Source organism: Vipera berus, assembly GCF_964194415.1.
Source record: "Vipera berus genome assembly, chromosome: 2".
Taxonomy (NCBI): domain Eukaryota; kingdom Metazoa; phylum Chordata; class Lepidosauria; order Squamata; family Viperidae; genus Vipera; species Vipera berus.
The window spans coordinates 271,101,050-271,159,116 of NC_138203.1; the positions used below are offsets into that span (position 1 = coordinate 271,101,050).

Consider the following 58,067-nt stretch of genomic DNA (forward strand, 5'->3'; position numbering starts at 1 on the left):
GCAAGTGTCTTGCTCGGCTGTGGCTTGAGGGACACTTCTTTCAGTGCCATTGTAACTTCGAACAGTCACTAAGCGAACTTTTCTCCAAAGCACCAGAAGGCAAGACAAGAAACAGTGGAGGGAAACTAATCAAAGGAGAGAAGCAACCTGGAATTAAGGAGAAGCTTCTTAACAGTGAGGACAATTAACCAGTGGAACAGCTTTGCCTTCAGAGGTTGTGGGTGCTCCAACACTGGAGGTTTTTAAGAAGAGACTAGACCACGGGTAGGCAACCTCGGCTCTTTTACGACTTGTGGACTTCAACTCCCAGAATTCCTGAGTCAGCACAGCTGATTCAGGAATTCTGGGAGTTGAAGTCCATGAGTCGTAAAAGAGCCGAGGTTGCCTACCCATGGACCAGACAGCCACTTGTCTGACATGGTATATATGGGGGAGTCTCCTGCTTGAGCAGGGGGCTGGATCTGAGGTCCCTTCCAGCTCTATTTTGATTGAGAGTTTTATGTTAACAGAGTGTGGGAAGTCACACCCCAGAAAAAGGCAGAAAAGCATGCCCAGTTTTCTTAATAGCCCCAAGTCTCCCTCCCACAAGCAGAAACCAGCTCTGTAGAAATGCTGATGTAAATAATCCAGGAAGGTCGGAGGCCCGCAGCTAGAAGCTTAGGAAGACATAGACACCTAAAATCGACATACCTCACCCAAACTCTAAGGACATAATAGGATTAACCCACAGATGCCAAAGGGCACACTCAGAATCAGGTCAAAGTTCATGCCACAGGAACAACTCGAAAACGAAGGCTCCAGAGGGTATAAAAACCCACTCCCTACGTGTGCTCTCTCTCTTTTCTTGCAGATCCATCTTTCTGTCTGGCTCTCCTCTTCAATAAACTGCAACCTTCTTTCTAAAGCAGTCGCCATGTTGTTTATTCCTGGCTTGGACTGAACCATGATGAAGACATTTTCCTTCAAGGAGAGTAAAGTCATCTTTGAATCCTGCTTTCTGCCCTCAGTCAAAGGCAACTATTCTGGCTTCACACGCACAGTCACAAAATTACAACTCTGGGGAGGAGTTGCAGCCATAATAAGAGAAATGAAAAAACAGAAAAGTCTTTTAATAAATTCGATCAACAGATTCTTTCCCGATGTAGCCTCCTCCAGCCATGTTTTCAACTAAAGCTCATTTGACTTTCTAGCTAGCCTAGCTCTTTCTATGACTACATTACCACCCTGAACAATTCAACCCTGTGTAATAATCTTCCAGTGGATGTGATGAAAGCCATGATCAGTTAAAAAATATATATATTTTTGGTTTTATTTTTGTTGCATGCTAGCCCATTCCTTGTCAATGCACAGCAGGGGGAAGTCTGCTGAGGAATTCTGGGAGTTGAAGTCCACACTTCTTAACACGGCCAAGGTTGAGAAACACAGGGATAGCCCAACATTGGCTAGGATTTCAAGTGGTCTCCCTCCCCGGTTCTTTGCCAAGTCCAACCTCGCTTAGCTTTTTTTCGACATTGAGGAGGTCTCGATTGCCCCAGACTGCACGTTTGCAACACTGCACTTCCCCGTAACCGTTGCAACCCTTTTGGTTGCAACTCCTGCAGCTATAATGTACCCACGATCTCCCGGCCAAAGGAGCTTCCTCTTTCTCTGTTCAAAGCAAAATAATAATAAGAATCCGGATTGAGAATAATAAGGGATTGCATTTTCAGGGATTGCGGGGGAGGGGGGGTGAAAGAGAGAGGGAGGCACCCTCCCGCTTGCAGTTTCCTCCCCCTTTTGCAGGAAGTGACACACGTTCGCAACCGGGTCAGCTGGGATTCCGCTTTCCTCGCCCACCCCTCGCAACCTCGCAAAGCCTGGGCTCTCAGGCGGGCGCATGGGATTCCTGCAATGGGAAGGTGGAGGCTGTTGTGGCGGTCTTGGGGCTGCAGCAGGAGCAATCTCTCGGCACCGACGGTCAGTAAAATGCTCTCCCTACCGCCGCCCCTTCCCTTTGTTGTTGTTGTTGGTTTGTTTTTTTTTGCAAAACGCCGAAGTGTGCAAAAAGTTAAGGCGGGGTTGTTTTGCAACAATTGCCTCCATGCACGGCTAGCTCCCAAGCCTGCGGACGTGCAGAAGGCAATGCTTGCCAATGGAGGCGGAGAGGTGTGGATCCTACGATTGCGGGAGGTGGTGGTGGGGGGGGAAAGAGGGAGGGAGAGTAGGGCGTGTGAAAGGGTTGAAAGGGGAACAGGGAGTTGCACGCAAACCCTCCCGTAAAGCGATCCCGTGCAAATGCAGCCAGGATCGCGTGCAGGTGGGTTTTTTTGCGGGCGGCGAAGCCAGCAGCCCCGTTTCGCTTTTGCTAAGCGCGAACCTCCGAGGATCCAGATGGCCAGGACGCTGGCTTTGTCCGTAGCATGGGAAAGAAAAGCGTTGCCTTTCTCTCCCCCCACCCCCAAACTTCACTGAGGTGATGGTAGCTCCCGTTTTATACACTTTTATAAAATTAAGCGCGTTTGATGCCAGAAACGTCCTCCGATTCCAGTAGAGGATCCTTTGGTTTCGCCGCGAAGGTTTTATCTTTTCGCTTTTTTTCCGCAGTGTGGATTATTTCTACATAGAATATAATATATATATATATATCGCCGTGCCCTCCTGCTGTATTCAATCGTGGGTTAGATATCTTTCGGGAAGCAAATCCAACCCGTTTAAATACAGGCTTGCTGCCGGAGATCAGTCTAGGAAGAGACCTGCTGAAAAACGAATGCGGGCGGGCATAAAGAGTCAGAAAAATCAGCATAAAACTACCACGGTTTGGTAAAAGACTTGTTAGCTTTCCTGAACAGAGCTGCCTCTTTCTGTTCTTTCGACATTCACCCATCATCAGCCTTTGGCTCTTGTTCATTCCAATTTCCCACTTATAACGAAACCACATCTAGCTAAATAAGCAACGATACCCACCCCGGTTTGTGTGTGGGATGCGGACAGGTGACAAAGAGACTACTAGGTTTTGGTGGGTAGGTGGGATGGAGAAGGCTGCTTCTCTGAAGTCTTCGAAACTCTAGTTGTTTCTGGTCGTTGAGAATCGGGAAATGTACAACTTTAATATATGTAAGATACAATCAGTGCTTTTTTTGTAAAAGAAAAAGGTGCCGGAACTCACACATTTCATACAACCCGCCTTACCTACCCTACAAGGTTCCATCCAAAAAAGGTGCCGGAACTCCGTTCTGAGTGTTCTGTGAGAAAAAAAGCCCTGGATACAATAGATACTCTAGATACAATATATGTAATTTATCTCCTATTTCTAAGAGATAATCTCTCCGCCTCTTGTGTACAAACAACTTGAGGATCTTTCCCCCACATTAAGAAGAGGAAAACATATAATAGGCGTCAAAAGTTTTAGTGAAGGGACTGTTGAAGTCTCTCTAAGCCATGGTTTTAACCATGATTTATTAAACTCGATCTAGTCCAAACATTATGCTGAGTCATTAGCCACCCATTAATGAGAAATTCTCTCACTTAAGAGGAGCCAAATTCTAGTTTAAAAAAGTTTATTGAGGAAATACAGGAACAAGGAAAAAGATGGTTATACAAAACTCCCAATAAAATCAATATGATCTGTTTAAATAAACATATTTTTTTTTACCTCCTTGAGTAAGATGTTGGATTCCAATACGTGTTGGAGGTTCATTGATCAGAATATAGTTTGAGAGATGTCATCAGGGCCTTCTGGTTGGATGTTGACAGGCAGGGACGTTTGTCTTTCCTTGTTCTTCCCTGCAGTGCTTCTCTGTTTTACATAAAGTGGAAGGTAGATCAGAGCCAACCTCTCTGGGCAGAGTGACTTTTATTTTGTCCAATCAAAGCCAGTCCTTTTTGTCTGATGTCTTAAATCTAGCTAGCAAATCAGAAATTACCTAATGGTTAGACCCACCTTCATAGCAAGGTAGAATATAAAGATTGTATAGTTTAGTGTTTAGTAGTTGTGTTACATCAATAGAAATTTCATTTGAGCAAACAAAGTCTGGATCCCGTTTATTTGCACCTGACCTTAGTGCATGACTAATTTATTACAGGTATATTGGGCAGTTAAGATAGCATAATATCGATGCCTAAAGAGTTCAAACAGTTACATGTTAAAAATTACGATTGTTTCCCTTACTCCCTGCAGAGGAGCCATTATTCTTTCCAAAGCTTTTGTGACTTTTCTTACATCATTATCCTCTGGGAAATTCTAGTTAGGATACAGATGTTCAATGGGGAGATACATCTCCAAACACTAGATCAACCTTGAATCCTGTCCATTTCATCAAGATGGCTCTACATCATGGGCCTTATTTAATGATACCTCTTTCTCTAAGCCTGTTTTATACCCTGCCCTTCAGTGGTAGCTCAGAGCAAGGCAGATGGTGCAATCATTGAGAAGAGCAACAAAGATGATCAGGAGGCTAAACCATATAAGGAACGGTTGCTGGACTTGGGTATGGCTACATTAATGAAGGGAAGGACTAGGGGTGACATGATAGCAGTGTTCCAATGCCACAAAGAAGAGGGGAGACAATCTATTCTTCAGAGCACCTGAAGATAGGAGAAAAAGCAATGGATGGAAACTAATCAAGGAGAGAAGCAACCTAGAACTAAGGAGAAATTTCCTGACAGAACAATTAATCAGTGGAACTACCTGCCTCCAGAAGTTGTGAATGCTCCAACACTGGATGTTTTTAAGAAGAGATTCGACAAACATGTGTCTGAAATGGTATTGGGTTTCCTGCCTGGGCAGAGGGTTGAATTAGAAGATCTCCAAGGTCCCTTCCAGCTCCTGTTCTGTTCTGTTCTGTTCTGTTCTGTTCTGTTCTGTCCTGTCCTGTCCTGTCCTATCCTATCCTATTCGAAAAGGCACAAGACAAGAATGTCCACTATTCCCACTGCTATTTATCTTAACTTTGGAAGTTTTAAATAGAAACATTTGGCAAGATCCAGAAATTAAAGGATTGAAAATAAAAGGTGAAACCTATAAATTGCAAGCATTTGCAGATGATTTGGTATTCATTGAGGAACCTTTAGGGACGATTCCTAAACTGTTGGAAAAGATAGAACAATTTGGAGAGATAGCAGGACTAAAGATAAGTAGAGGGAAAAAAAGCAAAGGGATAGTTAAAAATCTTACAGATAAACAAAAAAAAAAGCAAAAGAAGATAACTATATTAAATTGTTAAATCAAATAAAGCTTGATTTGGAAAAATGGAATCCCATCCCATCCCATCTCATCTCTGGTCAATGGTGAGGGGTATGAGAGTTGTAGACAGAAAATATCGGGAAGGGACCAGAGGGAGAGAGCATAGAGAATGACCTTGAAGGACAGAAGCGTTGAGCAGCTTGTTGTTGTTAGCTGCGAAGTCGTGTCCGACCCATTGCGACCCCATGGACAACGTTCCTCCAGGCCTTCCTGTCCTCTACCATCTTCTGGAGTCCATTTAAGCTCACGCCTACTGCTTCAATGACTCCATCCAGCCACCTCATTCTCTGTCGTCCTCTTCTTCTATTGCCCTCAATCTTTCCCAGCATTAGGCTCTTCTCCAGTGAGTCCTTCCTTCTCATTAGGTGGCCAAAGTATTTGAGTTTTAGCTTCAGGATCTGGCCTTCTAAAGAGCAGTCAGGGTTGATCTCCTCTAGGACTGACCGGTTTGATCGCCTTGCAGTCCAAGGGACTCGCAGGAGTCTTCTCCAGCACCATACTTCAAAGGCCTCAATTCTTTGGCGCTCAGCCTTTTTTATGGTCCAGCTTTCACTGCCATACATTGCAACTGGGAAGACCATAGCCTTGACTATACGCTCTTTTGTTGACAGGAATGTAAGATGAGTAAACATTTCAGAGAAGCTCCTCCCAGGTTTACATGAAGATAAAGTGAGGGGCATGGAAGCAGATTGAGACTTGGAAGATTCTGTTATTACAGCTATTATAATAAATGTATTCTGATCTACATGGCTAGTATAGGAGATGATGAACCTGAGCCCAAGGGTGGGTTCAAATACATCATCAGTTTGGTGTCTCTATGCCCCTGTAAGAGACCTAAGTGCAGCCCCCCCCCACCCTTGAAGTCCATTGACTCTTAACCTGGTGCCAATTTGCCTTGTCTATTAGTAGTTCAGAATCTTGAGTACTGGTAGCATGAAATAAACTTGTTGTATTTTTGAACTCTATTCTGGCTCCTGACTTCTTGCACCTGAGAATGGCATCAGTTTCTTAACCTGGTCTACCTGGTTGGGCTGACACTAGGTTGCCTGCACGAATGGGTGCAAGATAGTCTATACAGGTAGTCCTTGACTTATGACCATAACCGAGCCTGCAATTTTGGTCATAAGTTGTGATGATCATGGAGCAGATCACCGCATGACTGTTTTACAACCTTTCATGTGGCAGTTTTAGCGACAATTTTGCAACCTTTTTGTGTGTGGGGGGGGCAGTCATTCAGTGAACGCCACGGTCGTTAAGCAAATCCATTATTTGCTATATGCCAGAAAACATAAACACCAGTTTCCAGCAAAAAAAATAATAAAATAAAATAAAATGAGGTCACATGACTGCAGGACACTGCAAACAGCAGGAAATGTGGGCCAGTGGCCCATCATTTGAATTTTGGTGACTATGGGTACGCTGCGATGGTCATAAGTATAAAATAAGATTATAAGTCATTTTTTTTAAAAAAAAATCAAAGGGTCACTAAAGGAATGGTTGTAAGTCAAGGACTATCTGTATTGAGTTTTGTGAGTATGGACTGATGGGTTATTAGGAGAACCCAGCTCCAAGGAAGACAAAGTGTTGCTTAAGCAAATATGCCAAATATGCCTTGCCTCCTTTTGACTTTCCAGGTACTCCACTACCGAAATGCCTCCTCCCTTGCCCTCCCCCGCCAGCCTGTGCCATCGCTGGCTCAAACCATGAGCCAGTACCTGCACTCTCTGGAGCCCCTGGTGAGCCCCCAAGACCTGGAGCAGACACGGCAGCTGGTGGCAGCCTTTGAGGCCCCAGGCGGAGAAGGCGAGAGGCTGCAGGTGCGGCTGAAATGCAGAGCGGCCCGCATGGAGAACTGGGTAAGGAAGGGGACTCTAGAGGAAAGTGGGAAAACTATGGCGCCCTAGGGGCACAATGGGTAGAATGCAGTATTACAGGCCAACTTTGCTCACAGTCTGGAGTTCGATCCTGACCGAGCTCAAGGCTTGACTCAGCCTTCCATCCTTCCGAGGTTGGCAAAATGAGGAGCCAGATTGTTGGGGGGTAACATGCTGACATTGTAAGCTGCCCAGAGAGCGTTGTAAATCACTACAGGGGCAGTATAAAAATCTTATTGCTGTTGCTGTGTTTCTAGGGATTCCTATCCAGTTATTGTTCCTATGGCACTGTCAGAAGGTGGCAAATTCTGATTCCTGGAGAGTAATTGAATGGTGGTGGTCCAACGTCTGCTCCCATTTTGCTTTCCTGAGAATGACTCCTTTCTCCCACTTGGTGCCCACCAGATGTATTGCAACCAGCCCCTCCCTCCCCCCAAATTCTACAACCTGTGAACTAGATATTCCCAAAGGAGCCACAAATGTTAAATCAAGAAAAAAAAATCCAAACTTGCAGTTCTGCATTGATAAGGAAGTTTCAAGCCAGCATTGCAGGTCCAGCCATCCACTAACACCCCTTTCCTGTTTTTTGTGACACTGAAACCCGCAAATAATTCTGGGTTTTATGTTGGTGGCTTTGTTTCTCGTTAAGCCTTCACTTAAAAATTAATGCTTCTGTCTCTCCAGTAATGTCACCATGTCATCAAAATAGCTTTGCGGCCTTGATGCCCCGATTGGTTTGTGTTTTTTAAGTGCAATTCTTTATCTCCAAAAAAAAGTGTCCCCTCCATGCAAAAATCTTAAGGATTTCAACATTCATAGTAATGGGAAAAGTGGTGAGGGAACTACTGGGCACTACTACCCCTAGTTGCTTATTTGATGGTATGGGAACTAAAGAGCTCTACACCTGTCTTGTCACAGAAATGAATCACCAAGTGGATGCCAAGTTCATAACGATCAATATAGGGTCTACTTATGAGCATTCGCTGGGGGCAAGAGGAGGACAGATAAAATGGATGTGACAGTGTCATTGTGCAAAGTTACAACTCACATACTTGCACCAGATGTTGGACCTCAGGTACACAGTGGCAGTGTTTGCACAATGATTCACTGCATGTGCATCACAGTCTAGGAATCATTGTAGTTTGCAGTAGATTCTGTTGGGTCTTCTCACAGTAGCGGGTGAGCTCCAGATGTAGTGGATCCATTTCTGCACATCTGGGGGACACTTAAGCAGGGGAAGGCTGCCATATCAATTTACTACTAAAACTCTTGTGTCTGTTTGATTGTTTGTGACCTTCAATTGTGCATAATGGTGTATCATAGGGCGACATTTTTTGAACCCAAACACCTCAAATGGGCTAACTTACAAAATGCACTCAAAATCCAGGACCCATGATTCCCTTGAATCCTAGGCCCTGGATTTGGGGTACATTTTGTAAGATAGTGATTAGGGATTGAACTTTGGCAAAGTTGTGGCTGCCTCAGTGCGGCCACTCTGTCCCGCCACCATAGTAAGCTGCAGTCATGCGATTGTCATTTTCAGTGCTCCCTGCCAAATTCCCACAAGGAAAGTCAATGGGGAAGCCAGAAGGAAGTCCAAAGTTTATTTATTAAATTTATATGCCACCCATCTCTCTGTTGAACCACTCTGGGTGGCTTGCAATATCATAAAACAGCGATCTAAAACCATTAGAACAGACATGTCAAACACAAGGCCCGGGGGCTGGATCTGGCCCGCGAAGTGGTTTCATGTGGTCCGCGAAGCCATCCTGGAAACAGTGAGGGAACGGCCCCCATTGCCTTGGCCCTGGCCCAGAGACCCTCCTTCTGCCAGAGACCCTCAGATCTGTCCCACTCCTGCCCAGGCCCCCATAGGCACCCTTGATGCGAACGATGTAGAGCTGGCCACGCCCACCCAGTAGGCCATACACACTCTAGCCACGCCTACCCAGTAGGCCACGCCCACCCTGGCCATACCCACCTGGCCCCCTGAGGGCAACCGCCATGCTGATGTGGCCCTCAATGAAATTGAGTTTGACACCCCTGCATTAGAACATTAAAACATTAAAAACATTGAATTTTAAAAGCTACTCCAACTCCCACTGCTTTTTTACTTAGCTTTGGTCATTCTGTTTCTCTGTTGAAATAAGGAAATATCTCTGAAACAATGACCCAGCGGGTCACGGGTTGTCTAGTTTAAATTAGACAATTGAACTTCTAAACCCTTCCAAGTAGGCAAACAACCAAACATGATAGTCTTAGACTTTGTCTTCAGTGCTCACCACACAGTGTTCTTGTCATTGTTATTTTAATGACCCTTGCATCAGTGGGGAGCTGATAATTAATAGTTTGGAGGAAAATGCTAAAGCTGCCTCTGCTTTGGTCCACTGAAGCTAGACTTTCCTTTCCGGGAGAAAGTAGAATGTTCAATCCGCGCTTGACCGACTTTATGAATTATCCCGGCTGGATGTGGCACAAATGCAAAAAAAAATCAGCTGATGCAATTTATATAACTTCTTTTTGGTGCTGCATAAAATTTATTTATTTTTTACCCAAAGCATGGCAAGTTTCCCACCCTCTCTCTTGGACTTTACAAATATAAATTCCTTGGAGCAGAAAACTTGTACTCTAGGTAAAACAGCTCTATGTATCGCTTGAAAAATTTTCACATATTTTAAATTTCTTGTTGCTCTGTATGCTTGTTGCTTTTTTTATTTACTAACAGCATTTATTGGCTGCCCCCATCTGGCCAGTTAAGGGCAGTGTACATCAGCAAGGATTGTATATCAGAGGAAGTATGGAAGCGGAGCAGGAGCAGATTGCAACCTCAGTTGCGTGTTGCATCCTGATGCAGCTGATTCTGTAATCAATTCTATAATTCTGATCAATTCTATAATCTGGGTTTGTGTGACAGATTATCATGACAGATGTACCTTCACTATGACTTCTAACAGTTTCCTATGCATCCAATTGACACTTCTCCTTCCCCACACATTCTGAAGATATTCTAACCTTACCTAATTCATCATAGATCAGAGATTGGTGGATTCAGACAGCCTATTTGGAGAATCACCTTCCCCTGGTTGTTCACTCAAGCCCAGCTGTTGTCCTACCCAAGCAGGATTTCAGTGACTGGAGAGGACAATTGAGGTGAGACATCCGGATGAGATTTTTTAAAAAAATGACTCCTTGGGTCAAGGAGTGGAGGTATCATGGTTGTTGAGAGGGAATGATGAAGACAGTGATTGAATTGATACGTGGGGTTCAAGCATGGGTTAACCAACATTTTTAGAATAAACCATAATTTGCTAAATTTCATTTAACATGCTGAACATAAACCATGTTTTACATATTACAGTGCCTGGTCTTTCAGAATATGTTAGCCCACAAACAAGACATGGTGATATTTTAGAATGTATTAACCTAGTTTTAAGATTTCCAGAACTACCTTATTTTATGGCCCGGGGCTAACATGGCTTGGATTTAGCTTAACCAAATGAGACAGTCAGGTATCCAAATAATGGTTGATGGTTGAACGTGTTGCGAAAACGTAACCAGCTGTGGCTCCTATCACTCCACTTGCAGTAGCTTAACATCTCAAGATAAGGTTGCGAATTGAGGTTTTTTGTTTTTTGTTTTTAAAAAGAAAGTGGGATGGTTTCAAGAATACAGATGGGAGCTACCTGCTCTGTGTCATCATTAAAATGAAAAGTGATCAAAGAAAGGACTGAGGAAGACATTCATAACTCCCCAGGGACATCAAGGCATCTGCCTCTGAGGCCCTCAAAGGATAGGGTTGAATTGTAGGCCCTAATCCCTGAAACAGGTCCTCATTATTGCGCAGCACCCAAAATTTATGTTGCTAAGTGAGGCATTTGCTAAGCAAATTTTGCGCCATTTTTTTTACTTTTCTTGCCACAGTTGTTAAAATGAATCCCTGCAGTTAAAGTGAATCCCTCCTTTGAGGGCCTCAGAGGGTAGTAACACGTTTGTGAAGTGGATCTGGCTTCCCCACTGACTTTCCTTGTTCAAAAGGTCGCAGAAGGGGATCACGTGACCCCGAGACGCTGCAACTGTCATAAATATGAGTCAGTTGCCAAGCATCTGACTTTTGATCATGGGACCATGGGGATGCTGCAACGGTCATAAGTGTGAACAACAGTAAATAGAACAGTTTTTTTTCAGTGCCGTTGTAACTTTGAATGGTCACTAAGTGAACTGTTGTAAGTCGTAGACTGTCTGTACTGCAGCCTAGAGGCTGAACCAGCACTGGCAAAATACCAGCAGCAATCATAACACAGACAATAGGTCTGTAGTGTGTACTAAACACAACTGCTTTGAAGCCAGGAGCATTGTTTGAAGAACTCTTTATCCCAAGATACACATCGAGCTGAGTCTGGTGTAAAATGAAGTGTAATTAAAATTTGTGTGGGTGCCCAGTCAAACAGAGATCAACGTCACATAAATACACCTATGGCTGGCAGCCACTGGAAAGGGGTGTGACCTAATGAGTATCCTTAACTAGATTGTGTGAGAGGAAGAAGTGTGGGGGTATAGCTCAGCGGTAGAGCATTTGACTGCAGATCAAGAGGTCCCTGGTTCAAGTCCGGGTGCCCCCTTATTTTAGGGGGGGGGGAAGTAGTGTTTTATTTTCTGTTTCACCAGAATGAGTGGAAAATAAATATTCAGACAGTTTCCCCAGACTAAGGTCTTGATTTGACATTCTTAGTTATTTATTTATTTATTTATTTATTTATTTAGTTACATTTATATACCGCCCTATTCCCTGAGGACTCAGGGCGGTTTACAGGAAATTAAAAAATCCACCATACAAAAGTTAAAAAAAACCAAATTAAAAAATATTAAATTGACCCTGTATACTTAAAACCCCAATTAAAAATTTATTGGGGTTAGACGGTGGTTGGTTCTTGCCAACCATTCTCAGCTACACCTCCTTCTGGGGAAAGAAGGATATGTTTCCAATTTGAACTATTTGGATATGAGGATTGGTAGTTGGTAAAACCTGGAGGACTTTAAACATCAGGGAATGAGGTGTGAAATATATTTTCCCATCCAGACCGAGAAGCAAAAGGGGCCTTTTTCATTTTTAAAAGAAACCGGCCCTTCATGTATACAGGTAGCCCTCGACTTACAACCAGTTGAGCTCAAAATTTCCATTGCTAAGCAAGAAGGTTGTGAAGTGAGCTTTGCCCCATTTTATGACCTTTCTGGCCACAGTTCTCAAGTTAAGTCACCGCAGTTCTTAAGGTAGTCACATGGTGGTTTAGTGAATCTGGCTTTCCCCTTGACTTTGCTTGTCGGAAGATCGCAAAAGGTGATCACGTGACTCCGGGACGGGGCAACCGTCACAAATATTTTGATCATGTGACCGCAGGGATGCTACAATGGTCATAAGTGTGAAAAATGGTCACAAGTCACCATTTTCGGTGCCGTTGTAACTTCGAACGCTCACTAAATGAATAAATGTAAGCCGAAGACTACCTGTACTAGATTGGGTGGGGTAGGCAGTCTTCCATTTTAACCGGCCTGGGTCTCTGACCAGAATTCACCTTGACGTCTCCAAGGGAGAAAGGAAATTGACGCTAAATTAGAAGAGGCAGCCTGAAAATCCCTCCTGATCAGGGCAAGAGCCTGGATTTCCCCCCAGTTCTAAATGAGGAGATGAAAGGTTGGCTTGCCTTCTCAATTTTGAAAAGATTTCGACCCCTTGGTTCTCACCAGTCCTTTGTCCAGAGAAGCGGGAGACCTGGGAAATGTTTTGAGCTTCGGGAGAAGCTGGAGAAAGTTGTTAGAGGATGAACATAAGCAGGCAAGGTGTTTTCCATCCCCTTTTGGGCATCATCAAAGCATGATTCTCTTCACTTAAGACCAGGGTGGAAAAGGCCGTTCTCCAGACGCCGGTGAATGTTGTATCTTGATGATGCTCACTGTTGAGGATCTTGGTTGCAGGTGTAGTTCAGCAACAGAGTTTCCTGCTTATATCTGAGGAAGGGCATTGTTGGCAGAAATGGTACTCACCATCCCTCTCTTCCCACACAGAGAGAGAGCATCCCTAGAAAGTTAGGACCTTTTTCTTTAAGATTAGAAGGTCTGATGGAGATGTGGCTATTCAGACTGTCTCCCTAGAAGATTGTTCTGCTACAGGAAAATGGTTGTAGAATTATAGGTGTCATATTTGAAAAAAAAAAAGATTGCTTCTCAGTTTAGGGAAGAGAAACATGTAGTAAAACCAGTGCTCAAAATTAGAGCTTAGCTGAGGCTTACCTATGTGCTGGGGGTATAGCTCAGCGGTAGAGCATTTGACTGCAGATCAAGAGGTCCCTGGTTCAAGTCCGGGTGCCCCCTTGTTTTTTTTCTCCCCCCTCCCCCTAAACTGAAGAGCTTGGACCCTTTCTGCAGAGAACCGGGAGACTGGGCAATTTTTGAGCTTCATGACATTCAGGAGAAGCTGGAGAAAGTTGCTAGAAGATGAAAAAAGTGGGGAGAGAGCCCTTACCAGTCTTCTCTCTAAGCATCATCAAAGAGTTATCCCCTTTCCTTAGGACCAGGCCGTTTCCCATCCACCGATGAATGCCCCATCTTGAGGGTGGTGCCTATTACATGGTTTGGTGGCAGGTGTAGTTCAGCATCATCATCATCATCCAGGTTTTTCTGTTTCTGTTTTCTGAAGAAAGACATGGATGACAGAGTTGGTGCTCACCATTCGTATCTTCCCACAGAAAGAGCAATCCGTGGAAATTTGGCACCCTCTTTTTCAGACTAGAAGGTCGGGTGGAGAAAATGTTGCCGTTCAGATTGTCCTCCAGATTGTTTCCCAGAATAATAGAGGAGATCGTTCTGCTCCGGGGGAAACTTGTTACAGAATTACAGGTGTAGCATCTGAAAAGAATTACTCATAAATTTAGGGAAGAGAAATATCTAGTAAAACCAGTATCCAAAATGGAGCTTGGGTGAAGCTTACCTATGCTTTGGGGGTATAGCTCAGCGGTAGAGCATTTGACTGCAGATCAAGAGGTCCCTGGTTCAAGTCCGGGTGCCCCCTTATTTTTTTTTCTTCTCCCCCCTAAACTGAAGAGCTTGGACCCTTTCTGCAGAGAACCGGGAGACTGGGCAATTTTTGAGCTTCATGACATTCAGGAGAAGCTGGAGAAAGTTGCTAGAAGATGGAAAAAAGCGGGGAGAGAGCCCTTACCAGTCTCCTCTCTAAGCATCATCAAAGAGTTATCCCCTTTCCTTAGGACCAGGCCGTTTCCCATCCACCGATGAATGCCCCATCTTGAGGGTGGTGCCTATTACATGGTTTGGTGGCAGGTGTAGTTCAGCATCATCATCATCATCCAGGTTTTTCTGTTTCTGTTTTCTGAAGAAAGACATGGATGACAGAGTTGGTGCTCACCATTCGTATCTTCCCACAGAAAGAGCAATCCGTGGAAATTTGGCACCCTCTTTTTCAGACTAGAAGGTCGGGTGGAGAAAATGTTGCCGTTCAGATTGTCCTCCAGAATGTTTCCCAGAATAATAGAGGAGATCGTTCTGCTCCGGGGGAAACTTGTTACAGAATTACAGGTGTAGCATCTGAAAAGAATTACTCATAAATTTAGGGAAGAGAAATATCTAGTAAAACCAGTATCCAAAATGGAGCTTGGGTGAAGCTTACCTATGCTTTGGGGGTATAGCTCAGCGGTAGAGCATTTGACTGCAGATCAAGAGGTCCCTGGTTCAAGTCCGGGTGCCCCCTTATTTTTTTTTCTTCTCCCCCCTAAACTGAAGAGCTTGGACCCTTTCTGCAGAGAACCGGGAGACTGGGCAATTTTTGAGCTTCATGACATTCAGGAGAAGCTGGAGAAAGTTGCTAGAAGATGAAAAAAGCGGGGAGAGAGCCCTTACCAGTCTCCTCTCTAAGCATCATCAAAGAGTTATCCCCTTTCCTTAGGACCAGGCCGTTTCCCATCCACCGATGAATGCCCCATCTTGAGGGTGGTGCCTATTACATGGTTTGGTGGCAGGTGTAGTTCAGCATCATCATCATCATCCAGGTTTTTCTGTTTCTGTTTTCTGAAGAAAGACATGGATGACAGAGTTGGTGCTCACCATTCGTATCTTCCCACAGAAAGAGCAATCCGTGGAAATTTGGCACCCTCTTTTTCAGACTAGAAGGTCGGGTGGAGAAAATGTTGCCGTTCAGATTGTCCTCCAGATTGTTTCCCAGAATAATAGAGGAGATCTTCTGCTCCAGGGGAAACTTGTTACAGAATTACAGGTGTAGCATCTGAAAAGGATTACTCATAAATTTAGGGAAGAGAAATATCCAGTAAAACCAGTATCCAAAATGGAGCTTTGGTGAAGCTTACCTATGCTTTGGGGGTATAGCTCAGCGGTAGAGCATTTGACTGCAGATCAAGAGGTCCCTGGTTCAAGTCCGGGTGCCCCCTTATTTTCTTTCTCTCCCCTCCCCCTAAACTGAAGAGCTTGGACCCTTTCTGCAGGGAACCGGGAGACTGGGCAATTTTTGAGCTTCATGACATTCAGGAGAAGCTGGAGAAAGTTGCTAGAAGATGGAAAAAAGCGGGGAGAGAGCCCTTACCAGTCTCCTCTCTAAGCATCATCAAAGAGTTATCCCCTTTCCTTAGGACCAGGCCGTTTCCCATCCACCGATGAATGCCCCATCTTGAGGGTGGTGCCTATTACATGGTTTGGTGGCAGGTGTAGTTCAGCATCATCATCATCATCCAGGTTTTTCTGTTTCTGTTTTCTGAAGAAAGACATGGATGACAGAGTTGGTGCTCACCATTCGTATCTTCCCACAGAAAGAGCAATCCGTGGAAATTTGGCACCCTCTTTTTCAGACTAGAAGGTCGGGTGGAGAAAATGTTGCCGTTCAGATTGTCCTCCAGATTGTTTCCCAGAATAATAGAGGAGATCGTTCTGCTCCGGGGGGAACTTGTTACAGAATTACAGGTGTAGCATCTGAAAAGAATTACTCATAAATTTAGGGAAGAGAAATATCTAGTAAAACCAGTATCCAAAATGGAGCTTGGGTGAAGCTTACTTATGCTTTGGGGGTATAGCTCAGCGGTAGAGCATTTGACTGCAGATCAAGAGGTCCCTGGTTCAAGTCCGGGTGCCCCTTTCTTTTGTTGACAACAATTGGTCTGAAATGGCATAGCGTTTCCTGCCTAAGGGAGTTGGACTAGAACAGGGGTAGGCAACCTTGGCTCTTTTATGACTCGTGGACTTCAACTCCCAGAATTCCTGAGCCAGCATGGCTCAGCTTGGAAACTCTCCCTTTCTCCTCAGCATTGCTGGCTCAGGAATTATGGGAGTTGAAGTCCACAAGTCATAAAAGAGCCCAGGTTGCCTACCCCTGGACTAGAAAACCTCCAAGATCCCTTCCAACTCTGTTATCCTATCCTATCCTATCCTATCCTATCCTATCCTATCCTATCCTATCCTATCCTATCCTATCCTATCCTATCCTGCCTTTTGTTTCTATTTCTAAACTAGTTTTATTAGACTGAGTGGAAGATAAATATGGACAACATATTCCATATCCAAAAGTAAGGTTTTAATCCCGTATTCCTGTATGTTGAGAGTAGAAGTCGATTGCTTGCTGATCCAGAGATAATATTCTCAGCTACACCCTGTTCTGGGGAATAAGGAATATCTTTCTAATTTAAACTACTTTAAGTCTAAGGGTTGATAGCTAGTAAAACTTTGAAGAGCTGAAGCAACAGCTAATGTACTGTCAGATATATTTTTGCCATGCTACAAAACTGGAACGGCCTCTTTCTTTTTAAAATAAGGCAATTCATCATTTATACCAGGTTGGAAGGGGGTGGAAAGTCTTGTATTTTAAACTGGCTTGAGTATCTCAGTAGAATTCACCCCGATCTCCCCATGGGAGAATGAAAAGTGATGCTAAACTAGATGCAGCCTGAAGTTCTTCCTGATCACTTCAAGGTCTTGCATTCCTCCCAGTTCTATATTTAGCAGATGAGGGGACAACTCATCTTCTCAACACTGAAGAGATTTGGACCACTTGCTCCTCACTGCCCTTCCTCCAGAGTAGTGGGAAGCTTGGGAGATGCCTGTTTTTCACAATACTCAGGAGACGATTAAAAGGTTCCCTCCCCCCGATAAGCAAGGAGTAGAATCCTTTCCAGCCCCTCTTGTAGTATCATCAAAGCATTATCCTTTTTCCTTAAGATCAGGGTGGAAAATGCCGTTCTCCAGTCCCTCATGAAGACCTTAGTTTTCTGGTGTTCACCATTCAGGATCTTGGTTGCAGATGTGCTTCAGCATCATCTGGAGAGCCAGAGTTTTCCATTTACCGTGTTTCTGCGAAAATAACACCCAACCAGAAAATAAGCCCTAGCATGATTTTTCAGGACTTCGTCAGCCAGACAGACACTTTTAGTACTGTATTTCCCCAAATGTAAGCTCTAGCTGGAAAAATAAACCATATGCGTATTTTGGAGCGAAAATTAATATAAGACCCGGTCTTATTTTCGGGGAAAGACATGTCTGAATAAAGACGCTCGCTATCCAACTTTTCCTGTAATGAGTACATCCATAGAAGTTAGGACATTTTTCCAGGTTAGAAGATTTGATGTAGATGTAGTTGCCACAAAGGCTGACCTCCAAACTGTATCCCAAAATAATAGACACTTTGCTCTAGGAAAGTTGTTGCTGAATTATAGGTATAACATTTGAAAATGATTACTCACAAATTTAGGGAACAGAAATATCCAGTCAAACCAGTACCCACAACTAGACCTTGAGTAAATTTCACATATGTGCTGGGGGTATAGCTCAGTGGTAGAGCATTTGACTGCAAATCAAGAGGTCCCTGGTGCCCCCTCCTTTTTAGTTTTTAGGTGGGAAAAAGACAGTTGATCCTTTAGTATTATTCCCAAACTACATGTATATATTTTCTTAGAACAAGTGGAAAATAGGCATTCAGCCGATTCCATATCTGAAGCTAAGATTTTTATCCCATGCTCCTCTATTTTGAGAGTAGAAGTTGGTTGCTTGTCAATCAAGACACATCATTTTCAGTTATATCCCCTTTTTGGAGAAGAAGGAATATCTTGTCTAATTTAAATCTTTGGGTCTGAAGGTTGGTAGATGGTGCAATCTGGAGGAGCTTCAACAACAGGGAGTGTGTTGTGAAATGCATTTTTCCCATCCATGCAGATGAACAAGAATGGGCTCCTTTGCTTTAAAAGATCGAAGATCATTTAAACTAGGTTGGAGTGGGGTGGGGAGACTTATTTTTAACCCCCCTGGATATCCCTCCAGAATTCTCCTTGAGCTCTCCAAGGGAGGAGGAAAGTTGATGCTAAATTAGAGGAAGCATTTTGCAATCCTTCCTAGTGCAGGATGAGATCCCGGATTTCTTCCAGTTCTAAACCAAGAGGATGAAGGGAAGACTCAACCTTGAAAAGACTTGGACCTCTTCCTCCTCCTCGCTGCTCTTTCTGCAGAGTGACAGGAGGCCTGGAAAACGTTTTTATGTTTCACGGTACTGTGGAGAAATCTGACAGAAGATTAAAAGGTTCCTCCCTAAGCAGGCGGGCCAGGTCCTTCCAAGTCCCCCTCTTTGAGCATTGTCAAAGAATTATCTTCTTTCCTTATGACCAGGATGGAAAATGCTATTCTCCGATGCTGATGAGTTCCATCTTTTGGTGGTGCTCACTGTCCACGAAGTTGCTTGCAGGTTATGTGTAATTCCAGCATCACCTGGAGAGTCGAGAGCTTCTTGCTTCCTTCTCTTGGTGATCGTCTCGATTCCAGGAAGGAAAGTTTGCTTACTATGCTGCGCTTTCCAACCGTGAAAAGTTAGGCTCTATTTTCAGAGCTAATTGTGAAGAAACTGTGGCCATTCTGACTGTGCTCCAGATTGCATCCCAGAATAACACGGAGACGACCCCTCTTCCAACAAAAGGGGTCGTGCAATCCTGGGTGCCCTATTTGGAAACTGGTACTCGTGAATCCCGAGTGCTGCGTAGCAGAGTGAGCGCCTGTTACGCGTCCCAGCTTCTGCCAACCTAGCAGTTTGAAAGCACATAAAAAATGCAAGTAGAAAAATAGGGACCACTACGGTGGGAAGGTAACAGCGTTCCGTGCGCCTTTGGCATGTAGTTATGCCGGCCACATGACCACGGAGACGTCCTCGGGCAAGCGCTGGCTCTTCGGCTTTGAAACGGAGATGAGCACCGGCCCCTAGAGTCAGAAACGACTAGCACGCACATATGGGGGAACCTTTACCTTTTTTACTCATACTTTGATAAATCAGAGTGTTTTTCAAACTTGGCAACTTTTAAGATGTGTGGACTTTTAACTCCCACATGTCTTCTTTTTTTTTTTTAAACTTGGTGTTTCGCCCTGGCTGGGAAATTCTGGGAGTTGAACTTCACACATCTTAAAGTTGTTCAAGTTTGGAAAATACTGGTCTTAGGGCACCTTTTCAGACTGATATAATTATAAGGCCTACTCTTTTGAGAGCTGCAGGACACTCCATCAAGAGGCTTGGATCATTATGCAAACGAAGGTTTGGGATGGGGAAGGGGAGATACAGGTAGCCTGTCAGTTAACAACTGTAATTTAGTTAAAATCCCATTGTGTTTGTTGAAACCTTCTGAGATAGCCTGACCTCTTGATAGATATGAGTTCACTAACCTCCCGCTCAATTGTGTTTCTTTGTTCCAAAACTGCTACCTGAGTTATCTATAATTGAATGTCCTAGGAGTTTTAAAACCCACTGCCACACATTTGATGAAGTGACCTTCAGTTTGCAGAGATTTATGCCTTGTAATAAAATTTGCTAGGCTTGAAATGGTTACCAGACTCCTTCTCATTTTTGGCTACCAGAAATGTAACACATCCTCTTCCTGCCATGTCATTAATTTATGGGAGAAAACTATGCAGTGAAACCACTATCCATAACTAGATATTAAGGGAGGTTAATCTGTGTGCTGGGGGTATAGCTCAGTGGTAGAGCATTTGACTGCAGATCAAGAGGTCCCTGGTTCAAGTCCGGGTGCCCCCTCTTTTTGTTTTATTTTCCCAAGCAATCTGTATTTTTAAGTCCTCAAAGACACACAGTGGATTATTTCTAGGAAGAAATAACTTCTTCTGAAAGCTTGAAGGAATTATTATTATTATGAGAATAAGCGTGGATGACACAAAATATTCAAATACAGGTAATCATGAATTGAGAATTGGGACCAGAGATTCCATTTCTAAGCAGGGCAGTTATTAAATCATTTTTTGACATGGTTGTTAAGTGAATCACTGCATCTCTTAAGGGAATCATGTGGTCATTAATGAATCTGGTTTGCTCCATTGATTTTACTTGTCAGAAGCCATATTGGAAGGTCGTAAATGGTGATTACATGACCCCTGGATGCTGCAACCACTGTAAATAAATGCTGGTTGCCAAGCGCCCAAATTTTGATCACATGACCATGGGGATGCTGCAATGATTGTAAGTGTGAGGACCAGTTGTCAGTCACTGCTAAATGATTGGTTGTAAGTCAAGGACTACCGGAGTTGCCTATTCGTAGATGGATAATATGTAAAAACCATCTGGAAACGTAGAAGAGGAGATGTTGAGACAATCCTTTTAAATAAAGTTATTAGAGGTAGGATAGTTCAGAGTTTTAAGTATAGGTGGTCCTTGACTTACGACCACAATTGAGCCCAAATTTTCTGTTGCTCAGGGAGACATTTGTTAAGTGAGGTTTGCCCCATTTTGCGACTTGTCTTGCCATGGTGGTTAAGTGTTCTTCAGTTAGTCACATGGTTGTTAAGTGAATCTGGCTTCCCTATTGACACTGCTGGTCAGAAAATCACAAAAGGGGATGATCACGTGACCCCAGGACATTGCGACCGTCATAAATATGAGTCAGTTGCCAAGCATCTGAGTTCTGGTCTCAGGATCACGGGGATGCTGCAGTGGTCGTAAGTGTGAAAAATGGGTCATAAGTCACTTTTTCCCAGTGCCTTTGTCACTTTGAGCGGTGACTAAATGAACGGTTGTAAGTCGAGGATTACCTATAATTATGGTGTCTAGGTGCCCTCCCTTTCCTGATTGGGGGAAGAAGAGTTGATTAAACAAATGTCTGTTTCTAGTCCTCCCAAGCCTCCAAATGTTCTTGGTTGGGAACACGAAAAGAATCCTGCTGGATCACATCAAAAGAGCCATTGTTATCCTAACCATCATGGACAACAGATGCCCAAAAAAGTCCTCAGTTTTATGCTTCTACTCATGTTCCTTTTACACTGCTTTTACCTTTGACCCCGGAAGCAATATACACTACCTCGTGTGCCCTGTACTCGATGGCCTCTTTTTCCTTGAATGGCTTCTTTAAAAAGTCAAGAGTTGGCAGCCGTTTTCTTTCCTCCATGGTCTAAAAACTTTGCAAGGTGAATGAATATGCAGAAAGTTCTCTCTGGGCTGACAGCTGGAAGAGGAGGAGTTTGCTTTGGGAGGAAGGCTTAAAACTCCCATTTTGTTTGTGGTAGGCAAATAGGTGACATGAGTAAACTTCCTGGAGGAATGTAGGAAGTGCTGGGGGTATAGCTCAGTGGTAGAGCATTTGACTGCAGATCAAGAGGTCCCTGGTTCAAGTCCGGGTGCCCCCTTTTTTTTCCTTCTTTTTTTTTCTTTATAAAGGACTCTAATTGGATTTGTTTCCTTTTTAGAATTGGCAATTGTTGGCAACATAGTAAAATTATGAAAGCAAACTCGTAACCAGAAATGTGGCTTTCCCTATATACTTTATCAAGTAACATCATGGTTCGTCATTATGGAGTTTAAACATGACCTGTCTATGTATCTTTTCATGAAAAGAGGTGTTATCTATTCCATAAAAAATAATAAGTAGTAATAAGAAAATTCTGATTGTGACAAGAAAGGACTGAAATACGAATCAAACTTCTCTCTCTTGGTGTTTTTTTTAACAAAACCAAAAAAGATAATTAGATTTTGAAAATCAGTTTTACTAAAAAGCAACATTAAATCTTTCCCCAACCTTTCTACTACCTTTGGTAAATGATCAAACATTGTTAATAGGGTACTTTAATTCAAGGTTTCTAAATTTTAAAAGAATTGGCAGGTCTGTACTGTCCTCTTGTTTTATTTAGTTGGGCTTTAAACTGCATTGCTAAATCATTTTCTATTATGAAATAGTCCGTAGGACAATATGGAGGAAGTGAAATTGTACTGTTTAGGTTAGTCTGATCCCTTACAGATATTCTTGATTTAAATTCTAATTTCTACAATTGCGAGCACCAGAAGGGGGTGACTGATGCACAGGTAGTCCTCAACTTATGACCACAATTGAGCCCAACATTTCCGTTGCTAAGTGAGACATTTGTTATGTGAGTTTTGACCCATTTTACGACATCCCTTGCCACAGTTGTTAAGTGAATCGCTACAGTTAATAATCTGGTTATTAAGCAAATCTGACAACTTTGCTTGCCAGGAGGTTGAAAAAAGTAATCACATGATCCCGGGACACTGCGACCGTCATAAATATGAACCACTTGCCAAGCATCTGAATTTTGATCATGTAACCATGGGGATGCTGCAGTGGTCATAAGTGTGAAAAATGGTCACAGTTGCATTTTTTAACTTCAAATGGTCATTGAATGAACTGTTGTAAGTCAAGGACTCCCTGTACAACACAGCGCTGTAGCTGTGTTCTCTGTTGGCCTTGCCGTGTAGCTTTTGTGTCTTTTAGTCCTTGCTTTTTCCAAGTCTTGGGGCAGTGATCGGGTGCCTAGGCAATGAGTTGTTTTGGATCCAGAGACATTAAGCCCACCAGTAAATAAAGAGATTTTAGGCTTTATTTAAGCTAAAAGAAACAGATTGAAAGGCATAATATAAAAAGCGTACGTGTCAAGCAAAATAACACTCAAAACTCTTACAAACTACCAGGGGCTCCTTAATCAAAACAACAACAGAGATTTTTTTTAAAAAAAAAAATGGGTTTCCAAATTACATAGTTCAGGTAGTCCTCGACTTCCAACAGTTCATTTAGTGACCATTCAAAGTTACAATAGCAGGGGGGAAAAGTGACCTATGACCTACAACTGTGTTGCAGCATCTCCAAGGTCACGTGATCAAAATTTGGATGCTTGGCAACTGGCTCACATTTATGACGGTTGCAATGTCTCGGGGGTCACGTGATCCTCTTTGGCAACCTTCTGGCAAGCATAGCCAATGGGGAGGCCAGATTCATTTAACAAACGTGTGTGACTAACTTAACAACGGCAGTGATTCACTCAACAGCTGTGGCAAGAAAGGTCGTAAAATGGGGCAAAACTCACGTCACAAACTGTTCACTTAGCAACAATTGTGGTCGTAAGTCGAGTACTACCTATGACTTAAAAACTGCCAGGAGCTCCTTAATAACAAACCCAGAGGGTTTTTTTTTTATTATTATTATTTATGGGCAGCCAGTTTGCACAGTATGTAATGTTAGGTTCCTTGCAGAAACTCCCCACAAACAACACAGCCCCCACCATTTTTATCACAACCTGTCACCATGATGTCATGGCTCTGCTATGGTCAGGAGACTGCAAGACTGGCTGGCACCTGGCTCCAGGTGGGAATTGAAAGCCTGAGACTTTCACAGCTTTGAAGGTACATGATGTTTACACACACACACACACACACACACACACACACACACACACACACACACACCTTTATTCAGCAGCCAAGAGTGAAAAACAAGCAGGCTAGGTCAGAATGAGATCTAACCTTCTAGATTTTTCTTAATATGAAGGGGAAATCAAAATATGTCACCAACTCCTCGCAATAACAATGGTCTTCCTGCATTGCCATTATAGTCCTCTTGCCTCTTTTTTTTTTTTAACTAAATCACCAGATCTGCCTGATTAAGATTTGTAATATGCGAAAAAATAGCTTTTTCCTCACAAAAGCTTGGATATCTGTTTGGGCATTGGTAACAAACACGAGGCAGAAGAACAGCGGCAAGATTCCGTTAAGGTATCTTGAAAAGTATAATCAACCAACTGAATAAAATGATGTAAATCCTCTCCTGTTTCCATTCCCAATATAGCAGTCCTTTTTTCAATCTTGGCAACTTTGAGCTGTGTGGACTTCAACTCCCAGAATTCTCTAGTCAGCCGTGGTTGCAAAGCATTGCCGTACAGATAGCTCCCGACTTAACGACTGGTTGCTTAGTAAACATTCAAAGTTACAATAGACGCCTTCCCCATAGCTACTACTTAGGACCCAGATTTGAAAATTTCGGTGGCCCCTCCCCACCCTCTTTTGTGGTCACGTGACCGCACTTCAACTGGTGCAAAATGCAACCGCGCGGGTGCTTATGAGAGTATCTCGTTACTCCCATGTTACACCACTCCTGCGCAAGCTGCATTGGCATCTGGTTACCCTCTGAGTGCGATTCAAGCCCTACATGGCTTAGGCCCAGGGTACTTGCGAGACCACCTGCTGCCATTGTCAACCTCCCATCGCCCGGTTCGCTCCCACAGAGTCGGCCTCCTCAGGGTGCCGTCGGCCAGGCAATGCCAGCTGGCGACCCCCAGGGGGAGAGCCTTCTCTGTGGGCGTGCCGACCCTCTGGAATGAATTGCCCCCGGAGCTGCGGACGGCCCCTGACCTTCGGTCCTTCCGCCGTGACCTGAAGACCTGGTTGTTCCAACAAGCGGGCCTGGACTGACTACGGTTTTTAATTAGGCTTTTTACTGGGTTAAATTGTCTTGTATTTATTGCATCTATTGTTTAATACTTTTTTAAATTTTTTACTTTATGTTTTTTAATTTTTATGGTTGTGAGCCGCCCTGAGTCCTTAGGGAGAAGGGCGGCATATAAATTTAATCAAATCAAATCAAATCACTTTGGACCCACCGGCATTTACGGCCATCTGCAGTGTCCTTCATTCACAAGGCTATGTTTTACTATGGTTTTGCAAAAAAAAAAAAAGGGGGGGGGCGGGGGGCATTTACTTCTGCTTTTTCACAAAACCGGCCCGTAGCAAACATTGGTTCATTTAATGATCTTGGTGTTTGGTACTTTAAAAGTCATCTGTTAGAAATCCATCACAGGTAATCCATGTGTTTGGTGACTATTTGAAGTTTCCACAGCACTGAAAAAAGTGACGTGTGACCAGCTTTCACAGTCGTGACCACTGCTGCATCTCCGTGGTCATGTGATCAGAATTTGGGCACTCGGTAATTGCATGTATTGCATGCCATGGGATCACCAGTTGTAAACTTCCCATCCAGCTTCCGACAATGAGGGAAGTCATTTGCTTAATGACCATATGATGCGCTTAGCAACTGCCTTGTTTAGCTACGTGAACTTCAGGCTCAATTGTGGTTGGATGTTGAGTTCTGCCAGCAAATGGTTCACACATTGTGCTAACTGCTAACGCCTGCTTAGACAACATGCTAAGCAGAAAGCAACCAAATGATATTCTGGCTTACTATGAAAACTCAGCCAGTGGTGGCTTCCTCTTTAATACAATTCATGGATACCATGTCTCCGTGCATGTGGAAAGTGGTAGTTCTGGGATTCAAGAAGTCTCAATGATTGTGGGGTTAGTTGCAGGTTAGTGGGAGGAAAGAGTGCCCTCTATTGCATGGATTATAACAGGTGGAAGGGAGGGACTTGTGGACTCTGCAGCTTTTAATTTAACAGAATAACAGTTGGAAGGGACCTCGGAGGTCTTCTAGTCCAACCCCCTGCTCAAGCAGGAGACCCAATATCATTTCAGACAAATAGGTGTCCAGTCTCTTTTTGAAAACCTTCAGTGATGGAGCACCCACAACTTCTGAAGGCAAGTTATTCCATTGGTTAATTGCTCTCACCGTTAAGAAATTTCTTCTTAGTTGTGCATTGCTTCTCCTCTTGGTTAGTTTCCAACCATTGTTTCTTGTCCTGCCTTCAGGTGCTCTAGAGAATAGGTTGACCCCCTCTTCTTTGTGGCAGCCCCTCAAATACCGGAGTACTGCTGTCATGAAGGACCCCTAGTCCTTCTTTTTGCTAGAGCACACATACCCCAATTCCTGCAATCATTCCTCTTATATTTTAGCCTCCAGCTCCCTAATCATCTATGTTGTTCTTCTCTGCACTTTTTCCAGACTCACAACATCTTTTTTATATTGTGGCGACCAAAATTGGATGCAGTATTCCAAGTGTGGTCTTACCGAGGCATTATAAAGTGATACTAACCTGTTTTTTCCATTTCTCCTGCCTTCTCACCCTCGCACAGATTTGCAGCCAAGCTCATTGCGGGTGTGCTGGATTTCAAGGCAAAGATTGACCGGTGAGTAGGTTCCTTTGGATCTACTGGCCAGGTATAGGGGTGTTCATGGGGATTGAAACCCACTGGGCAAATCTGGAGGACAAATTCTATTTCCAGTGGAAGTGGGAAGAAGAAATGGGTCATTCTGCCAGGGAAGAACATGGGATCCCCCTTGGAAAACCCTGAATGGGTCAAAGGTAGCATTTGGGTCCGAAGACAAGACACTGGGTTCCATGACTGTTGCTTCTTCTGGGTGGATGTCATTTTTGTTTCTGTCTGATGGTGTCAAAGAGTTTTGCTTCCGTTGAGGAGCACCATAGTTGGGCTGTGCTTACAGCATGATTGAAGCAGTAGGCGTGAGCCTAAATCAGGGGTGTCAAACTCAATTTCATTGAGGGCCACATCAGCATTGCGGTTGCCCTCAGGGGGCCGGGTGGGTATGGACTGGGTGGGCGTGGCCTACTGGGTGGGCGTGGCTAGTGCGTATGGCCTACTGTGTGGGTGTGTCCAACTCTACATTGTTTGCATCAAGGGTGCCTATGGGGACCTGGGAAGGAGTGGGAGAGATCTGAGGGTCTCTGGCAGAAGGAGGGTCTCTGGGCCAGGGCCAAGGCATTGGGGGCCATTCCCTTACTGTTTCCAGGATGGCTTCGCAGGCCACATGAAACCACTTTGCAGGCCGGATCTGGCCCCCGGGCCTTGTGTTTGACATGTCTGGCCTAAATGGACTCCAGAAGATGGTAGAGGACAGGAAGGCCTGGAGGAACCTTGTCCATGGGGTCACGATGGGTCGGACATGACTTCGCAACTTACAACAACAACAACAATAAAGCATCATTTGGTGAAGGTGCTAGGCTAGAAGTGGGGAGATCTGGGTTCTTGTTCCCCTCTTAAGTCTCCGAAGCTCTCTGGGGGACTCATTCATTTTATTCGACCCAGAATGACAGAGCTAGAAGGGAACTTGGAGGTCTTCCAGTCCAACCCCTTGCTCAAGCAGGAGACTATACTATTTCAGACAAATGGTTGTCCAATCTCTTTTTAAAACCCTCCAGTGATGGAGCTCCCATAACCTCTGAAGGCAAAGCTGTTCCACTGGTTAATTGTCCTCACGGTTAGGAAGTTTCTCCTTAATTCCAGCTTGCTTCTCTCCTTGATTAGTTTCTATCCATTGTTTCTTGTGCTGCCTTCAGGTATTTGGGAGAATAGATTGATTCTTTTCTTCTTTGTGGCAGCCCCTAAATATTGGAACACTATCATGTCATCCCTAGTCCTTCTTTTCACTAGACTAGACGTACCCAATTCCTGCAACCGTTCTCCATATGTTTTAGTCTCTAGCTCCCAAATCATCTTTGTTGCTCTTCTCTGCACTCTTTTCACCATCTGTATAGACTTTGGACCGCTCCATACTTTTCAGCCAATCTCCTTCAAAGGGGGGAAATTGAATCCGAAGGCCTGCCTGAATGAAAAATAGGACAAAGGACTATCAGAAATTCATATGTAAAGATGCCCACAGCTTTCTTATGGACCGAAATTGAAAGAATGCTGATTTGCTTACCTTTTTTCTTTCTATCCCCATGGCAGCCAGACCCTGCTAGTTGAGTATTCCCACAGCCACCCGCTCAGCATGGATTGCTATTCTCGCCTCTTTGCCTCTTGCCGGCTCCCTGGACGAAAACATGACTCTATTTTACTGCCTCCACCTGGACGGAACCCCCCAAATTATATTACTGTTGTTCGCAACTTCCAGGTAAATACCTTCATCTTGGCCCAGCCATTGGTCCCTGGATATGTTGAGAGTAGTTCTTGGGGCCTGAATATAAGACCCCATACTACTCTGCTGCTATATAAAAAAGAGACAAAATACTATTTTAATATTTTTAAAGTGTGATGGTATAGTTCAGGTATTGACACATATTTGGAGCCACCCAGATTCTAATCCCCCTTCAACCACGGGAATCCCCTGGATTACTTTGGATCAATCATGCTCTCACTGTACCCCATAGAATTGTTTGTGGATAACATGGAGAGCAGTTTGGATGCTCCCTTAAGCTCCCAAACGAGGAGTGGTATGTAAATCCAATGCTTCGGTACGGCATATCATGGATATAGGATTGGAGGCAATGTGCTAAGGTCCAGGAATATGAAGCTTCTGTGTGGACCCCTCTCCTTTCAGAAACCACTCTGGTGGATGACCTTAGACTAAATGTCTCCAAACCTGGCAATTTTAAAACTTGTGGACCAACTCCCAGAATTCCTCAGCCAGTCCTGCTGACTGAATTGCTGAGTTGAAAGTCCAGAAGTCTTAAAGTTGCCAGGTTTGGAGGCCTCTGCCTTAGAGGAAGGATACAAGTAGTCCTTGACTTACAATCGCGCGAGAGACTAGAAAATTCCTTGTTTAATTGGTGCAGTCATTAAGTGAGGCATCACATGACAGTACCTAACTTTATGACCTGTTTGTTGTGGCCGTTAAGTGAGATATCATGTCACCGGTGACTTATGACCTTCCCTGCCTGCTTCCCCTTTGGCTCTGCTTGTCGGAAGCCAGCTGGGAAAGATGCAAATGGTGGTCACATGTCCACATCATGACCATCATAAATGTACATTTGGCAAGCAGCCAAATCATATCATTACATGACTGCAGGGATGATGCGACAGTTATAAGCACAAGGGCCGGTCATAAGTTGTTTTTTCCCAGTTGCTAAATAAATGGTCATAAGTCAAGGACTACCTGTAGCACCACTCAGTGCCTTTTGAGGATAGAGGGTGTGCTGGTTAGAGCAAGTAGCTATTTTAGGAGTGAGAACTGTCCCTGTAAGGGATAGCCTTCTGGGTAACATAGTTTTAAGTTACTTGGTCACTTCTATGTTTCGGATTGGCCACTGGGAAAGACTTCCGTTTGGATACCGGGGGTTTCCTGCATACGTGCTGAGCTGCATGTAATGTAATGAATTGCAGCCACGAAAGTCACGGGGCTTTGCTCCTTTGAACATGAGGAAAATTACCTCTTTTTTTACACCACGTGTATGGGATCAGAATATGAAATGTATTTCAGAAGAATCTCTGCAGTAACTGTGAGTTAATGTTTAGAGAATGCCTGATGAATTAAATAATCTGCATATAATCCTTTCCGTGGAGTTTTAACTGTCTGAATCATAGCAAAAGCAGTTGCTTGAAACAGAACAGAGGGTCATACTAGTTCCTGGAAGGGTGTGAACCCCAAAACATTTGGGGACTGGCTCAGTGAAACCAGAAGTGCACAGCTCCTTGATGTGAACGGGGTTCCCCTCACTTCTCTTGCTTCTTTGTTCCTTTCTCAGTTCTTCCGGCTTGAAGTATACAACAGTGACGGGACGCCCCTGACCATTGACCAGCTCTATTTGCAGCTCCTAAAAATCCGCTCTTTTTCTTGGAAGTTGGATAAAGAGCCCTTGGGGATCCTCACCAGCGACCATCGACATACCTGGGGAGAGGCTTTCACTACGCTCATGAAAGGTGGGAAGCCAGGTTTCGAAGGCCAGAAGGATGAACTAGTACGGGCCTTTGATCCTATAGAAAGAGGCTGCTCCATGCAGGAATCCAGATTAAAGGATCCATGTTAGATGGCTGTTCATTCTCCATTTTGAGTGAAGGGGACCCCTGCTGCTTCTCAAGATCGACTTTCAGACTGCTCCTAAATTTATTTTCATGCCATTCAACAGAGACCGGATCCAGATGTAAACAAATGGCTTCTTTTAAATCTATTTCAGGGGTGCATTTAAATACCTACTCTACCGCCTTCTTTAACTTGATACAGGTAGTCCTTGACTTAGCAACCGTTTGTTTAGTGACCGTTCAAGGTTACAACGGCACTGGAAAAACCCCGACTTATGACCATTCTTCACACTTATGACTGCTGTAGCGTTCCCGTGGTCACATGATCAAAATTTGGATGCTTGACAAATGGTTCGTATTTATGACGGTTGCAGTCATCTTTTTGCGACCTTTTGACAAGCAGAGTCAAGGGGGAAGCCAGAGTCCCTTAACAGCCGGCTCACTAACGTAACAACTGTAATGATTCACTTAATGACTGTGGCAAAAGAAAAACTGGGGCAAAAGTCACTTAGCAAATGTCTCACTTAGCGACAGAAATTTTGGGTTTAATTGTGGTAAGTCAAGGACTACCTGTACTCAGTGTTTTTCAACCTTGGCAGCTTTAAGGTGTTTGGACTTCCAGCTCCCAGAATTCCCCACTTCCCCTTTGGAACTGTAGTGGCTGGCTCTTTAAGACAGGTGGAGAACGTTTTATGACTTGTGGACTTCAACTCCCAGAATTCTTGAGCTCAGGAATGCTGGGAGTTGAAGTCCACAAGTCATAAAAGGGCCATGGTTCCCCACCCCTGCTTTAAGAAATACAATGCTAACTCAGAGGAAGAGCACCAGCCACATGAAATCCAATTAGATCCCTGAGCAGAAAACAATGATTTCTTTTCACGTTAAAAGTTTTATTGAACAGATTTTGCGAAAGGGGTTTCCACATCTTTCCAGCCTTCTGACTGCAAGGGGACAAGCAAGTTACCCAACTGTCTTTCAGTACCTGCAAAATTTAGGTTGGTTTGCTCGGTTAGGCCTTGGTTAAAGAGATTAGGATAACTACAGTATATAGGTAGTCCTCGAGTTATGATCCTAATGAAACTTGCCAATCACAGTGGTAATTCACGACAGTCATAAAATGGGCCAGTCCCATGGCCAATCCACTTTTACGGCATTTTTTTTGTGGCAGTTAAGTGAATCACCACAGACATTAAGTGAACCAGTGATTTGCTATGATACAGTTTTGCTGAAAACAGGAAGTGAATGCTGGATTTGGGCAAAAACACTGTAAAATGTGGTCATGTGACCGTGTGACGCTGCAAATAGAAATAAATGGGGCCCAGTTGCCAAGCCACCCAAGTGCAGCCATGTGACTACAGTTGGTGGGGCTGACCGTGGTATTTTTATTTATTTATTTATTTATTTATTTATTTATTTATTTATTTATTTATTTATTTATTTATTTAGTTTTCTATACCGCCCTATTCCCGAAGGACTCAGGGCGGTTTACAGGGCAATATTTAAAAGACAATATAAATTAAGATAAAAATAGAATTAAAAAGAATTAAATTAATAATAGCCCAACAATAAAACAATCTTAAAATTTAAAAATAAAACCCCCCCTCAGTCCAGGCCGGATAAATCGAAAAGCCAGGTTTTCAGGTCCCGGCGAAACGAGCGCAGGTCGGGGGCAGTCCGGAGTTCCACAGGTAAATCATTCCAAAGGGCAGGCGCGCCCACAGAGAATGCCCTCCCTCTGGGGATCACCTGCCGGCATTCCCTGACCGGCGGCACCCTAAGGAGGCCCTCCCTATGGGAGCGCACAGGACGATGGGAAGTTGATGCCGGCAGCAGGTGTTCCCTTAGATAGTCCGGACCCAAGCCATTTAGGGCTTTATAGGTCATCACCAGCACCTTGAATCTCACCCAGAGGGCAACCGGAAGCCAATGCAGCTCGCGGAGTAGAGGTGTTACATGGGAGTATCGGGAGACCCCCATCACAACTCGCGCGGCCGCATTCTGCACCAGCTGAAGCCTCCGAGTGGTCCTCAAGGGCAGCCCCATGTAGAGAGCGTTGCAGTAGTCTAACCGGGAGGTATCTTTGACTCCAGGTCATAAATACCCACAGGTAGGTTCATCAGAACTTTGAACAATTATTAAGCCATCAGTCATAAATCAAGGACCATCTATTTTTAAGGAAAGGAAACAGGATTAAATATTTAGGCACGAAAAACCAAATGCACAGTTATAGTATAGGTGGTACCTTGCTCAATAGTAGCAAGTGTGAGAGGGATCTCACAGTCCTAGTGGACAATCACTTAAATATGTGCCAGCCATGTGCTGCAGCTGTCAAAAAAGCCAACACAGTGCTAAGCTGCATTAACTAGAGGGAGAGAATCAAGATCATGTGAATTGTTAATACCACCTTACAGCGCCTTGGTAAGGCTACATTTGGAATACTGCATCCAGTTTTGGTCACCACGATGTAAAAAAGACGTTGAGACTAGAAAGAGTACAGAGAAGAGCAACAAAGATGATCAAGAGACTGGAGGCTAAAACAATTGGGTATGTCTAGTCTAATGAAGAGAAGGATGAGGGGTGACATGATAGCAGTGTTCCAGTATCTCAAGCTATTCTCCAAAGCACCTGAAGGCAGGACAAGAAGGCATGGATGGAAACTAACCAAAGAGAGAAGCAACCTAGAACTAAGGAGAAATTTCCTGACAGTTAGATGAAATGGTATAGGGTTTCTTGCCTGAGCAGGGGGTTGGATTAGATGACCTCCAAGGTCCCTCCCAATTTATTATTATTATTGTTGTTGTTGTTTGATGGGAGAGTAGTCATAGTAACTATATGGTCAGTTTAGTTTAATTTTAACTAGATGTAAATGAAAAAAAAAGAACGAAGTCAGGTTAAATTATTTTCAAGTTGCAACCCCTTGTCTGACACCACTCCAGAGAATGAGTTTGAGCTTTGTCCTGTGTTAACACAGCCATGTCAGGAATTAAATCTGGCATTTCTTATTCCAGACAAGCTGAACCAGGAATCAGCTCTGACGATCCAACGTAGCCTCTTCACTGTCTGCCTGGACGCCCCTATCCTGAAGGTGTCCGACACTCACGCCCAAAGCCGTTTGGCAGCTCAAATGCTGCATGGTGGAGGGAGCTATTCCAACAGCGGCAATCGCTGGTTTGACAAGACGCTGCAGGTGAGAATAAAAAGCCGGACATGAATTAGGTTTCAGTTTGGAAGCTTAAAGAAATGGGATCCTCAATTGTACGCTAATAAATAAAAGTAAGGTTCTACACTTAGGTAAGAAAAACCAAGTGAACAAACTTTTGAGTAGGTGAAACTGGGCTTAATGCCAGTAACTGTGAGAAGGATCTCGGAATCCTAGTGGACAATCACTTAAATATGAGCCAGCAGTGTGCTGCAGCAGCAACCAAAAAAGCCAATGCAGTCCTAGGCTACATCAATAGAGGGACAGAATCAAGATCACATGAAGTTCTAGTACCGCTTTACAAAGCCTTAGTAAGACCACACTTTGGTCACTACAATTACAAAAAAGATGTCAAGACTCTGGAAAAAGTGCAGAGAAGAGCAACAAAACTGATTAGGGAGCTGGAGGCTAAAATGTAGGAAAAACGGTTACAGGAATTAGGTATGTATAGTCCAGGGGTGTCAAACTCAATTTCATTGAGGGCTGCATCAGCATTGCAGTTGCCCTCAGGGGGCCGGGTGGGTATGGCCAGGGTAGGCATGGCCTACTGGGTGGGCGTGGCTAGAGTGTGTATGGCCTACTGGGTGGGCGTGGCCAGCTCTACATCATTCGCATCAAGGGTGCCTATGGGGGCCTGGGCAGGAGTGGGACAGATATGAGGGTCTCTGGCAGAAGGAGGGTCTCTGGGCCAGGGTGAAGGCAGTGGGGGCCGTTCCCTCACTGTTTCCAGGATGGCTTCGCGGGCCACATGAAACCACTTCGCGGGCCGGATCCAGCCCCCGTGCCTTGTGTTTGACATGTCTGGTCTAGTCTAATAGAAAGAAGGATTAAAGGGGACCTGATACCACTGTTCCAATATTTGAGGGACTCCTACAAAGACGATGGGGTCGAACTATTTTTCAAAGCACTGTTTCTTACAGACAAGAAACAATGATTGGAAACTAACCAAGGAGAGAAGCAACCTAGCGGTGAAAGCAATTAACTAATGGAATAATTTGCCTTTAGAAGTTGTGGGTGCTCCATCACTGAAGGCTTTCAAAAAGAGCTTGGACACCCATTTGTCTGAAATAATATCAGGTCTCCTGCCTGAGCAGATGGTTGGACTAGAAGACCTCCGAGTGTTCTATCCCAGCCTACGACCGTTCTTGTTGCGTCACAAGAACAACCCCTTTTTACCAGTAGGCTGGAAAAAACAACCCTTTTTATTTATCTACAGTCCTTATACTTATGACCTCAAAAAAACAACAGAATGCTTTCCCAGCGAATAATTGGTTCCAACAGCAAAACAGAGCAGGAATTAAACAAGAAGTGCACCAATAAAACAAACAGACCATGATTCCCTTGAAGTTCTTTTACAAACGATTGCCTTCAGCAACCAGCACTGCCCACACCTTTCCTCTTTATTAAGCAGCCCCAAGGCATGGCTTCTCAATGCCTTCTACTCCTTTGGCTGAGTTGCCATATAGTCTTCCTCTGACCTGCTCTAGTTAACTGCCTCCTATTACGAGCGTCTATAATGACGTCCATCTGTGAGTCTTCAGAGTCTGACTCATCTTCCCCGCACAGCTGAGCCTCATCCGGAACATGATTGGAGGGGCCAGGCTCTTCCTCTGATTGTGAGTCTTGTAATGCATCAGAACCTCCCTTCGACTCTGATGGCTCTCCAAACCCCTCCTCCTCCTCCTGTGATCTTGTTGGGATCACAGGCTGGCACGGAATCACAACACCGAGGTCCCTTCCAACTCCATTATTCTATGTCCTACCTAGGTAATCAACCTAGGTAATGAATATTGTGCCACTTCATCTGAGATTTAAGAAGGAAGCATCTGAAAAAGCTTCCAAGTTTTGCTTACATCATAATCGTTTTGATCATTTTTAGAATTATTTTTTAAAGAGATGGGTCAGCTTCTGCAGGCCAAATCCTAGATTAAAAAGTAAGCATTTAGATTTTTGTCCATTTCTCTTGATACGAACAGAACGAGGCTAGGCCCGGGTGCTGTGCTGAACTCTTATTTAATGGCATGTGTGGGTTTTTTTGTTTTTTTTAAATATGATTTAAGAAAGCTATATGGCTACCTAACACACAATAACTTAGGCTGTATGCAGTCAGAAACTGACAAGTAAGGAATACATTTAAAAATTGTATTTGGGAATATACGTTATTTTATTCTGCTTTTCATAATCCAAAATAAAAAAAAGACTGGAGAGAATCCTCTAGCTCAGCGGTCCCCAACCTTATGGCTTGGTGGCCTTGTTGGGGGGGAGGGGAATTGGCCTGTGCAAGCAGTGGGCCGGCGCAAACCACTTAACGAACTGGCCAGGGCCCGATAGTGGGGGACCCCTCCTCTAGCTGAAACCAGCTTTTTAATATTATAATCTCTGTGCCTAATAAACCATTTCTGTTCCTTCTTTCCACTCGTTCTTTTTCCCTGGCCTTCAGTTCATTATCGGAGAAGATGGCACCTGTGGGGTCCTTTATGAACAAGCCATTGCTGAGGGGCCACTGATTGCCACCGTCATTGACTACGTCCTTGACTTTTGGTAATGTCCCTGTGGGGGATGTGAGGGGATAGCCTGACTGGACTCCCATGGGCAGATTTCAAACTGGTGCTACAAAACGTTTTCTTAAGACTGTAGTCCTTGAGATGCAGCTCTGAACTAAATAGCCAAGTGACAAGGGAGGCTACATTCCACTTGTCAATTCATGGCAGGATGAAAGAAGCCACGTTAGGCCTTAGTGCACGGTATGAACCTGTTTGGAGGGATGTTTTCATATAACACAGAATATATTTTAATTAGGGGTGTGGGGTATGTGTTTTAGTTTTATTTATCATATATGTGTGTGTGTGTGTGTGTGTGTGTGTGTGTCTGTGTGTGTGTGTACATATGTATGTATGTATGTATGTATGTATGTATGTATGTATGTATGTGACAAGGCGACTCTGGGGATCCTGCAGCAATTAGGAGAAGCATATATAAAAACTTTAATCATTATAAAAAATAGAAAAAGTCAGTATTAAAAACAAAAGGATTAAATATTTAAATATAATGCATCTTTTCTCCCTTTCTTTCCCACCCCCAGCCAAGATCCAGTCATGACACGCAGCCCAATGATCCCTCTACAGTTGCCCCCGAAACTTTATTTTTCCATCACTCCAGAGGTCAAGCGTGACCTTGAGCGTGCAAAGCAGAACCTGGATGTGTGAGTAAGCAGGGCGTGTGCTCCGGGGTGGCCTTCTTTCGGTAACACACCTTGTCAGTCCCACTGGAGGGGTGGAAAATACAGGTAGTCCTCGACTTACAAATGGTTCATTTAGTGACCATTCAAGGTTACAGCGGCACTAAAAACAGTGATTTGAGACTGTTTTTCACACTTACAACCCCTGAAGCATCCCCATGGCCACGCAATCAAAATTCAGAAACTTAGCAACTGACTCGTCTTTATGACTGTCGCAGTGTCCTGGGGGCACGTGATCCCCTTTTCTGACCTTCTGACAAGCAAATTAATGGGGAAGCCAGATCCACTTAACAACCGTGTTGGTAACTTAAAACAACTGCAGCGATTCACTTAACAACTGTGGCAAGAAAGGTTGTAAAAACGGGGCAAAATTCACTTAAACGTTTCACTTGGCAACAGAAATTTTAGGCTCAGTTATGGTCGTAAGTCAAGTTATACCTGATTCCTTTATTTCTTGCTCCTGGAACTTTTTTTTTAATTGGATTGATTATGTGCCATTAAGTCATTGTTGACTCTTATCAGTCATATAGATAGGTATTTTTTTCCACAATGAACTGCCCCCAGTCAGGTCCTTCAGCTCTTCCTATAATGCCTCCATCGCCACTCGTAACGGAGTCCATCCATCTTGTTGGTCATCCTCTTCTCTTTTCTTCCAACTTTCCAAACATAGCCTTTGGGGTTTTTTCTAGACAGGTGACTTTATCTCCCAAAAGAGTTAATTTTAGTTTTCCTAATTTGTTGGTGTTTTATTTTGTGGCGGCAGACTTCCCTCTTTGGTTGCTTTTCATTAAAATACTGTAATGTCAAACAAATGTAAAAAAAAAAAGTCTATGGGGCAGGGTGTCAAGACCGATTCACCTAGATGTTTTGCTCATATCTTGACAATGGAATGCAAAGGTGGGGAGGGATGGTGTCTAGGCACCCAAAAGCCAAGGCCATGGATGAAGGAGAAGTGGACTCTTCCCCTAACAAGCAGAAATATTACTATTCGACAATGTAAACACCCGGTGGGTGGGGAAGTCTGTCGTTTACCTAAGCAAGCCTTTGAGGGGAAAAAGCAGAGCTGGTTTTGCTTTCTTCTATGCCAATGTAAACATTCAGTAAAGTATTATACTCTTGGTAAAGTCATATCTCAGGAGTTTCCCTTTCTGGAAATGCCAACTGGACAGTTGACACAGGGAGCATGGTGGGTGGGCGGGCCTCAGGAGAGGATGATGCCATAAGTATCCCATCGAGGCCTGCAGGAGAGGATCTGGCACTGCATCTGACACTGCATCTGCAAACATGGCCTGAGCTCTGAGCCTCTCTCTTTCTCTGTTCAGCCTGATCAGTGACCTGGACATCCGCTGTTTCACCTATGACGGCTTTGGAAAGGAGTTTCTCAAAAACCAAAGCTTGAGTCCCGACTCGGTCGTCCAAGTAGTGCTGCAGTTGGCGTATTACAGGTGAGCTGGCAGGTGCTTGGAGGGATGCTTGGAGAAGTGGGAGGCCGAGGGTGGGGTCCGCAACCTTGAAACAAGGTTGTTTTTTTTAGATGCAGATGGATTGCAGGTGGATTTTCGGGGGGTGGGGGTGGGGTGCGAGAAAGAGTGGCTGTCCTGGTTCCGACAGATGAAACTCTTCTAAGAACTTCAAGGCACTGTTTAACTTAAAGAGTCTTTATTTGAGTTGCATAGCATCGGCATGTACGTGGTTGAAGCCGAAATCTGAATTCCCCTCCCCTGAGCACATAGTATCAAAGCACAGTTCCCTCCCTTAATTAACAGTCATAAATCACATTCTCCAATTAGTTTGAAATGCAGGCTTTCCCTCCAGTTCTCCAGCCCGCCATTCCTTATCATCTCTTCTTTCAAAAGACCCTGAATTGTTATGTCTAACTAACTCCCATCACATTCCTCCTCCTCCCCCAGTATCATCTAATTCTAAGAGTAAAGCATAGGAAAGAAAAAGGCTGCATCTCCCTGTGTTGTCAAAGCAAGAACATCCGATGTTACCAGCCTTGACAGTGGCATTGGGTCCCTTAGAAACGAGCCAAAAGTCAGTTGCTTTTATAGAGGGTGGGAACACTTTGATTGGGAGCCACCCAGAGCTGGTTGACAGATCAGCAGCTAATAAAACATTTTAAGTAAAATACACGTAGTCCTCGACTTACAATAGCCCATTTCGCGACTTTTAAAAGTTACAGTGAAAGTGAAAAAAGTGACCTGTGACCTTTTTTTCACACTTAACGACCATTGCAGCATCCCCCATGGTCACGGGATCAAAATTTGAATGCTTGACAACTGACTCACACTTACGGCGACTGCAGTGTCCCAAGGGTCATGGGATCACCCTTTGCGACCTCCTGAAGAGCAAAGTCGCTGGGGAAGCCGCTTAACAGTTGTGTTACTGACTTAACAACTGTAGGGGTTCACTTGACAGTTGTGGCAAGAAAGGGTCATAAGATGGAGCCAAACTCGCTTAACAGCTGTCTCGCTTCACAACAGAATTTTGGGGGGCTCCATTATGGTCGTAAAAGGGACGCGGTGGCTCAGTGGGTTAGGACACTGAGCTTGTCGATCAGAAGGTCGGCAGTTTGGTGGATCAAATCCCGAGTGCCGCGTAACAGAGTGAGCGCCTGTTACTCGTCCCAGCTTCTGCCCACCTAGCAGTTCGAAAGCACGTAAAAATGCAAGTAGTAAAATAGGGACCACCACGGTGGGAAGGTAACAGCGTTCCGTGCGCCTTTGGCGTCTAGTCATGCCGGCCACATGACCACGGAGACGTCCTCGGACAAGCGCTGGCTCTTCGGCTTTGAAACGGAGATGAGCACCGGCCCCTAGAGTCGGAAACGACTAGCACGCATGTGCGGGGGAACCTTTACCTTTACCTTTATTATGGTCGTACGTTGAGGACTACCTGTAAAACCAAACATTACCTAGGGGCGTGGGGCATAAAAAAAAAAAGATTGGGAACCCCTAATGTAAGGAAAGCCACAGGTTGGTGGCCAAGCTAGTGATAACTAAACAAAGCGGGAGGGGGATCTGCTTTTGTCCATGTTGGTGTCTGTGGAGATTCTCAGTCATCCAGGTCATAGTTTGTCCCAAAGGTGCTATTTTCATGAGGCAACTGGACTTCCCCCCACTCTTTGAAGATGTTTCGCTTCTCATCCAAGAAGCTTCTTCTGCTCTGACTGGATGGTGGGGAATGGAAGGATTTATATTCCTCGCAGACAGCTGGCCATTTGCATTCTTTTAGAGAATGTCCTCAGGGTCACCTGAGTAGCAAATGGGTGTGGAGCCTTCTTGGAACTACTGAAAGGACTGTGTAGTAGACTGAAGATAGATGATGTCGTATCCCTCCCCCCCTCTGTTGAGAGAAGTCTGCTCAATTTTGACATAGATGGCCTCTTCGAGCCCTCTTTCAAACCAGCAGTCAGTCCTCTCTATCCAAAATGTGGACTCTCCAAAAGGTGGATTGACACAGATAAGCCTCCAAGTGGCAGCACCGACTCTCCAAAAGAATGCAAATGACCGGCTGTCTACAAGGAGTATAAATCCTTCCATTCCCCACCATCCAGTCAGAGCTGAAGAAGCTTCTTGGATGAGAAGCGAAACGTCTTCAAAGGGGGGGGGATTTAAGTAGTCCAGTTGCCTCCTGAAAAAGCACTTTTGAGTTGTCCATGTAGGGCAGGGGTCTTCAAACTTGGCCCTTTTATGACTTGTGGACTTCAACTCCCAGAATTCCTCAGCCAGGCACGCTGGCTGAGGAATTCTGGGAGTTGAAGTCCACAAGTCATAAAAGGGCCAAGTTTGAAGACCCCTGATGTAGGGTTTCTCACCAACAAGGCATAACTCTGGTGGTACACACAAGAGTGTATTACAACTGACCTCTTTCCCTCTCCTAGAGCACACGGGCAATTGTGTCCCACCGCAGAGTCAGCCTCACTTCGTCGCTTTCATCAGGGCCGGTCAGAAATCATACGCTCTGCTACCTCGGCCGTGCTGGCCTTTGCCCAGGCCATGGCTGATGAGAAGTGCCAGGTATTCAGCTTTCCAACTTGGTTTGTTTGTTTGTTTGTTTGTTTTAAGGCTGTGGGGATAACCCACTTCATCAAGTCCCCCCAGGATCTTGATGTAGGCTTGCTGAGAGAGAGTGCTTGAGCTCTGCACTCGGCTCTCGGTCAGTATTCAGTTATCTCTCCAAAAAGAGGTTGATAGTAATTGAGTCAAGTGTCTTTGTGCTTCCAGTGATAATTCCTAGAAGAATAGAATTGTGGAACTGGAAGAATTGCAGGGATCATCCTGTCCAAGCTTCTGCAACTGCAGAAAAGTTGGTTAAACCATTTTTGAGAAGTGACAATCCAGTTTTTTTTGTTTTTTAAAAACAACTTCAGAGATGGAAAAGCTACAACCCACCCACCCCCCAATATGATAACAGAATAACAGAGTTGGAAGGGACTTTGGAGGTCTTCTGGTCCAACCCCATACTCAAGCAGGAAACACTATACCACGGGTCGGCCACCCGTGGCTCTGGAGCCGCATGTGGATCTTTCAGCCTTCTCCTGCGGCTCCCAGCCATTTGCAGAGAGACAGAGAGAGGCACTTACGCTTCTCTTCTCTCTCTCTCTCTCTCTCTCTCTCTCTCTCTCTCTCTCTCTGTGTGTGTGTGTGTGTGTGTGTGTGTGTGTGTAACTCACACTGTTCTCCGAGAAGCTGACATACTTATTGGGCGGGGCTCCTGCCTTTGCTGCATCTCCGCAGGAAGCAGCAGGAGAGCCAGCCCAATAAGAATGTGTGTCAGCGTGTCCAGAACAGTGTGAAGCCAACTTGCCAGGTGAGCAGAAGAGAGAGGGAGAGAGAACTCATGCACAGCAGCCTCTATTTCTTTTTAATTAAACTCTTCAATCAAGTTCTTCCCCTCGCTTGTGCGAGAGAGTTTTGCAGTTCCCATTGTTTTTTCCCCCTCTGGGAAATGGGTCCAAGTGGCTCTTCGAGTATTTAAGGTTGCCGACCCCTGGCCTATCCCATTTCAGACAAATCAGAGCCAATTGTTTTGGAAGCAGCCTTCAGCTTTAACCTGCCTTGTTCAAAATGCTTCTTTGGAATGTAAAACTTTGGTTTGCAGCTGTTCACAATTTTTCTTTCTGTCTGATGGTGTCAAAGAGTTTTGCTTCTGTCAAGGGGCAGCGTGGCTGTGCTGTGCTTAGGGCATCAGTTGGTGAAAGTGCCAGGTTATAAGTGGGGAGATCTGGGTTCTCGTTCCCCTCTAAGCCACAGAAGCTCTCTGGGGGACTCATTCATTTATTTTATTCAAACCAGAATAACAGAGTTGGGAGGGACACCTTGGTGGTCTTGTAGTCCAAACCCCTGCTCAAGCAGGAAACCCTACACCATTCCAGACAAATGGTTGTCTGGTCTCTTCTTAAAAACCACCAGTGTTGAAGCCCTCACAATGTCTGGAGGTGTTCTGTTCCAGCCTACTACCGGCCCTGCAGAAAAGCCAGGGACAACCCCTTTACAAAAGGCAAAAGGCTGGAAGTAAGCCCGCCAAATTTATTTACACAAAACAGATCCAAAACAGAGCAAACTGAGCAAAACAAAATATGAACCACTAAAACAGGAGCTATTCAAAAGGTTGCCTTCAGCAAACCAGCCCTCCCACACATTCCCCTTTTAAACAGTTCAAGGCGTGACTTCTCTCTGCCTCCTTCCGAGGTGCCCCATTGCCTTCCTGTGTTTACTCCTGATTGACTGCCTCCTGCGTCGGGCGTCCTTGAACAGAGCCAGCTGTGGGTCATCTTCATCCACGCTGTCAGGCTCACACAGCTGGGTCTGCGTAGTAACCAGATGGGAGGGGCCTGGCTGAGAGCTCTGCGAAGCCTCAGAACTGTCCTCTGCAGGCTCTCCAAACCCCTCCTCCTCCTCCTCCTCCTCCTCCTCCGAATCGTCGGGCCCAACTGCCGAACCCACAGGTTGACCCTGAATCACAACAGGAGGCACGTCGTTCCACTGATTAATTGTTCTCACTGTCAGGAAATTTCTCCTCACTTCTAGGTTGGTTCTTGTCCTCGTGTCATTGAGTAGAATGAAGGATCGTTCCAGGCAAGGAATGGTACCCCAATTATTGAAAGACATTCTACCTTGTTTGCTCAGCGTATTTGAGGGCCTTCAGATGCATTCCTGAATTAGTTCATATGGGGTGGAAGTTGATTCTGCCAATCCTGTTAGTTTCTGTATGCGAAGAGGTCCGTTATTTTTTTCCCTTCAAGAAGTCTTGGCCTTGTTGTGACCTTGGTCACTGGGACAAGTAGGAAAGTCTACTGTTACCTATGACAATCTCTTTTCCATGCAGCTGAAATTAAGAACACAGGTAATCCTTGACTTATGACCATAATTGAACCCAGAATTAGGGTTATAAGTCATGCTGGTCGTTAATTGGGTCGCCATGCGATTGTGTCTGTTTTTACAAACTTCTTGGTGGTCATTAAGTAAATGCAGCAGTTGTTAAGCGAACGCAGAGGTCTTTAAGCAAATCCATTGTCTGAAAAGGTTGGGGTTGTTTTGCCAGAAACCAGAAGTAAACAACCTTTTCTGGCAAAAAAAAAATGTAAATCACGGTTCCATGATTACAGGATGCTGTAAATGGCCATAAATGTGGGTTGGTTGCTCAGCGCCCAAAATGTGATCACATTATGTGACTGCAGGGTGGTAGTGGCGGCAGCCCTCAGAACTTTGTATTTTGATCATAACTCGCCCTGGAGACGTTCCTCCTAACGGTCGCTAAACTGGTCATAAGTCAAGGACTACCTCTACCCTTGTCAACATTTAGATTTCTCTAAATACTGGTAGTCCTCCACTTCCAACACTTCATTTACTGACCATTCAAAGTTACAACAGCCCTGGAAAAAGCGGCTTATGACCATTTTTCACACGTAGGACCTTTGCAGCATCCCCATAATCACGTGATCCAAATTCAGATGTCCGGCATGGAGGTCATGTGATCACCTTTTGTGATCATCTGACAAGCAAAGTCAATGGGGGAGCCGGATTCATGTAACAACCGGTTACTAACTGATCAGCTCCAGTGATTCAGTTAACAACTGTTTTAATAATGTTTTAATAATTTTAATTTTTGTATCTAGTTTTTTATGTATTGCCCTGTTCACCGCCCTGAGTCCCCTGGGAGAAGGGCGGTATATAAATTAAATTAATAAATAAATAAATAAACTCTGGCAGGAAATGGGGCAGAACTCACTTAACAAACGTCTCACTTAGCAACAGAGATGTCGGCCTCCATTGTGGTCAAAAGATGAGGACTTCCTGAATGTTAGCAGTGAGACTTTCAATATGTACGGGTTGAACGTTTTTGTGTCTGCCTGACCTCTTCTGGTATCTAAAATCCACGTCTGTTTTTCTTTCACTAGGCCCCTGAAAGATTATCTCTCCTGAAACAAGCAGTTGAGTTCCACAGCACGCTCACAGAGCAGGTAACTATCTCCCTGTGGCTTGTTTGGTAGGGATATATTTTTTCCTAATGTCTTCAAGTGAGCCTTAAAGTGGCCAACGTTTTTCTTGGCAACATTTTCAAAAGTGGTTTGCCATTGCTGGCTTCTTACAGATGAGAAACAGTGACCGGCCTGAAGTCAACCACTTGGTTTCACACATAAGGTTTCCCCCCTCTGGGTTTTACCCTTCTAGTTGTAACCGACTTTAGGGGCAGTGCTCATCTCCGTTTCTTAAGCCAAAGGGGCAGCAGCACTGTCGCGAAGGTATTTTCCACGGTCATGTGGCTAACATAACATCATGCTGCAGCACAAAGTTTATGGCAAAACAAGAAATGCTGTTACTTTCCTGCATGCTTATTATATGTGGTACCTATTCATCTACTCGCGTATGTACACTTTCCAACTGCCAGGCTGGCAGGAGCTGGGACAAGTGATGGGAGCTCACTGTCTTGAGGCACTCAGGTCTTGAACTGCCGAGCTATAGATCTTTAACAGTTTAAAGACTCGGTGTCCTAACCGCTGAGCCACCTTGTCCCTTATTTCAGGGGTCCCCAATCCCCGCTCCGTGGACCAGTACGGGGCCGTGGCATGCCAGCCACCCGGCCACACAAACAAGCAAAGCCCCATCCGCGAGATGCAGGCAGCACATAAAACCACGCACCCTCTGGGCACGGAAAAACCTCTCTCCACGGAACCGATCCCTGGTGCCCAAAAGGTTGGGGACCTCTGCCTTATTTCATGCTTAAGGCAAGACTAAAATTTAAAGTTTCCCCATTTTTAGCCCAACACCTTTAACCACCACACAATCCCGGCTCACCGATATGAATTGCTGACCCTCAAATCTTCAGGGTTGGCCCTGTTCTGCAGAAATAATTTTGGAATGTCACCTTCTCTAGGACAATGAATGACAGCAGTATTTTTGGCAAGGGAAATGGAACAAATGATGGGAGGTTTATTTATTTATTAATGAAATAGTTATTTACTAGTTTAGAGCAGTGTTTCCCAACTTTTGAGATGGGGATTTCAACCTCCAGAACTCCCTAGTCAGCCATGTTGGCTAGAGGATTCTGGGAGTTGAAATCCCTAAAAGTTGCCAAGTTTGTAGAACCCTGATTTAGTGCGTTGAGCATATGAGTTCAAACCACTTTCCAGTGATAGCTGATTTTGTGTAATGTCTTGCAGGCTCTGAATGGGCAAGGCATCGACTGCCATTTGCTTGGGCTGAAAATGGAGTCCATAGCAGATGGTTTCCACGTGCCCGAGCTTTTTATGGATATTTCCTACACCATGGCTTCATACTGGAAACTCTCCACAGGGCAGGTACAGATAACCAGCTGCAAATTTGTACTTCTTTGCTATAACCCTGTAGTACTCAGTTTATGGTATTTACTCCGTACAGGTAGTCCCTGTTTGGTGACAGTCTTGGATAGCGATCATTGGCAAATACATTGATAATGAATGCTAATAAAAGATTCATTTTCCTACCACAAAAGACAGTGTGAAACTGATTAAGCTCTGGTCAGTTTCAGGCAGCAATTGTGAGACAAGGCTGCTGAGAAAAACAGCTCAGGAAGAGATTCCTTGCTTAGGCAAGGAGATTGTAAGAGAGAATTTTATTTGAGTGAGATGGCAGCAACCAAGGATCTCCGTGCATTTCTCTCTTTCTCTCTCTGAGTGTCGCATCTTCATTTAGCAACTATTTTATTTAATGATTGAGTCATTGGAACCAATTGCAGCCACTAAATGAGGACTATCGTTCATTTATTTATATCCTACCTTTATTATTTTTGCAAATAACTCAAGACAGCAAAAATATCCAACACACCTTCTTTCTCCTATGTTCTCCACAACAACAGCTCTACTATTTTGGTTTTCTTGCAGTTACAAGCAAGATTCTTCATAAATTGTATCCCTGCTCTTAAGTTTTTGCACCAAAATATGACCTTCAAAAGCATCATAATGTTGTCCATGTTTTGTATTCCCATAGGGTCTCTGTGACCGTTTTACCTCTTAAGCGCTATGGAAATACAGAACAGGACCTTATCAGTGATGGCACCTTGACTGTGCCTTATTCTTCCCCCAGAGACCTGCAACATGATTTTTCGCCTTTTCCTTCAAGAGCAATTTCCTTCCCCTCTTCCCATTCTCTTCCCTTGAGAGAACTGTGCTGGGAAAGAAGGATGATTTTGGAGTTGTTCATCTGAATGCAGTTCCTACCTTCAGTAGCTTTTTTTTTTAAAAAATCCCAGCCAAGAACACAGCCAAAGCAATAGCATTTAGGCTTATACACTGCCCCACAGTGCTTAACAAAACTCTCTGGGTGTTTTACAATGTAAGCATTATTTGCATATTGTCCCCAACAATCTGGGTCCTCATTTTACCAACCTCGGGACAATGGAAGGCCGAGTCAATCTTGAGCCAGTCAGGATCGAACTGCTGGCTGTGGGCAGACTTAGCCTTCAATACTGCATTCTAACCACTGCGCCACCAGGGGTCTCGTATTCAGATGTTTTTTTGATCCCGGTTACTTTTGTCTTTCAGGTTGCTTCCCGCACGGACTGCATCATGTGTTACGGGCCCCTCGTGCCTGACGGCTATGCTGTTTGCTACAACCCTTTGCCTTTCCATATTAATTTTGCTATCACCGCTTTCAACTGCTGTGAGGAAACCAATGCCACTTACTTAGCCAGCAACATCCAGAACGCCCTGGCTGATGTGCGGGACTTGTTGGGAAACTTTGGAGAGGGCCACCCTGAAAGACTTTGAGAAATATTTTGAACTTCACTTCAGACTTCAACATGACTGAAGGCATCTCTCTAGTTTGGCTAACAGATGACCCTATCTTTGAGAAATCCCCAATCTCTTCCTTGCCTTCCTTTGGCCCAAAATTTGGGATGCAGCATCCTTCAGCATTCCTAATCTGCAATGTCCTTTGCCAGCCCTAGCAGGATTTGTGGGAAAGTGGCTGTCTTGATATAAATATATATATATAAATATATACATACATCTTCTAAATGCAAGATCAGATCTAATTTATTTCCAGAATAAAGAAATTTAAAACACAAATGCCACAGGAAAACTCCTGACTTAATTTCTTCTTTAGATCAGTGACTTAAAAAAAAATATGACTGAGATGCTGGTCCATTCCAAACTGGCATTTATAGTGTAGTGAAATAATAATAATAATAATAATAATAATAATAATAATAATAATAATAATAATAATAATAATAATAATAATAATAATAATAATAATAATAATAATAATAATAATAATAATAATAATGTAATAAAAGTTGGAAGGGACCTTGGAAGTCATGTAGTCCAGGGGTAGACAACCTTGGCTCTTTTATGACTTGTGGACTTCAACTCCCAGAATTCCTGAACCAGCAAGTCCCCGAGTCATAAAAGAGCCAAGGTTGCCTACCCCTGGTCTAGGAGATCTCAAACTGAAAATCAAGAACCCCAAATTAATTATAAGGGAGGTGCAAGAGAAAATATAAGAGAAAAAGAGAGTGCTTCAAAATAGGACAAATGAAGAAGAAATGGATGTTTTGTAGATTGTAAGCCGCCCTGAGTCTTCGGAGAAGGGCGGGATATAAATGGGATTTTTTTAAAAAAAATTAATCCAATGCTTCCCAAAGTAGCATACATTACTCTAACTTGGATAAAAATGAATTTTTCTTTGCTGACTCAGGAATTCTGGGAGTAGAAGTCCACGAGTCATAAAAGAGCCAAGGTTGCCCACCCCTGTCCTAGACTAAATGGGTAGAAATGCCCATGGAACCATCAACAGAGATGTGGCGGCCAAGTGGTTACAATGGAGTATTGCAGGCAAACTCTGCCCGCTGCCAGGAGCTCGAGCCCGACTGGGTCAAGGTTGGCTTAGCCTTCTATCCTTCCAAGGTGGGTAAAATGAGGACCCAGATTGTTGGGGGCAAACTGCTTAGAGAGGGCTGTAAAGCAGTGGCCCCCAACCTTTTGGGTACCAGGGACCGGTTCAGTGAAGAGAAGTTTTTCTGCAGACCTGAGGTGACATGGTTTCATGTGCTGCTTGTATCCCATGGATGGGGCTTCACTTCTTTGCGCGGCCCACTTTCTGGCCTGTCATGACCTGGTGCCAGTCCACAGACCAGGAATTACGGACCCCTGCTGTAAAGCGCTATAAAGCGGTATATAAGTGCTATTGCTATCCGAGATGTGGGGGTGTAGTTCTGACCCTCAGAGGATGGCAATTAGGAGCTGGGTTATAATATCCTGTCCTGTGTCTGATGTAAATTATGGCTTGGCAAAGCTTTTCTCTGATTGGGCCCTGTTGTTTGAAATTCTGCAAGATTTCAGCATTCCTGTCCGAAGGAGAGAGAAGGCTCCAGCGAGTACTTCGTTTTTAATATTTATTGCCCTGTACACCGCCCTGAGTCCTTCGGGAGAAGGGCGGTATAAAAATTTAATAAAGAAATAAAGAAATTGCATGAGATTTAGCAGTGTTGAGAGAATTTGAATGATTTTTTTAAAAAAAAAATCCCCCCCCCCCCAATTTTTTTATTACAGAAGTGCACAGGCACCATCCTGAGGCGTCTGAAAGGAACTGGCATGTGTCGTTCCTGTTTTCTGCTCTGATAAATGGAGCCTCAGTTCAATTTAGGGCTTCTTCCAAGGGGCTTGTCTTTGAGATTTTCTGCTGCGTTTCTCAGAAGAGAGAGAGGAAAAAAAACGAGCAATCTTTAGACTAACCCCAAACTCCTGAAGAGATGTTGAGCCTGTCTCTTTCGCTGCAATCTGTTGGGAGAACTTGCTGGAATTGAGATACTGATAGATGTAGAATCAGATTCTTTTGGAGTGTGTGCGCCTTCAAGTCAATCTTGATTCTTGGCAACTTCATGGAGAGGTTCATGCCGTTTCCTTGGTAACATTGCAGAAGTGGTTTGCCATTCTTTTCTTCTGGTGTGTATGTGTGTATGTGTGTGTGTATATATATATATATATATATATATATATATATATATATATATATATATATATATATATATATATGTAAATTATTCAAATTGCTAATAAAGAATTTAGGGAGGCTGATATGATCATTTCGAACTTCTTATGTTCTCATCAGTCAGTCATACCCTTTTTATCTGAGATTCGAACCTGGGCTGATTATATATTAGGCAGTTATTTTAACTTCCTGAGCCGCCACAGGTTCGTTCTCTCTTTATTAGCTAGGAAGCAAGGGAGATATATGTGTTAAGTATTTGTCAAGCCTTTTGAATACACCTTGCTAATTAAATCTTTCTTTCCTGTTTTGGCCTAACCCAAGGCTATCCACAGGATATAGTCACAACTTATGACAGCTCATTATTTGTGTAAATTATTCAAATTGCTAATAAAGAATTTAGGGAGGCTGATATGATCATTTCGAACTTCTTATGTTCTCATCAGTAAGTCATATATATATAACTTCTTAGATTAGAACTGAGAGTTGGTGAATGCCCAGAGTCCCCCAGCTGCCTGCCATGGCTAGACGGTCAGTCTCACTGCTCACAGGACATCACATTCACAAATATATGTAATAGCAACAGCATTTAGACTTATATACCACTCCACAGTGCTGTGCAGCCTTCTCTAAGCAGTTTACAAAGTCAGCACATTGCCCCCCCCCCCAACAAACCCAGTTCTCATTTTACCCACCTCAGAAGGATGGAAGACAGTCAACCTTGAGCGGTCAGGATCAAACTCCTGGCATTTGGCAAGTTAGCCTTCAATACTGCACTTTAACCTATGCGCCACCAAGGGTCTTGAGCCGTAATTCTCAATTTACGACCATTTAACGATTGTTCAAAGTTAAGACAGTCTTTCAACTGGGTCTCACATGATGGTTGCAGCGTCCCTGCAGTCACATGATCAAAATTTCATGCACTTGGCAACTGGTACGTATTCATGATGGCTGCATTCTCCTGGGCTCAGATTATTGACAGTTTGTGCTGCCCCTCTCACTCACACACACATGCAACTGTGGCTTAGTGAGTTTACTAATATTCTTCAGCAATTCCCTTCACTAAAATCCCAGAAATGTCCCAATCAAGTCCAGCTATGAGTAGACCAAGTTTAGTCCACAGAGCAATACCAATAGCAATAGTGCTAAGACTTACATACCACTTCACAGTACTTTACAGCTCTCTTTAAGTGGTTTACAGAATCAGCACATTGCCCCCAACAATCTGGGTCCTCATTTTACTGATCTTGGAAGGATGGAAGGCTGAATCAACCTTGAGCCGATGAGCATCAAACTGCCGAACTGCTGGCAGCCAGCAGAAGCAGCCTGCAGTACTGCATTCTAACCACTGTGCCAATGGCCCAATAGTTCACCAAGCACTTGAAAGTTGCTTCCTTGATTGTAAGTAATACTTAATTGTAAGTAATACTCAAGCAATGCCCCAATCAAGAAACTGCCTAAGAGCCATTAGTAAACAGCCCAACCAAAGAATCCGTAAGACTGCCCCCACCCACCCAGACAGGTAAGACACCAGAATATAAACCGACAGCAAACCCCACTCCTTACTAGCACTGATGATGTTACCTAGTTAGGTAATGAAACGTCTGCAAGAAAACAAGCTAGCCCAGAGAGCACCAAGGTCCCCTAACCTTAAAGTGGCTTGTTCATCAGAGCCTGCATTAAAATATCTCATGGGCTGTTGGATCCTCTACAGTGTATACACCCTACACACACACACAAAAGGACAAATGGGAGAGGGAAGACAGATTGCAACATATCTGAGAGCTGAGAAAGAGAACATCTCTTGGTACTGAGAAATTATATTAAACCATGATGTCAGATTGACAGCCTTTGGTGCTATATTTCAAATGGGGGTGACAGTCAAAATGGGAGGCTGGTTATTTTTTGTGGTTGTTACTTTCATTTTTATGGCTCTGTGGTGCTCCAGCTGTGTGGTTCATGAGATCAAAAAGGGCTGACTTCTGCAAATTACCTTGAGCATAAATGACCAGGCTCCAATTATTCTAAGTTGGACATATTCTCTGAAGACCCAGCTGTCTGGAGAAGGCTCAAATGCTGGGAATGGTGGAAGCAAGAGAAGACCAGTAGCAAGTGAAGAGTTTCAATTACAGTGGGGATGGGGGCCTCTGGAAGTGGAACGGGACAACTCGACGCAGCCAACTTGTCACGCGACATCTCACTGTGGGACAGCTTGCCTTGGGGCAATTTAACAATTCAATGTAATTATTTAAAATGAATTAAAAATATATTAATTTTTGTCCATATTTAATGTCCCTCTTTTGGCATCCTTTCTTTTAATGATTCTATTCCACCATTTCTTTGATATTGGTGTATCTCTTGTCCCACAGCTAGTTGTACAGTGACAAGTTGGCCGTGGTGAGAGTTGTCCCGTAGTGAATTGGCTGAGGCAAGTTGGCCGTGGTGATCTGGGCAGCTGAAAGACCAGGTTAGGAGCAGATCAACATTAAGAAAAGCTATTTATGTGGTTGCTAGGAGCTGAGAATGACTTGATGGCACACAATCATCATTTGTCCCCAAACCAGACGAAAATATGGGAGGCTAGGGAGTACAGACTAGCCTCCCATAATTGCAACTAGTTCCATTGGCAGCCACTTTTTAAAGAAAGGAAATCCCCCCACAGGCATTGTGCACAAGTGTCTATAACCTCTGGAAACGTGTCCAGAATTGCTAACTTGGCCACCAGCCTCTATAAAGTTCATGCATCTGTTGAGTGTACATGAGCGTCTGTGTCTGTTACAGTAACTTCACCATCACCCACCTTTGGGCTAAGAGGGGGACTGGTCACACATAATCCAGAAGGTTTATGAAGTAGATCCAGTAGGTTTATGAAATATATGAAGAATGGTTGGAAGAATTGGGTATGTCCGGTCTAGTGAAAAAAAAGGATGACATGGTAGCAGTTTCCCAATATCTCAGCGGCTGCCACAAAGAAGAGGGAGCCAAGCTATTCTCCAAAGCACCAGAAGGCAAGACAAGAAGCAATGGATGGAAACTATCCAGGGTTGTATAAACAGAGGCATAGAATCAAGATCATGCCAAGTAATACTGCTTTATAAAGCCTTAGTAAGACCACACCTGGAATACTGCAGACAATTTTGGTCACCATATCACAAAAAAGATGTTGAGAGCTTGGGAAATATTCAGAGAACAGCAACTAAGATGATCAGGGGGCTGGAAGCTAAAACATATGAGAAATGGCTATGGGACTTGGGTTTGGCTAGTCTAAAGAAAAGAAGAAATAGGACAGACATGATAGTAGGGTCCCAGTATCTGAGGGGCTGCCACAAAGAAGAGGGGCCCAGGTTGTTCACCAAAGCACCTGATGGAAGGATGAGAAACAACAGTTGGAAACTGATCGAAGAGAGATGCAAGTTGGAATTGAGGAGAAACTTCCTGACAGCGAGAAAAAAATCAACCAGTGGAACAGCTTGCCTCCAGAAATTGTGGGCGCTCCATCACTGGAGATTTTTCAAGAAGAGACTGGACAATTACTTGTCTGAGATGGTATAGGTTCTCCTGCTTGAGCAGGGGGTTGGACTAGAAGACCTCCAAGGTCCCTTCCAGCTTCTATTCTATTCTATTCTATTCTATTCTATTCTATTCTATTCTATTCTATTCTATTCTATTCTATTCTATTCTATTCTATTCTATTCTATTCTATTCTATTCTATTCTATTCTAGGAGAGAACCAAGAACTAAGGAGAAATTTCTTAACAGCGAGAACAATTAATCAATGGAATGGCTTGCCTTCAGAAGTTGTGGGTGCTCCATCATTGGAAGCTTTTAAGAAGAGATTGGACAGATTTGTCTGAAATGTAATAGGGTCTCCTGCTTGAGCAGGCGGTTGGACTAGAAGACCTCCAAGGTCCCTTCCAACTCTTGTTATTCTGTTTCCAGTGGCTGAAAGTGGACTAGAAGCTGGGTCACCCAGTCCAGCTCCTTCAGTATCACCCCTTGCCAGTACCTTTAAACACAGCACATGGAGGAAATTCTTACCTACACAGGAAATAAACCATTCTATTAATTACAGCTTGGTTTCAATGGAAATAAAATGATTTTGCCATCTTGGCTCACCTACTTCTCTGCCTACCCTTGGCTTGGAGGTTGTCAGCCCTGTAATGTATTGGGCTTGCTTGTTAACACCACGTGGTAACGGCTGGTAGGCTGTTTGAGCAGGGAAGCTAGCTAACGGCTCCCAGCATCTCAGACAACCTGTCTCCAGCGCTGCCATTGGTTGCCCCTAGGCGGCAATAGGTTGCTTCAAACCTATTGGCCTCCGCCTAGGGGCCAGGGTATAAATTGCTGCATCTGCAGCCCTGTTCTCTAGTTCAGATCCTGCAAGCAATAAACCATGATCGTTGCTGAACTCACTCGCCTCATCTTCATTCCTGCGCAACGAACCCAGTACACAACAAGCCCCTTAAGGCAGAGACGGATCCTCTTCTTGGCTATTGATTACAGCTTTCTTTACAACATGTTCGCTTCCCAGTCATTATCGTTGTTTTAATTGAAGCCATGTTTTTAAAACAAGGAACAAAGTAGAGTGGGGACAGAGAGCCGGGTGAAGACTTAAAGGAATTAACTCTAATTGGTGCCTGGAGACAACACCATGGGGAAATCAGGCCATTCAAAAGGAAATCAGACTGCATTTCTAAGTAGATCAACCAAGACAAAAGAGATGATCAAGGGACTTGGGTAAAGAAAGAACAAGTTCGTTGCCAGTTGCCAACGATGATGGCTCAGTCGGTCCTTTGTCCCTGTGCAGGTCTCCAGGTAGGCTAGCCCAAGTATCAAAAAAGGACCATCCCGGCCAAGTGGGACATTTGCAAAACCCTGCCACAAGGAATGGAGAACTATCAGAATGGACTGGCAAGATGGAAATGACCAATGGACAACAGAAGTTCTGCCCTTCTCTGACACATTTTTATAAACCGGATGTGGTGGTAGCTCAAAGAAGAGGTTTATTTTTCTGGGGTTTGGACCACAGTCTTCCATAAAGCCCTGCTGGGAGATGGTAACGACAGAAATTGGCATTTCTTGTGCAGGTAATCCTTGACTTACGGCCATATTTGAGCCCAAAATTTCCATCGAGTGAGACGTTTGTTAAGTGAGGTTTGCCCCATTCTGCAACCTTCCATTCCCCACAGTTGTTAAGTGAATCACTGCAGTTGCTAAGTTAGTAACATGGCTGATCAGTGAATCTGGCTTCCCCCCCATTGACTTTGCTTGTCAGATGGCTGCACAGAAGATGATCACGTGACCCCAGGACACTGCAACCGTCATAAGATAGGAACCAGTCGCCAAGCCTCTGAATTTTGATCACGTGACCATGTGCATGTTGCAGTGGTTGTACGTGTGAAAAGAACAGTCATAAGTAAAAACAGTAATTGGGAGAAGGACCTTGAGCATGGCTTATTCATTTTCGGTTGACACATCGAAAGGAGGGAGGAGGGATTGCCAGGTGCTTCGCTAGACTAAATAAACTTTTGTCCCATGGGAACCAAGGTCATCGGCTGCTCCAGAGACTGCAGGCTGGACGTTGTGTAAAAAGCCCAAGAAGATGTATTGGGGGAACGTAGTTGTTTGTATAGCCTTAGGGGTGGGATTTCTTAACTTTGTATTGGGGAATTGTTACATGTGTCTTCAGACTTGGTTTCACTTTTGACATGCTGATACTTTGTAACTAATAAACATGTTCTTTGAGGAATTGCCAAGCCTGGGAGTTCTCCTTTATTTGTCTCTGTCTGTCGGAACCTTGACACCTAGTGGACGATCACTTGACTAGGAGCCAGCGGTGTGCAGCAGTAGCCAAAAAAGCTAATACAATCCTGGGTTGTTTAAACAGAGGCATAGAATCAAGAACACGGGAAGCATTAGTACTGCTTTATAAAACCCTAGTGAGATCACACCTGGAATACTTCAGCCAATTTTGGTCACCATATCACAAAAAAAGATGTTGAGAATCTGGAAAAAGTTCAGAGAAGAGCAACTAAAATGATCCAAGGCCTGGAGACTAAAACATATGAAGAACGGCTGCAGGACTTGGGTTTGGCTAGTTTAAAGAAAAGAAGAAAGGGGGGAGACATGATAGCAGTATTCCAGTATTTGAGGGGCTGCCACAAAGAAAAGGGGGTCACGTTATTCACCAAAGCACCAGAGGGAAGGATGAGAAACAATGGTTGGAAACTGATCAAAGAGAGAAACAACCTGGAATTAAGGAAAAACTTCCTGACAATGAGGACAATTAACCAGTGGAACAACTTGCCTCCAGAAATCATGGGTGCTCCATCACGGGAGATTTTCAAGAAAAGGCTACTTGTCTGGGATGGTATAGGTTCTCCTGCTTAAGCAGGGGGCTGGACTAGAAGACCTCTAAGTTTCTATTCTATTCTATTCTATTCTGTTCTGTTCTGTTCTGTTCTGTTCTGTTCTATTCTATTTCATTTTTTTGAGTGCTGTTATAACTTTGAATGGCCGCTAATTTGAACTGTTGTAAATTGAGGACTACTTTTATACTGGGCATGTGTTTTGCCATTGATCTCTTCCCCTCATGGAATAAAAATGTGACGGCAGCTTTCCATTGTTGTGTTTGAATGCCTCCCTTTTAATTTGAACACACAGGTGCAACCTCAGGAACCAATTTAAAAACATGGAACAGAATGTCTCTTGCAAGATTAAAGAAAAAAAAAGTTAATCTGGTGTTAACCAGCGCCAGCCACATGAATCAGCAAAGTAGATGCAATACACAGGATCTTTTCCTTCCCAGCCGCCTGTTAATTTCTTGAGATAATACTGATCCGTTCCTGTTCGGGAAGCATTAATTAAAAGCCTAACCACCATGAGATGATCAGCAGCAGCAGCAGCAACTCCTGCAATCCTGGAGCGCCCCAAGCCAACATGGGTAGCAGAATCCAATAATAATAATAATAATAATAATAATAATAATAATAATAATAATAATAATAATAAGAAGAAGAAGAAGAATAAGAATAAGAATAAGAATAATAAGAATAAATAATAATAATAATAATAATAATAAGAAGAAGAATAAATAAGAATAAGAATAAGAATAAGAATAAGAATAGGAATAATAATAATAATAATAATAATAATAATAATAATAATAATAATAATAATAATAATAATAATAATAATAATAATAATAATAATAATAATAATAATAATAATAATAATAATAATAATAAGAAGAAGAAGAAGAAGAAGAAGAAGAAGAAGAAGAAGAAGAAGAAGAAGAAGAAGTTGGAAGGGACCTTGGAGGTGATCTAGTCCAACCCCCTGCTCAGGCAGGAAACCTTATACCATTTCAGACACATGGCTGAGTATGAAGGGGACCCTGAAGGTCTTCTAGTCCACCACCACCCCCAGTCTCCCCACCCCACCCCCGCCCAGTGCAAGGATCCTGACGCCCTTCTGGACAAAGAGCTGTCCTCGTCACTTTCCCACGCTCCGTTGTCCTTCCCCGCGGACCCCCAGGAAGTCTTGTGAGCTTGCCACGGTGCGGGTGTGTCGGGTCGGGCCAGCGCAAACGCAGTCTGACCCTCCGGCGACCTAGCTGGGGGTGGGGTGGGGTGGGGTGGCGACCTAGCTGGGGGTGGGGTGGGGTGGGGGAGTGGGGAAGAGGAAAAGCGGCGGTGCTGGTGCTGGTGGTAGAGGCGGTTTGAGCCCAATCTCACGGGGGGGGTGGGGGTGGCCGAGGAGAGTCCGCCTGCTCCTTTCATTTGCTCCGTCCCTCCGCGCTCCATACTTGGAAACCGCATCTTCGCGAGCAAGACCGCGTGGTTCTCTCGGCGGACGCGGGGGGGCGGGGGCCCGCGCTTTGGGAGGGGGGGGCTGACGCAGAAATCCTCTCTTCCCCACCCCAGCCCTCCGCTCCCCAAATCCACCCTCGGTGGCAGCCACGTCGCCAACCAGCCGCGATGTCCTCGGAGAAAACAGGTGAAGCCCCCTCTCCCGCGCGGCAGAGACATTGGGCGGGGGGGGGGAAGGGAGGGAAGAAAAAAAAACACGCGGGGGATCGCGCGTGCGTGTCTTGCCGCGGTGGTTTCCTTCCCACCCCACCACCCAACCACCCCCCACCCCACTCCAAGCCCGGCCAAAACAAGCCGGAGCGCCCTCGGCTAGCAAAATGCCACGCGTGGATTCCCACGCAGCCCGCAGGTGCATTGGCGAGGGAGGCAGGAGAGAAGCGGTGGCGTGCACGGGATGGGTGGCGGGGATGAGAAGCGAAGGGTGCGTTTTTTTTTCACGGGTTGTCGGGAAGGAGGGCCCCCGCTGTAAATGCCCTGCGTCCGGGGAACCGGCTCCCGGTCCGCAAGAAGGCCTTGGGTCGGTGCAGCTTCATGTGTGGTGTGTGGTGTAGTTGGTTCACATGGTGTGGTAGGATGGAGGGTTTCTTGTCAGTGTGTGTTGGGGGAGGGTGTGAGAGCACGGGGGGGGGGAGGCTCAGCTAATCTCAATGTACACATGTTGTACTTTGACAATAAAGGTTTATTTATTTATTTATTTATTTATTTATTTATTTATTTATTTATTTATTTATTTATTCATCTGGAAATCTAATGATGGGGGGCGGCGGTTGTGTCTCTGCAAGGATCTGCCGCACGTGGCGTGCAGCAGATGCCACCCCTGGGAAAGTGGGGTGAGAGTGCAGAATATTGCCCGCCAAAAAAAAAAAAAAGCACCCCAGCAGGGTCTGCGAAACGAGATAAGGCCCAGGTTTTGCGGGTCCGCTGGGTTAGGCACCCCGTGCGATTTTGGCGCTTTGTCTCTCAAAGCGGCGGAAAGGCAAAGGAGCCAAGGTGTGTTGGGAGGCGAAGAGGTAGCAGCCCAGTAGTCAGATGTTTGCGGGGATGTCATGGATACAAGGGCTAGCACATGTGTACGTGGGAGAGAGAGAGAGAGATGCAACGTGCTGTGTTTGTAGGATAGGTGACACTCTCTGTGGCAAAAACCAAAAACTGCTACCTGGGCAGATCCCAAGGTGTGACTCTACGGTCCAGGTGAATGGGAGAGTTGTTGGGAAGGGCCGTTAAAGCAGGTGCAGTTGTGTATGAGATTGTGCAGGTAGGGGAGAGGGACAGT

General features: G+C 44.4%; 1 protein-coding gene across 1 annotated transcript; it reads left to right on the forward strand.

The window, feature by feature from the left end:
• The first annotated feature begins 1,766 nt into the window (after positions 1–1,766).
• On the forward strand, positions 1,767–47,002 carry LOC308661141 (carnitine O-acetyltransferase-like). Its single transcript, XM_081315932.1, has 14 exons — positions 1,767–1,956; positions 6,856–7,077; positions 10,127–10,245; positions 26,390–26,443; positions 28,004–28,169; positions 29,740–29,914; positions 33,022–33,200; positions 35,653–35,753; positions 36,295–36,414; positions 37,773–37,895; positions 40,337–40,472; positions 43,856–43,918; positions 45,119–45,256; positions 46,478–47,002. The coding sequence occupies exons 1-14, from the start codon at positions 1,891–1,893 to the stop codon at positions 46,700–46,702; spliced, it is 1,887 nt and encodes a 628-aa protein (XP_081172058.1). The 5' UTR covers positions 1,767–1,890; the 3' UTR covers positions 46,703–47,002.
• The last annotated feature ends 11,065 nt before the right edge of the window (positions 47,003–58,067 follow it).

Bases quoted from the DNA above. Each gene is read 5' to 3' on its own strand.
- LOC308661141 (XM_081315932.1), top strand. From the start codon at position 1,891: ATGGGAAGGTGGAGGCTGTTGTGGCGGTCTTGGGGCTGCAGCAGGAGC. The intron at 28,170-29,739 runs GTAAATACCTTC...TTCCTTTCTCAG, and splicing joins CTGTTGTTCGCAACTTCCAG to TTCTTCCGGCTTGAAGTATA. The intron at 36,415-37,772 runs GTGAGTAAGCAG...TTCTCTGTTCAG, and splicing joins GCAAAGCAGAACCTGGATGT to CCTGATCAGTGACCTGGACA.